Here is a 72,089-nt window from a genome sequence, read left to right on the forward strand (position 1 = left end):
AGAGGGACGGCCAAGGTTAGATGTTTTGGAGACAAAGTTAGAGAGAGCAGACTTCGATAGTTTGGACACGTCCAGAGGAGAAATAGTGAGTATATTGGTAGAAGGGTGATGAGGATGGAGATACCAGGCAAGAGAGCTAGCGGAAGACAAAGAGAAGGTTGATGGATGTCGTGAGGGAAGACTTCAGGGCAGTTGGTGTTAGAGAGGAGGATGCAGGAGATAGGCTTACATGGAAAAGGATGACAAGCTGTGGCGACCCCTAACGGGACAAGCCGAAAGGAAAAGAAGAAGAGTGCTATAGTAAAAAATAACAAAAAAGACAAGATTAAAATAAAAATAAAGTTAAATTGTACATATTCGAAAAGGAGTCGGAAGAAGTAAAAACATAATAACTCCTATGGTCCTACCACTAACTCTACTTCCTTGTGATCCTATATTGCAAGGTATCTGGGGGTTATAAACCGTGCAGTGATGTATTACGCTGCATAGTCCTCATTAATTATTTTCTTTTCATTTCACCTTGAAACAGCATTTTTCGGATTCAGAAATCAAATTTAGTTTCTCGTTCCATAAGGAACCTTGGCCAAGGTGGGATTTGTTCCCGCACGACGCTGTTTTCAACAACCCCCTTTCACTTCCTGTTATCGTCCAAAACATAACCCAGGCACGGAAGCTCATTTATTGTCACAGCTTTCGACCAACAAGCTTGAATGAAGTGCAAGCAGTGATCTATAATTATGATTCCATACACTGTCAACATCAAACTCGCAGCTCGGACGTTGACTGGCACTCTCAATTTGCAGAATAAAACCGCAGTGGATTGGTGAGTATTGCAGCTGTTTCGTTGGCATGCACATCGGCAAATTGATTGGAAGCGACCGTGTTTACATTTTCCTCCACATCGCGTTGCTTTTCGGAATGCGTAAATGTTTTCTTTATTGGTTCCCTTCGACTGGTAAGTGCACTAGTGCATGTGTCATTAGTTGTTGGGATATGTGTATTTTGTCAAGGATGTTGGATAAAATGTGGGAGGCATCTCGTGTCAGGTGATAAGCATTTTGCTGGGCCTGTTGGATTTATGAAGCCTTCTCCTTGTTTAGAAATGTAACAAGAGACGTGAGTGTAGGAAACAAGATGTTTTTGCCCGTCCCGTAATAATTTGTTTGTCATAAAATATGTGCATATTGACATAATTTCAGTGATTCTACTGATCTAAATGCATATATACGTGGTACCTGATCTATATGCATATGTGGTACTAATACTATATAAATGAAAACTCACAGGTTGTTTAATGGAAGCAAACGTGAAAACAAAACCCCTTTACAATTCAATAGAAAATCATACAGACATTATATAATTAACAGGTTATTTGAGTGCACACTCCCTTAGTTGATGTGGCGGCTGTTACAGGCGAAACGGTATGAACATTTCATATCATGATTATAGTGACCAGAATGATCCCGGTTGTCAGCATTATTACAATATTGCTTTAAAAAAGTAAACTAAAAGATAACATGCACCTAAAGCATTTTAACATTTTATTTAGGATAAAACAAGTACAAAATCAGCAACCCTATGCACTTTTTACATGTTAAAAATTGTAAACCGGCTGTACGGACTAGCGAATGATACGCAAATAGGCATGCAGTAGAGCAAAACTAGTGTGTTGATCAATGTTCAGGCTGTCCTAGTCAAATTTTTTTGCACCCAAATTCGGGTCAGAGCAAATTGATTCTGAGTATTTGCCGATACCGAGTCCTGATCTTAAAGAACAAAAAAAGAGTGCATCCAAGTTTTCTCATTTGTCTTTATTTTATAATTTTTTTTGATAAAAGTATCCCAACATGATAGATTTTTATTTTATGCCTAGTGCAGCAGTGGTGACGCACGAGTTGGCACATCGGCCTCGTAGTTCTGAGGACCGGTGTTCGAGTCCCGGCCCTGTCTGTGTGGAGTTTGCATGTTCTCCCCGTGCCTGCGTGGGTTTTCTTCGGGCACTCCGGTTTCCTCCCACGTCCCAAAAACATGCATGGTTAATTGAAGACTCTAAATTGCCTATTGGTATGAATGTGAGTGTGAATGGTTGTTTGTTTATATGTGCCCTGCGATAGGCTGGCGACCAGTTTAGGGTGAACCCCGCCTCCTGTCCAAAGATGGCTGGGATAGGCTCCAGCACCCCCGCAGACCCAGATGTACAGAAAATGGATGGTTGGATGGATGCAGCAGTGGTTTAAACCAAGTACTGTAATCAAATAAAATCGTTTTATTAGTGATGCACCAAAATGAAAATTCTTTACCGAAACCGAAAAGCGACAATGAGAAACCTAAGGCCAAAAAGTGAAAGCTGAAACACTGAAATAAATTACTGTGCTAATTATTAGTAAAATTACATGTATGGCAATGACTGCAGAGCTGCCAACCTATAGAAATTCACTTCCGGAACTATTATTATTATTATTATTACAGTTATTGCAGTATTTTGTAATCGGATAAGAATTAATCTGCAAACTGTTCAAATGCAGAACATATTTACTCTGTAATCATTAATATATTGGGGCTTCAATATTTATTTTAATGTTTTTACTGCATCAACCTTGTCATGGCAGAGGAGTTGCAGCCAAATGTCTTCTCATGCATGCTATTTTAGTATTTCCTGTATCCAGTGTTGCTGCTGAAATTATGAATATTTCATCATTGTGGGACCAATAAAGATTATATTATAAATATTTATTATATTAATGTACTTTTAACCATATATGCCCATTTTCTGAATGTCATGAAGTGGACTAGCTGTGATGTACATTTCCGCCTTTAGATTCGGGTCCCTGTGTGGCTCTCTACCCTTATCGTGTATTACAGGATTTTCTCTCGAGACTCTTAACTTGCCTGCTATTTTGCTCTTCAAAGTTGGTTACTCTCCACTGTAATGCTGGTTAGAAAGCTCACATTGTATATATTTAGCCATTAACGTAGTTCATTGAGGACATTTTTCTGAATTTGAATTGTCCTTTTGTGTCCTTTTCACTTTGCTTTTGCCGAAGCAGCCATGAACCGTTTGTGCAGCAAACTCTCCATTTACGTATTTTTTGTTGTGTGTAGATGCCAAAGGACCCGAATAAATAAACTATCAATCGGAATTCAAGTACTGTAATTTCTCAAATTTTTTACCCCCACAAAAAAAATTGTCAAAAGTCAACAGTGCGCATTATACATAGGTATAGTGGAAAATGAATAAAAACTTTCACATTTTATAAATTTATGCCGCCATCTAGAGATTATGAAAATCTGTATCCTTTCATTCTAGTATGCCACTGCCACCTAGAGTTTATCAGAAAGGTTTAGCCTACACTTTCATTCCAATATGACAGGGGTACATATGACTGCATATACAGTGGGTACGGAAAGTTTTCAGACCCCCTTAAAATTTTCACTCTTTGTTATATTGCAGCCATTTGTTAAAATCATTTAAGTTTTTTTTATTAATGTACACACAGCACCCCATATTGACAGAAAACGTAATTGTTGAAATTTTTGCTGATTTATTAAAAAAGAAAAACTGAAATATCACACCGCAATAAGTATTCAGACCCTTTGCTGTGACACTCATATATTTAACTCGGGTGCTGTCCATTTCTACTGATCTTCCTTCAAATGGTTCTACACCTTCATTGGAGTCCAGCTGTTTGATTATACTGATTGGACTTGATTAGGAAAGCCACACACCTGTCTATATAAGACCTTACAGCTCACAGTGCATGTCAGAGCTAATGAGAATCATGATGTCAAAGGAACTGGCTGAAGAGTTCAGAGACAGAATTGTGGCAAGCCACAGATCTGGCCAAGGTTACAAAAAAATATCTGCTGCTTTGTCTACTTTTGTGGCTCATCTCTGTACTTCTTTGCAAAATCTGTTTATTATTCAAAACACACAACCTCATCTGTGAAGCATGGTCGAGGTAATGTCAAGAGGCTGCACTAAAGGCCTGAAAAATAATTTCAAATGAAGAATGCAACAGTTTGGTGAAGTCACTGGGTCACAGGCTTGATGCAGTTATTGCAAATAAGGGTTATGCCACCAAATATTAAATGTTATTCACTTTAAGTTAATTGAATAATGTCTGTTCCAATACTTTTGCTCACTTGAAAATTGTGTGGCTTCAAACAAAAGGTGCTCTGTCCTGAGTTGTTTAACACATCTAGATGTAAATAACATTGAATAAAAGCTGGAATTCTGAACTTTTGTCTCATACTCATCTTTTGATCTGAAACCCAAATGTCTTCAGTATACAACAAAAACAAAGGAATTGACGTTGCCTGTATATGGTCAATGATACCATAGATTTTGTTATGCCGAGTCCTCACACTTCTTTGCTATAGCGTTATTCTCTATATCTCAGCTTTTTGCTCTACATGTTATTCCTTACAAACATCCTCTCCATCCTCCCATTTTCTGTTTTGTAGGGGCTGGCAGGGGCTGATAGCTCAGGGATGTCACTCTAGTATTCTCATTATCGATCCAAAGACATCACAGACCATCCAAGTGCTGGAAAGACACAAAGCCAATGTGGTCAAGGTAAGCACTTCCTCAATTACCTGGCTGCAAACATGTTCATGTGCCTATTGTATTTAAAGGAAGCGTATAATAGGTTAATTTACATTGAGGTGGAATTTTTAATCAAGACATTGTGTTTCTCTGTATTCATGTCCGCTTGCATTCAAAGAAAAATAGAAAATACTTTAGTAAGTCCAGTAGAGCTGTGTGATGTATATCATAGTGTGATATAAAAATGTCTGTTCTCTATCATTTATACGTTATTTTGATATGTGGGGTATTGTGTTAGCACTGTTGCTACACTAATGTAGCGTATGAGACGGTAACGGCACTAAAGTTGCCTTTCTATTGCGTCATCCTTGTGCATCACTCTTCAGGCATGGCCAATCAACCCTCGCTTAATCCAGCTCTATTCGTGTAACATTTGGATTGAGCGTAAATCAGTTATTCATGCCTGGAGAGCGGGGTTAGTGTCACTATTATTACTTTTATCTATATAATAATAATATAATATATTATATTACTACTAGTATTATTACTATTATTATATACTGTCACTATTACGCTGATCACTAGTAAGATGAGTTCAATAAACAGAGTCTTTGCGGTGTACATGTGTAATAGATGCTCGCTCGTACTGTGCAAGATTACGTTGGTAAAACCTCACTCTTCAAGAGCCTTTAGAGTAGCGCTGGTCGGTGGTTTAGCAGCTGGACTCTCAATCTGGGGGACAGTGATAGCGTAGCTTCGGGCCTGTCAGGACCGCACCGGATGACCACCGTCACACATTGACTCCAAATTAGAATGAGTTCCTGAAATTGCCATTACTTCATTGTAATTCTAAGGAAAAATACTTTATCAGGATATCATTATTGAGATATAAAATTACCTATAATGGGGTATAACATTTTGTTCACATTGCTCAGAACTAGAGTACTGTAAATAATGGTTATTTGTAAAAACAGCCAAAAAGGGGTTCATCAGATGATTCCACTCACTGGTGCTTTTTGGCCTTGTATATTTGTCAGGTAAGATATATACACAGCTGCTGGTAGAGAACCTTCTAAAAGTAAAGTATCATTTAACCATTGTTAGTATTGTTTGACCTTGAGCTAAGTAGTTGTCGGACACTATTCATTCTGTGGAAGGATGCCTCTCTGCAATGACTGAGTGTGTGCGCGTGTGTCTTTTGAAGAAGACTAATAATAGGCCGTAAATTCAACAGTGGTTATCAGACGGTAGGCTCTGCCTGAGGCTTCCATTCTTTTCTCCAAGACGCACTCAATCTTGGACACCCTGCAGCAATTGGCCATCTCTCACCACACAGTCACCACAACAGGCATTTTGGGGGATAATAAAATAGTGGGTAGTAAAAGAAATCACTACCATCGAGAAGGAAATAAAATGGACAAACATGATTATATAATACTGTGCTTTGAGCAATTTGTCTTTTAGATTCAACATGTTCTTTTTCAGAGGAACTCTCTATATGCAGACCATTCAGGCTCAGACGCCTTTCTAATTCAGGCAAATGCGTATTATTATTGTTTCGACAAAACCTGGTATTTAAGAAGTGCATTGTCATTTATGGTTGTCTTTTTTTTCACTTGCACAGCTTTCTGGCAGATTTACTGATCATTGCAGTAGCAAATGTATGCACAAAATAAATGAACAGAGCCCTTGTTAACCTGTGATTCAAAAATAAAATATACATGCAACAACTAATGAGCTTTTATGTACGTATGTTCAACACACAACAGCACATAAACACACCACAAACATCAGCATGGAGCCGCTCCACAGTTGCGTGAATACTTAAACATTCAATGTGCACTGAAACGCTTGCATTAATCCCTTCAGTAGCAATGTCGTCGCATCAACTTGAAGAGACGTGAGGCCCTCTAGTGATTAATGCTATCTTGGACCTCCTGACATTCTATTTTATTTAAAAGGTCAAGGTCAGATACTCACATTTAAGTGAGGTAGTTTAAGTAATCCCCTTAATAAATCATTAGCTCAAAGATGACCTGTGCTGTGAGGTGAATTCTTGAGGGTGCTTCTTTACGAATTCAGTTGGGGGGCAGTAACAGGTTTGCACAAAAAGGCTGTAGATTTAAGATCCACTGAAGCCAAAAATACGGAAATACGGAAAAGTGGTCGCTGGAGATATGCCAGTGAATGCACAGAATACTTGAGTACCCTTGAGCAAGACACTAACAGACATTTTTTTTCTGATACCCTCTCACGATTACGTGAACGTGGCCTGCTAATTAGCACAAGCCGTCTATTAGCAACAAGACCAGCAATCAAGATGCCTGACTTTTCCACTGAGGACTGTCATGGACTGCTGCAGAGGGTGTCAATCATGGAAACGAAAATCCACCGTCTTGAACTGTATGTGGATGTAAATGGACAGTCGGGGAATTAAACCACTCTACCGATGTCTCAAAATGGTGAGCAGAAGTGTGCTAACAGACAGCCACTTAGCTCAACAAAGAGGACGGATGTGGACTGTGGAAACGGTCATGGATTATCCAGCAGTTCTCCCTGGAATTTACTGGGAGCAAAGCTCAAAGATATGGGACAACATCTAAAAGGGAGGACACAACACCAGCAGATTACCGAGGAATCTGGCTGGCCTGCGTTGCGTGCTGCTTCAACCCCGAGTGAGTGGCCGTGGACGGTCGCGACAGCGAAGGGCAAGAAAAAAGGACACGAGTCAATGCAAAACATTGACATCAGACTTACAAATAGCTTTGAGACACTTTTACAAGACCCTGCCCAAGAATGCTCATCCCCCACCACCACTGAAAGGTATGAAACTAAATCATACAAGAAAAAAATGGCACCCCAAACGTTAATAGTTGGTGATGGAACTGTCAAGGATGTGAAACGTTTTTGCAGTGAGAAGAACACCAACGTACTGTGTTTTACCAATGACATGGTGTCTGAAATCTCACAAAAATCCTGGAGATCACTAATCAGCACCCAACTGTGAAATCTGTCATTATACACAGGGGCCCTGGATGTTATCAAGCAGCAATTTATGGAGGATTTTTAAAAACTGCTGTCAGTTATTTGCACTATTTTGTCAGAATGAGAAACTTTAACATTCATTTTGACAATAATGGAAAAAAAAATCAAAAGAACTCTCTGCTATACTTGACACATTTGACCTCTCTCAACATATTAAGAGTCCAATCCACACTCAAGGTCACATCTTAGACCTGGTCATCTCTAAGGATGTTGCAATTCTATCAATTGACATTAAGGATATAGCTATTTCTGACCATTTTTGTGTATTCTTTGAATTACAGATTCTTCCAAAAGTTCAGACAACCTCTATGTCTATTAAGAAAAGGTACATAAATGAAAGTACCACCACTAAGTGGAGACCATAGCTGTGCCACAAACTGTGAATGCTGAGACAGGTGATGAACTTTTGGATAATTTCACCTGGAAAATCTCAAATATCATTAACGCTGTCAATTCTATTAAAACGAAGACAATCTTGAGGTGACCTAGAACACCGTGGAGGAGCACTATGATGGTAAAGACCTCTAAATCAAAGTGTAGGAAAGCAGACCGTAAGTGGAGATAAACTAAACTCCAAATTGACTATGAACTCTACAGACAAAGTATTTGTACTTTTAACCAAGAGTTAGTCAGGCATAGACAGCTACACTTTTCTGAAATCATCAGTAAGAACTTCAACAATACTCGCACTCTGTTTGCTGTGGTTGACAAGCTCACAACCTCCCCGAATCAGATAGCTCCACAAATCCTAACAGCAGATACATGCAATGAATTTACTTATCAGAATCAGAATCAGAATCATCTTTATTTGCCAAGTATGTCCAAAACACACAAGGAATTTGTCTCCGGTAGTTGGAGCCAGACAGACAGTCAATTTGCAGAACACTTTGGAGACATAAAGACATTGACAAAAAACAATTGTGCAAAAAGATGCAGAGTCCTCGAGCACTTAGAGCAGTTCGAATGACTAATATTGCAATAGTCCGGTGCAATGACCATTGTGCAAAGGGCGCTGAGACTTCAAGGAGTGTATGCGGTTTAAAGTGACGAGTAGTGCGATAATCTGGGACAATGTTGGTTGTGCAAATGTTACAGATACTCCTCAATCAGTGTGCAAATGGAGCAGATGCTACTCTGGCATGAGTGGCCAGTATATGCAAATAGTGCAGCATGGCGAGACAACTACAGTGAGTGCACGAGTAATACATAATTGGCCCCACAGAAATGTGACAACGAACTCAAGTCAAAAAATTGCCAGCTTGTTGTAATGGAATTATGGGTTAGCTGTTTAAGAAGTTGATTGCAAGCTGTTGGAATGTCTACTAGTTCTAGTTTGGATTGATCGGTAGCGCCTACCTGAGGGAAGGAGCTGGAAGAGCTGGTGACCGGGGTGCGGAGGGTCCGAGAGGATTTTGCATGCCCTTGTCTTAGTTCTGGCAGCGTGCAAGTCCTCAAGGGTGGGTAGGGGGGTATCGGCAATCCTTTCAGCAGTTTTGATTGTCCGTTGCAGTCGGAGTTTGTCCTTTTTTGTAGCAGCACCAAACCAGACTGTGATGGAAGAACACAGGACTGATTCAATGACCGCTGTGTAGAACTGTCTCAGCAGCTCCGGTGGCAGGCCGTGCTTTCTCAGAAGCCGCAGGAAGTACATCCTCTGCTGGGCCTTTTTGAGGACGGTGCAGGGATGTAGGTCCTGAGAGATTGTAATTCCCAGGAACTTGAAGGTCTCGACGGTTGACACAAGGCAGCTGGACAACGTGAGGGGCAGCTGTGGCGAAGGATGCCTCCTGAAGTCCACGATCATCTCTACAGTCTTGAGCGTGTTCAGGTCCAGGTTGTGTCGGCCGCACCACAGCTCCAACCGCTCCGCTTCCTGTCGATTTGCAGACTCGTCAACGTCCTTGATGAGGCCGATGACAGTAGTGTCATCTGCAAACTTCAGGAGTTTGACAGTCTGGTTCGCTGAGGTGCAGTCGTTCGTGTAGAGAGAGAAGAGCAGCAGAGAGAGGACACCCCAGTGCTGATGCTGCGTGTGGATGAGGTGGCCTCCCCCAGCCTGACCTGCTGTGTCCTGCCCGTCAGAAAGCTGTAAATCCACTGGCAGATGGCAGGTGAGACGCTGAGCTGGAGAAGCTTGGATGAAAGGAGTTCAGGGATGATGGTCTTGAACGCTGAGCTGAAGTCCACGAACAGGATCCTCGCGTAGGTCACTGCACTGTCGAGGTGTTCTAGGATGAAGTGCAGTCCCATGTTGACTGCATCATCCGCAGATCTGTTCGCTTGGTAGGCAAACTGCAGGGGGTCCAGCAGGGGACCTGTGACACTCTTGAGGTGGTCCAGCACGAAACGTTCAAAGGACTTCTTGACCACAGATGTCAAAGCGACAGGCCTGTAGTCATTCAGACCCGATATTGCAGGTTTCTTGGGGACTGGAACGATGGTGGAGCGTTTGAAACAGGATGGAACTTCGCACATTTCCAGAGATCTATTGAAGATCTGAGTGAAGACTGGAGCGAGCTGGTCCGTGCAGACTTTGAGGCAGGATGGGGACACATGGTCCGGGCCTGCCGCTTTGTTAATCTTTTGTTGTTTGAAGATGCGTCTCACATCCTGTTCATGGATGGTTAACGCAGAGGTCAGAGGTGTGATTGTGGTCGCGGGTGCGGCCGGGTGGGTGTGTTCTTTTTCACTGTTTTCACTGTAGGCTTCACACATTTAAGTTCTTGCCTGTACATCGGTATTAAGTGAATTAAGCAGTGATCAGACGAGCCCAGGGCTGCACGAGGTATAGCACGGTATGCGTTTTTTACCGTAGTGTAGCAGTGGTCTAAAGTATTATTTTCCCTGGTAGGACAGTTGATGTGCTGCTTGTATTTAGGGAGTTCGTGGTTGAGTTTAGCTTTGTTAAAGTCCCCGAGAATAATGAGGGGTGAGTCCGGGTGTTTTTTTTCAATTTCGTTGACTTGTTCGGCGAGCGTTAGCAGTGCGGCGTTCGTGTTAGCTTGAGGCGGTATGTAGACTCCAGCCAGTATGTACGATGCAAACTCACGTGGCGAGTAGAATGGTTTACAGTTTAAAAATAGCGACTCCAAATGCGGGCTGCAGTGTGTGCTGAGGTCCGTGACGTCCGTACACCATTTTTCTTTGATATAGAGGCATATCCCGCCGCCCTTTGTTTTCCCCGATGATTCCATGTCGCGGTCCGCTCGATGAATGTGAAAGCCGGGAAGCATGACGGCGCCATCGGGTACAGCGTCCCAAAGCCAGGTCTCCATGAAGCACATGGCCGCGGAACGTCCGAAGTCTTTACTGGTCTTTAACAGAAGATGAAGCTCGTCCATTTTGTTGGGTAGGGAGCGTACATTCGCAAGGTGGATCGACGGGAACGCCAATCTGTGTCCTCTCTTGCGGAGTTTCACCTGAATGCCGGCCCGTTTCCCTCTGTGGCGCCGCTTCCGTTTCCATGCGCCGAAAACCACGGACGCCGCTCCGGTGAGTAACTCGGGGAAAAAACTGAGCGGATTTGCGAAAGTTGGTGACAGAAAGTCCGGAGTAGTCTCCTTGATGGTTAGCAGGTCTCCCCTTGTGTAAGTGAGTCGTGTAAGGTCTCCAAAGACGGACGAAAAACACAAAAACAAAAACAAGACTAGAGAGCGCGTTACCGAGGCGACCACACTGGTAGGCGCCATCTTTGTTTATTTTAGTGAAAAAATACAATCCATCAGGTTAAATATTAGCACAAATCAGCAAAATGATAAAATGATACTACATCTGAAGCCACCCAGGAAAAACTCTATTACCATGTCAGAATTTGATACATTTGACCAAAAAACTGTGGCGAAAACGGTTCAGCAGCTGGAACCATCAATGAGCTGACTTGACTCAACACCATCTGACTTTTTCAAAGTTATTGCGAAGTCTGTGCTAGCTGATTTGGAGCAAATAATCAATTGCTCACTTCAGTCGGGCAAGTTTCCTAAAGCTCTTAAAGTAGCTGCCATTAAGCTTCTGCTAAAAAATAGAAAGCTGGCCAAAGCCATGTTAGCAAGCTATAGACCCATGTCAAATCTCCCTTTCATAGCCAAGATTGTTGAGAAAGTTAGTTAGTTTAAGTTCTTGAACTTAAATGGACTTTTTTGACAAATTTCAATCAGGTTTCCGAACTCATCAGAGTATAGAATCTGCTCTTATCAAAGTGCTAAATGATATAAGGTTGAATACTGAGTCGGGAAAGGTGTCAATTCTGGTCTTGTTGGACCTCAGTGTGGCTTTTGATACGGTAGATCATAATATACTGCTGAACAGGTTGAAAATGTGCGTAGGTTGTTTTTTGAGAGAGAGAGAGAGAGAGAGAGAGAGAGAGAGAGAGAGAGAGAGAGAGAGAGATGGTCCTAGAGCTAGATATATATTAAAGGTGGCATACCAACTTTTTCTTGTATTTGGGATGTAATATTGGCTCTATGGTGCCTCAGTAAACATGTGAAATATGAATTCAAATTGTCCACACGTTCCAGAGGTTTTTCTTCGAAGAGGCCTGTAATCAGGTCGTTCGAATTTCTCAGGCTTATCTACGTCACTAGCGAAGATTTCCGCCTACTTCTGCTCTCCTGTCAACATATCAAACACGTGTGCTCTCACAAGCATTGGGGGTTGGGTCTGCTACATGGAGACAACCAATCAGAGGAAAGGGGGCGGTCTTAGCCAAATATGGACAAAGCGGATACAAAACTGGGTCAAACAGACGTAGCTGTCAGAGGGGCCTTTTATGGACACTCGTATGACAAAACCAAGGTGTTTTCTGAAATATAATTGACACTTTTGTACTAAGTCCATGTTAGGGAGTCACTCTATGGAGGTCTCAATCGCCAAAATATGAGACATTTAAAGGTACAGGCATGCAGATGAAACTTGAGTGTGTGTTTTGCATGTGTGAGACGTTTGACTTGATTGCACTTCATAAAACCAGTTAATATATTTACATTCTCTTCTATTATATTTTTATAACTATATTTCACAATATACTGCCACTTGTCTTTTTTTAAAAAAGGTTTAAGAAAGATTGTGGTGTCTGTTGGGGGACTGGAACGGTTTAATTGCATTTTCATTCATTTAAATGGTGAAATATGTTTTGAGATCCAACTGTTTGAGATAAGAGCATGGTCACAGAATGAAATAAACTCGTTTCTCAAGGCATCGGTTTACTTGGCATTTTTTTTTTATTTGTTCAAATTTGGCAGGCTTGTCAACAACACTCTTCTCCGTGGTGTGTCAGATTTACAAGACATTTTCATTAATTTCTCGCTTTAAAGAAACATTAATTTCAATAACCAATTAGTTTCTCTTGTCGAAATCAGTCCGACAAATAACAAAACATAATGTGTGTCTGCACCTGCTTTTTAAACGAAATTTGAGATGGCAATGTAATTGGTTAAATTCTTGCTACTACCAACAACACATACTGTATATAATAGCAGACACTAATATTGTGCATGACTCACAAGTAATTACACCCCATTATCACTTGCGTCTGGTACTTCAAGTAATACAAATAATCATACTATGTCATGTCTTCCTCCAGGTGAAGTGGTCGAGAGAAAATTACTACCATAACCTGAGTTCGCCCTACTGTTTGCGACTGGCCTCCGGAGATGCCTCTGGAAAGATAATAGTGTGGGATGTCGTTAGTGGCACTGCCCATTGTGAGATTCAAGAGCACTCCAAACCCATCCAGGGTAAGAGATCATTGCAACCTAAATTGATTCTTAATCCTGGGGCAGGACATTACCCGAGCAAGACCTGCCAAGAAAACAGTCTATACTGTCAAGTAACTCTTAAGTTGTGTGCGATTAGTAGTTTTCATTACAATGCCATTGCCATCACGCTATAAGTCGTGCTGGAAACACCTTGCATTCATCTTCTTTATTTCTGCCTATTTTTTTCTGGCTTCCTCTACTTTCTTTCAGATTTGGAGTGGCTGTGGAATCAAGATGTGTCTCGTGATCTGTTGTTGGCCGTGCATCCACCTAACTACATCGTTCTGTGGAATGGTGACACAGGAACCAAGTTGTGGAAGAAAAGCTATGCTGAAAACATCCTCTCTTTTTCTTTTGACCCATTTGACCCATCCAACATGGCATGTATGTACAAAATATTGTCTTATTGGAGCTGTGTCATTAAATTTTTAATACTGGATTTTTCATGAAAACAAGTATATATATATATATATTTTTTTTTTTCCTTGACAGTGCTGACGAGCGAAGGAATAGTCTTCATCACAGACTTTTCCCACTCAAAACCACCAGGAAGTGCGGGCAAAAAGGTTTACATTGCAAGCCCTCACGCAAGCCCTGCCCACACCAAGCCTGCACCCACCTCTGCCCCGGCTCCTACTGGTGCCAAGAAGGCTCTGAACAAGGTCAAAGTGCTAATCACCAATGAAAAGCCTACGTAAGAGCCACGAGCTTTCACTAAACTTCAGAACTGTATTTGAAGATTAGAACAGAGTAGACCCATTGAATATACCCAGATTATTTAACAAGCATTGACAGAACCACATTTTTAGATGGCCACTCCACTAAAATAATTGAGTCTATATGAATAGATTTTTGTAGCTGCTTGATATTTAGCCTAAATAAATTTTTTCTACAGTATATACTAATTATGACGTAAATATCTTTAAAACACAGTTTGTGTCAATTGTCAGTTTCAAGCCATACTTTTATTTTGAAGGGTTTTCATATGTACAGTATGTTTGCTTTTAAATCAACTCGGTTGAGTCATTGAATGTCGCACTGCCAGTTACTGCCCTAACAGAGGGTACCAAAAGCACAGTTCATATGAAGCATATGGCTTCAAATCGCAGATGCTACATGAAAGTGCTCTGGTGAATTTAAAAATGCCAACTATGCATATCAGATCTGGCACAGATTGTCACTGTGAGGTGTGTTCATCCTTTAGGGTGACGTATTTATCATATTACCAGATCGATTTGAACATTTCAAAGTTATCAAATATAAATTGCCTGAAGAGGGAAGATAGATGTGCCAGAACCTTTCAAGAATACATGAAGGGTTGCGGCCGACCGATTAACACATATGCCTCCCAGTTCTGAGGGCCCGGGTTCGAATCCGGGGTCACGTAGAGTTTGCATGTTCTCCTCGTGCCTGCATAGGTTTTCTCCGGGTACTCCATTTTCCTCCCACTTCCCAAAAACATGCATGGTAGGTTGATTGAAGACTCTAAATTGCCGGTAGTGTGGATGTGAGTGCGAAGGGTTTGTTTATATGTGCCCTGCGATTGGCTGGCGACCAGTTCAGAGTGTACCCCATCTCTCGCCCAGAGTCAGCTAGGATTAGCGCTCCAGCACGCCCGCGACCCTAGTGAGGATAAGTGGTATGGAAAATGTATGAAGGGTTGCCATTATTTATATTAGTGAGTGGCTGACTCGTGAAACTTCTTTTTTAAGAGAAGAAAATAGTGTGGGCCATGCATCATTTTTTTTGGCAGCCACTCTGCTTGAAACATTGTGCCTCTTACACTGGGTTATTCATAAATGTAGCAGTCTGTCTACACACTCAACCAATATGCATTACACACACGTGCGGGCACACACACACACAAACACACACACACATCATTCATCCTACTTCCTTTCTATCATTGTGTCCATTTCATGTGTGTGTCATTTCCAAATCCTAATGTGGAAAAATGTTACTGTGGCTTCTCTCACAGTTCTCTTCCTACGTTTGAGATTTAAAGAAGAGTCTGACATCTTAAACGTGCTGACTTAATTGCTGTATTATACACATGAATGTCTCGCCAGGCAGCTATTAATCTGGCAGTTAGCATGCTAACTTTTCCCAATGGCAGGATCAGACTCAGTTCCCAGCTCTGTCTACAATTCTCACACATGGTCAAGTGTTAAACTGTATGTTAATGTTTGCAATTTTAAGACATCTTGTAGTTATAATAACATAGTTCTATCCAAGCTCTAAGCGCTCAATAAGAAGCGCAAACAATTTCCCTGACAACACAAAAAATACATTTTAGAAATTAGGCAAATGTTTCAGAAAAGTGCATCATACTGAAAACCAATATGGGCCAACATATAAGAATCACCTGTCAATATAATGCAGTGCAGTTTTACAGTTTTGACAGCTCATCCATGATAATAAGCATATTGTTAAATTAATGCTTCTCTGACAGTGCCTGATTCTAATATAGCTCTTGTTTCAGATCTCTTTAGACTGGACATGAGTACCAAAGGAAATGTGAGCAGTGTGTGATGATGTTGGAATTGGACAGCTGAATATTTTGCCTCTTCTCTTTTTTCTTTATACTGCTTTCTGAAGATCTTTTGCTTTCACCATTGCATCTAAGACTTAGAAGTCTTTAACGGTTTCTTTTTGATGCTGACTTTGGTGGCTCAGATATTTCTGGCCCCATCACTTTCTTGGTCCAGCATCATGAGCTGCTAATCATGTAGAGCTTAGTAACTCCAAAAGGTTCTCTTTTTTTTCTTCATTTTTATCTTCCATGCCTTCTTCATATGATAATGATCCTATTAGTATTTATCTGGTGTTTCTATTGTATGTGATCGTATCTTAGATGAATAAAGCAGACTCTGGGGTAATTAGCTTTTTGCCCATATTTTTCCCCGCTACTGAGTATTTACGCCTGCCTTTTGATTTAGGAAATTCTGCTGTTTACATCATCAATAGAATAGCCAATTAATCCCAAAACACAAATTAAGTTAGAGTAAAATTTTTTGAGGAATCTCAAATGTTAATTTGGCATAATGGCAATACCAATATAACTTGCTTAAATCATAAACTTCCCGTCGTTGCACCCAGTTTGGCCAGTCTCCCCTCAGTTACAGTATACAATGGGGATTATTCACTCTGCCTTCCTTAATGAACAACATACATGGCGACCAAGTTTATCTAACATTTTAGATCTGTCGTTATTAAACGAAGAATCTGATGATGTAGTCAATAACATTTCCAGTATTCACATCTGTGTGCCTTTGGTAGTCTAGTAGCTCACATAGCTGACCTTCGTGCAGCTCCTGTGGGATCAGTTCACACCATTTCAGGGTGTTGTCTTTCACCCTGAAGTCAGCTTGGATAGGCTGCAGCTCTATGTGCCCCTGAACAGAATATAGAATAGCAAAATGGAATGCAGGCATAATATAGGTATAGAATGTGGAACAATGATCCTTTGAGAAATTGCGTTCCTCATGTTTCTTACTTTGCCCTTCTTTGACTTTGTGGTCCATAGCGCAGAGGCAGTGACTTTGAACGACTGCCTGCAGCTGTCTTACCTGCCATCCAAAAGAAACCACATGTTGCTGCTTTATCCCAGAGAGATCCTCATCCTGGACTTGGAGCTCAGCCAGACTGTGGGAGTTGTAGCCATTGAGCGATCCGGAGTACCCTTCATCCAGGTGATGCTCTCCAAACATAAACAGCTGTAAAACTTGTATCAATAAAGATTTATGCATTTAAACCGCCTATATAAATCAAGTAATTGTAAGAATAATATATTTCAATTACCAAATACTTTGATTATTCAAGGTCTACATTCCATCAATAAAGATTTATGCATTTAAACCTCCTATATAAATCAAGTAATTGTAAAAATAATATATTTCAATTACCAACTACTTTGATTATTCAAGGTCTACATTCCATTAGCTCTCAGACTTTTTTAATTAACAAGACCCTGGTATGAAAACAGCTCTGGCATGAATTTTTACGTTTTGGAACCTGTTGTTATTCCCCCTGATGGTTCAGTTTGCTAAGGTGAGTCTGTTGAGCTCTTGCTTCTACATCACTGTCTTTCCCTCAAATCAATCTCTTTTAGCATTCATACCATTTTTTTTTTTTTTTTTACCAGGGTTCATAAAACTCTTTATGTACTCGAAATTAATCTTCCAAGTGGACAACACCCGTGGCACAAATGATAGTTTTTTACTTTTCTTTCTCGATCTCAGTGCTAGACTCATCACAGTGTATTGAGAAGCCAGCAGAGCATGGCTGTACAGTTGTTCACAGCAAAATAATCCTAACATCATACTTAATGTATGATGTGATGTTTTTTTTTTCCCATCCAATACTTTGATTCAGTAGCACCAGCGACCTTTGGGTAACAATTTTCTTTCAACTGGGGACCAGTTTTCTTTTTGAAAATAGATTAAAACTGTGGGTGAGATTGAATTTGTCCGTAATGGAGAAGAAACTGTCTCTAAACCAATTTTGACTGCCCACCAGTAGGTGGGAAGGAACGGACAACATAGTTCACTTAATGGATTTTGTAGGTTTCTGCCTTTTTTGTGTGTCTACTGTGTTTATTCCATATTTAAGTGATCACGGTTGACGACTGCTTAGCACATCCGCCTTACAGTTCAGCGGTCAGGGGCTTCTTTCCGGGTGCTCCGGTTTCCTCCCACGTGCCAAAGTCATTGAAGACTCCAAATTGTCCTTTGGTGAGAATGTGAGTGTGAATGGTCGTTTGTCTATGTGCCCTGCAATTGGATGGTAACCAGTCCAAGGCCGTACCTCTCCTCTCGCCGAAGTCATCTGGTACAGTATATGCTCCAGCATACCTGCGATCCTAATGAGGATAAGCGGTAGAGAAAATGGATGGATGGCATTTCTACTGATGATTTAAGCAGTTTATTTGGAACTTTAATTGGGTTGCTAACGATTTGTTGATCTATTTAAACTCTTGAAACTAAGAGCTACTGCTTGGGTACTGATTATTGCAAAGGGCTACAAGTTCACGGTAATACACACTTCTAAAATAAAAAAAACTTTCTCAAATCACCTTTAGTTATATGTTGTTATTAATTCTTAATACAATGTATGAATGTGAAGATACTGGTCATGAAAATGATTTCTCACAATAATTATAAACAATTATTTAACAAGGTAGGGAACAAATAAATGTCAATATGCAACACTATTTCTATAAATCTCTGCAAGTGTTTACATTTTCAAATGATCACTTCGACAACATTTCTAGGAAATCACAATATCTCATCACTGGTAAAGAAGGAGTTTTTAGAATTTGCTATCGCGCAACTCATGAGGTCCTTGAGGGTTAACTGGTGCCCACAGGCACCATGTGGGTGATCCTTGATTTAAAGACTTTAAAGGGTGGAGAATGTTGTCATTGAGCCAGTTCTGTTCTAGAGCATGATCAGATGCTCTTTGTGGTGAAGTACTGTACTCCTTTTCTCAAAGTGTTATTCAGTGCTTGCCACACAGCTAACTTACATGACTGATGGTATAGCTTAAGCGTGTATAAATGTAGGGGATACAAGCTTTCAAGAAAAGACACTAGAACTAGACAGTTGCACACCATACTTCACTTCGTTCCATTTATCATTTACACATGGAGTATTAGTAAGTTTGTACTTAAGATTAAAGAATGTTCATGCTTTTCTCTCCCCTTTATGGCACTGTACTGTAACTTTTTCCCCCCTTACTCCGTTATCTACACCTACAAGTTAGTCATACTGCATCCACGTGGTGATTCGCATTGTCCAAAAAAAACAAAAACCCTCACTATACTGGTCATAGCACTCAGATCACGTCACTGTCTCCCCTTTGATATTGGGTTTCTTCCTTTTTATGCTGCATGTCCCATATTTGTATATACTGTTTTTTATGTTGGTATCTTGTACTACTCCGTGCATGTATTATATATTTTTTACTGTTATCTATGAAACTGTCTATAGTGCCACAGAACCACCGGTGCTAAGAATTGGGCAATATTTGTAGAGTTCCTGAACTCGTGAACATGAGGACATTTAGTTGAGAGTATCAAGGTGGCAGAATGACGATTCATCACATCCTCCGTCTTTTCCTCTACTTTGTGCCTCAGGTGATCCCCTGCGCCCAGAGGGATGCCTTGTACTGCCTCCATGAGAACGGCTGCATCACGCTTCGTGTGTGCCGTTCCACTACAGCTCTTGAAGAAGTATCAGGAGTGGCAGGTATGTATCATCTTGTACGTGCAGTGGCTGCCATTTGTACTATGCTCACTGACAACCCTAACTCACGGCGATGCTGTTCTCCCCTCTTCATTTATTCAGCCGACGTATAATGCAGTCAGAGCTTGGAGCCTTTCTCTATGCTCCAGTGGGCATTCAGACATCTTAGACGTACTATCTCATTTATCTTTGGCTTAGTGTTACAGGCCAATGGGAGTCTATTGTCTCAGCAAATGTCTCTCTCTTCCTCACTTATTTCTTTCTTGCTGATCTTTCCAGCTTCTTTTCCTGCTTTCCCAACATTTTCTTTTATGAGTCGCTCACACCCTCATTTAAACACTTATTTCTGTTGCTGGTGCTTATCTCCTTAAATCCGCTCGCTTTATTGTCCTACTCTCATTTCCCCTCACACTTACCTTTTCCACTATCTACTCCCATTTGTCTTCTCAACTTTTTTTTTTCAAATTTTTTTTATTTTATTAACAACTAATCAATGCCTTATCCCACACTTGTCTCCCTTTATTAACATGCCCAACAGCTGTAATTATGCTCCCTATTCTCCCATCCTTTTCAGGCACTTACATCATTCCTCTTTTTCTTTCTCAGACCAAGAACAAAGTGCCCAGGAGCTTGTGTATGACCTCCGCTCTCAGTGTGATGCTATCCGAATCACCAAGACTGTCCGGCCATATCGCCTCGTTATCTGCCCTGTTAACGAAAACAATGCTGCTCTCATGGTCAGCGATGGTAGAGTCATGCTATGGGAGCTTAAAGCCTTCACAGGAAGAGCTTCTGTCAATCCAAGGTATATAAGCGCACACGCACATCTCTCAATATTTCTGCAGTACCACTCATTTTCAGACTCGGGCTTGAAAAGAAGGGTGAGGTAACGGTAAGAGTCACACTACTTTTTTAGTCACCTTAAATAAACTTCCATAAAATCTGCATAATACTCTGACCTAAATTTAGGCTTCTTAGCAACTGTCACAGGTAGGACATGCAGAGACTTAAACTATCTCACTTTCCTTTGATAGGAGAGTCCCAAGCTCCTGTTGAGAGACGTGACTGTATTTCTCATTTTTTAGTTTGTTTCCTGTGTGCCTACTATCAAATTAATATAGGTAAATAAGTCCCAGCAGCAGCATTAAATAAAAATGTGTGTCATGTTTGTCCCTATCTTCACTTTGTGATAGCGCAGCCTAGTTTCAATAAATCTGCTTAAAATTCTCTTGGGTTCAGCTTACTGAAGATAGGAGTTCATCTGAAACTATATGACTGGCCAATGTTTTCTTTACGTGCATCCTGGAACATTCTGGTGATTGGTGTACCCATCTGACAATCATACCATATCCTAAATATGGTTTAGGCTGAACTTGATGATAATTAAGATGTCTTTATGGAGCAATGTTAAATCAATGCAAAATAAATGATTGGGTCAGTTAAGAAAAGAAAATCATTCATCCTCGCAATTGAATTAGCACTTTCCATTACCTTGGTTTAAGTAGTTAATGCATGCCATCCTTTCATGATATATTGGATTAATATTTTTATCCCGCCCCTTGTGTTGCAGTTCAGGTTTGTCCCCACTCTACTCCCCGGTGTCTTTTTGTGGAGCTCCGCTGGCTCCAAACCAGAAACATATTCAGAATCTCTCTCTCAACAGCATGATAGGTACGACCGCATGCCATCAATCTACAACATTGTGTGTCAACCAAGTACATACACATTTGTCTGTAATCCTCTTTGTGTTATTCAATGATCAGCTGTCCAGGCAAGACAGACAGTTAGGCACTGCCCAAACCTATGCCTACAATGGACAACCCCTACAAACCATCCATCCATCCATTTTCTTTACCGCTTATCCTCACTAGGGTCGCGGGCTGCTGGAGCCTATCCCAGCTATCTTCGGGCGGGAGGCGGGGTGCACCCTGGACCGGTTGCCAGCCAATCGCAGGGCACATAGAAACATAAAACCAATCACATTCACACCCACGGGCAATTTAGAGTCTTCAATTAACCAACCATGCAGGTTTTTGGGATGTGGGAGGAAACCGGAGTGCCCGGAGAAAACCCACCCAGGCACGGGGAGAACATGCAAACTACACACAGGCGGGATCGGGATTTGAACCCCGGTCCCCAGAACTGTGAGGCAGATGTGCTAACCAGTCTTGCACCATGCCGACCCTACAAACCATCCATCCATCCATCCATTTTCTGAGCCGCTTCTCCTCACTAGGGTCGCGGGCGTGCTGGAGCCTATCCCAGCTGTCATCGGGCAGGAGGCGGGGTACACCCTGAACTGGTTGCCAGCCAATCGCAGGGCACATAGGAACAAACAACCATTCGCACTCACAGTCATGCCTACGGGCAATTTAGAGTCTCCAATTCATGCATGTTTTTGGGATGTGGGAGGAAACCGGAGTACCCGGAGAAAACCCACGCAGGCACGGGGAGAACATGCAAACTACACACAGGCGGGATCGGGATTTGAACCCCGGTCCCCAGAACTGTGAGGCAGATGTGCTAACCAGTCTTGCACCATGCCGACCCTACAAACCATATTTACATTAATTGTCAGTTGTTGATGATTTGGTTTTGGCTTTAAAATGCATTTCCATGGCTTATTTTCAGTCAAGGTTTTAAACATGCAATTCTGCAAAAAAGAAGAAAAAAACACAATATTCACAGTACATTTATATATATGTAGTGTACCACATAAGCTTTACATTTTCTTCAATAATGTAAACTGCAGAATTGACCCAATTCTGCAATTTTTTGCTTTGTGATTTGTTCCAAAAACTTCAATTATTCTTGCATAAGACTGTAACATAATAACAAAAATTAAGGAAGTCTGAGCATTTTAATTTCAAATTTACGGTTTATCATTTTTGTATTTCTAGGTCAAACTTTGATAGCTGGTGAGGCCCCTCTTCCATCCTTCAACCAGCAAGAAGTCCAGCTGAAGTTTCTGTTGACTGGCCTCCTCTCTGGTTTGCCACTGCCACCATTTGCCATCCGCATGTGTCCACCTCTAACAACCAAAAACATCAACCACTACCAACCTATGCTGGCTGTTGGTAGGTTATCTTGCAAACACATACGAATCCATATTTTTTCCACACTGATGATTTGCTCCCTCTGGTGCGAACCAATCGATGGGTTTGTACACTTGTTCTTTTTTTCCCCCTTGGTTTTTAGTTCAGCGGCACAGTGGCCGACTTGTTAGAGCGTCAGCCTCACAGTTCTGGGGAGCGGGTTCAATCCCCGGCCCCGCCTGTGTGGAGTTTGCATGTTCTCCCCGTGCCTGCGTGGGTTTTCTCTGGGCACTCCGGTTTCCTCCCACATCACAAAAACATGCACGTTAATTGAAAACTCTAAATTGCCCGTAGGTGTGAATGTGAGTGCGAATGGTTGTTTGTTTGTATGTGCCCTGCGATTGGCTGGCAACCAGTTCAGGGTGTACCCTGCCTCATGCCCGATGATAGCTGGGATAGGCTCCAGCACGCCCGCGACCCTAGTGAGGAGAAGCGGCTCAGAAAATGGATGGATGGATAGATGGTTTGAGTTCTTAAAAAAATAATCATTAAGTAATAACAAACGACACACAGTCGTTTTCTCCTCTAATTGGTTTGCATTGGGAGCAAGATTGTAAGTAGAAAGAAAGGTTTGGTGTAGAGACTACTGAGTGAACACATTTTAAAAAGCATTTAGCAGTATAGAAAATGGTTGAATGGATAATAATTACATCCTGTACATGCTAAACTGAAAAATTTATTAGGTAAGTTAACTGTCTCATCTATTGACATGCAATAGTCATATCACCAATATTCTGTTTTAGGTATTTTCTGATTCAGTAATTTGCTTGATGGATTGGATCGAGGTTAGAAAATTGTCTCACTACAAAAAAACAGCAGCAGTTGAACCATATCAAAACCATTTAGATTAAGTGGTCTCGGACATATGACAAACATTTTGTCTGTTTCCAAGTGTAAATTCGATTCGTGAGCATAAAAATTTAAGTGCGAGTTGATAAGCTTCAGGAGCTCCCTGAATCCCTCATTTTCAACAATGGTGAGTGGCTGGCAGTCTTTGATGATCATGTTGACCACAGCCTCATCCACTGCTTGCTTGTTAGGAACTGCAAGCCAAAAGGAAATATTTTGTTAAAAGCTTATTAAAGCACTGTAATTTTTACAAACAATATTACAGTCACACAAAGGTTTTTGTGTGTAATAAACTATTTTTGAAGGCTGAAAATACGTATAAATAATTTTTTTAAATATCTGGTTTCTACTTCGTGGATTTCACTTATTGCGGGGGTGGTCCGAAACCTAACCGCTGCCATAAACAACGCTTTACTTTATACTTTATGTATGTCGTGAGAGAAGTTAAGGTGTTACAGGTTCTCTGTGTGGTGTATGTAACACAAAATATACAGCACAGTGTAAACTAAACTTCCCCTTGAACGATATTATAAGTAAAATATTTAATTCCTGAACAGAAAAATCATGTTGAAGTGATGATTTTATGTGTGATTGTGTAGTGAGCTTGCTGAAATTAGGTAATTTTATGTTCAAAATGTCAAAACGTGAGTGCTCACTATAAATGAAGGTCTGCAATAAAGTACTTCATAATGCTGTATGATGTCTGCAATGTACAGTCATATTACATTGAGGAGTATTTTCAACATTTGCACAACCAACATTGTCCCAGATTATCGCACTACTCGTCACTTTAAACCGCATACACCCCTTGAAGTCTCGGCGCCCCTTGCACAATGGTCTTTGCACCGGACTATTGCAATATTAGTCATTCGAACTGCTCTAAGTGCTAGAGGACTCTGCATCTTTTTTGCACAATTGTCAAAAAAAAATAAAATAAAATGTACCGGCATTACCAGATAACTAGCAACCCTTTACTGCTCAGTGACTGGTCTTTTTTTTTTTTTGTCCATGTCTTTATGTCTCAAAAGTGTTCTCTGTCAATTGACTGTCTGTTGTCGTACTAGAGCGGCTCCAACTACCGGAGACAAATTCCCTGTGTGTTTTTTGGACATACTTGGCAAATAAAGATGAATCTGATTAAAAAACTAACAATTAAATGTTTTATGTTGTTGCTTATTAGTATATGGCAACTAATAAATGTCTAATTATGCTAGAGTAGTATTTATACAGTAAGACATTTGAGAATTATGTTGTAACATTGATATAATGATATAATATACAGTGTGTGGAATAATTATTGCTAAATTTATAAGTTTGCTAATTTACAAAGAACTTAATTTCATTTTTTTATGGCTGTTAATTGATTATTGTCGTAGACAGAATATCAGTCATAATATACGCCAATTCCACTGAAGTTGGGACGTTGTGTAAAACGTAAATAAAAACAATACAATGGTTTGCCAAACCTTTTCAACCTATATTCAATTAAATGCACCACAAAAACAAGATATATAATCTTCAAACTGAGGAACATCACTGTTTTTCTTTTGCATTGTTTTTTTACACAATGTCACAACTTCATTGGAATTATTTGTACAAAAAAAATAAAACATTTAAAAGTTGTAAAACATTGTGCATCAGCGGACTGAGCTTGTTTTTAAAAATTTTTATTTTTTTATTTTGAGTCGTCAGTACAGGCAAAGTGACACGACCCCTGCCGTTGTTGGTGCGAGGAGTAACTTGTCAAAAAATAAGCTCTTTTGGGAATTTTTCTGGGAATGTCTCTTGGTAGAAGAAGGATATCGTTTCTTTGTCTCTATGATTCTACTGTACTAATTTTACCTACATACATGTTGCTAAAATACCTTATTGACAAACGTTTCTTATTCATACTTAGTCTGTTACGTATTCATCTTGCTTCACTGCTTTTTGTTTATTCTCAGGCACCGGTAATGGGTCTATACTGGTCTACAACCTTACCAGTGGTCTTCTCCACAAGGAGCTCAGTGTCCATTCTTGTGAAGTCAGGTAAGATGTGACGACTGTGAACATTGGCATTAAGGGGACACTCTATGATTCAGCGGTCATTTTGGAAGACTTCCCAACACAAGCAGTAAAAACTAAAGTATAATTCTTCATGTTCTGAAAATTACTCACTGCTGGAAGGTAATTATTAATTGATCTTTTTCTTATATTAAATAAACTAAACATTTTAGTTTTGAAAGATTTATGCTCCCATCTACGGGAGTGTCTATTTGAAATAAGAACATTATGTGTTGGACAACAGACAATATTTACCAGAAGCAGCAGCATGGCATGAAATAGGCGTTTACTGTAGGAAGGAGAGGTCGCAGGTTGCATCCCTGTGTGTGACTGGGCCACCTGAAATCCACCAAGTTCTAAGTAATTCTTGTGAAGCCCAGCAGCAAATGGTCATCTCGCATGATGGTCCTGAGGCCCCTTCAGCAATTTCCTGTTCCTCCAAGTCAACTGAGCAAAGACATGGGCTTTCAAATCATCCATCATGGATGAAGTGTACCCATATTCTGATACCTAATGACTTTTGACCACAAAATTATTTTATCTAAGAACATGAATATCCTCATTTTTCTCACATTTTCTCCCTGGCATTAGGACTGGGCGATTAATTGAAATTTAATCATAATTTCGATTTTGGCTTCTCACAATCATAAAAACTAATCGTAGAAAAACGTTTAATGTGCCGCGGCGTAGTTTGTGTTTGCAAATTCCTATGTTGTAAACCCACGCTGTGTTGCTTGTAGCAAGTGTGTCATGCATGTTCTTCTGCCCTCCCTGAGCGTGCATTGAGCGGTCTGAATTGAAATAATCTTGTTCAGGTCACCATTGCAAAAGAGATGTTCTGTCTCAACTGGTCTTTTACCTGATTAAATAAAGTTTAAAGAAAATAATAATAATAGTATAATAAAATAAATCTGGTTGCACAAGGGTGCACCCCCTCTTATAACTGGCATGTGGCTGTGTTCAGGAGTAACCAATCACATTCAAACTCAAATGGGAGTCCACACACACCTGCCAGGCTGTCATCATTTCATTTTTTAAATGCCCTAAAACACATGCATGGCTTACAGAATTTTTTTTGCTTTATTCACTGAAATGACTAACTAAAGAAGCTGTTTGTTGACCAGACATATTGATAGTGTGTGTTTAGGTGTGTATGTGTGTGTGCACATGTGCATGTGTGTGCGCGCGCCCGCGTGTCTGAGTGAGTGTGAGAGAGAGAGAGAGAGAGGTTGGAGAGCGGACCCCAAAGCGGTATGTTTTGGGGTCCGCTTTGGGGTCCGGTTACTTATGACCATACAGGCGGCACGGTGTGTGACTGGTTAGCTCATCCGCCTCACAGTTCTGAGGACCCGGGTTCAAATTCTGACCCCGCCTGTGTGGAGTTTGCATGTTCTCCCCGTGCCTGGGTGGGTTTTCTCCGGGTACCCCGGTTTCCACCCACATCCCAAAAACATGCATGGTAGGTAGGTTGAAGAAGTTAGATTTCCCGTAGGTGTGAATTTGAGTGCGAATGGTTGTTTGTTTATATGTGCCCTGCGATTGGCTGGCGACCAGTGCAGGGTTTACCCCACCTCTCCACCAAAGGCTGCTGGTATAGGCTCCAGCTTACCTTCATCACGACTGGTAATGAAGAGAAGTGGTACTGTATATTAAAATGGATGGAAACAAGGTATTTTTGGACCAGCTACACATATGTAGAACAACACATAAATGCATGTATTGTATTCTTAGCAGTTTAAGGTTCCATAATGAATTTGTGTGTGACACATAAGATTTCCTGGTTTTCGTTTTCCTGCATAAGGTTTTTCCCTCATGTACATTATTGCTGTTGGTTCTAGTACTATAACGTGTGGCAGTTCAATATTGGTGAGGGTAGTAAGATGCCTTTATGCAGATGAGCCGAGCAGCCAATCTCCCAACACAGCCAAGGAGGCCAAACTATTTCGCATTCCATTTACATTTACAGGGAAAATTGACTAATTAATCATCTGGGTCCTTACCATCTCATTATGGTGCAGTTTCTGCCCCCAGAGTTCTTAAAAAAAAAAAAAAAAAAAAAAAACTCATTTTGCACACTTGGCTGATTTGATTTATTTTGCAATTGTGACACTGCATGTGTGTTCATTCCACAGGGGTATTGAGTGGGTGAGTCTCACCAGCTTTCTATCTTTTGCCACTTCTTCTCCGAACAACATGGGCCTGGTTCGAAATGAGCTGCAGCACGTCGACATGCCTACTGGTGAGAAACACAACCAACACTAGGAGTTTACATGTTCCAAAACCAGCGCAAACTAGATTGCTCATGCAAACAGATCTACTAATTGGGCGCAACCAGGATTGCGTCTCTAAAACAGTCTACATTGCCACACAGATCATTTTGCGCTTTATGGGAGGAGTCTGTATAAGTAGATTAATTTAGCACACATGCTGTGATTCATCAAACCTGAGGTGAATTGCCCTGCCTGATGTTGTATCTTTTGTCTGACGGGCAAGCGCAAACTATGATGCATTGTGGTGCCATCGTAGTATAGGGAAAATGAGTAGAAGCGGGGAGAACCTTTCCGCATGTCTAAACATTTTTAAAATGCCAGAAACAAAAATGTTCACGACATATTGTCCATTAAGCAATGGAATTTTGGACCTTCTGAATGATCTGAGGGCTCACTTGGATCCAGTCACAAAAATGAGTCATGCCATATCACGTATGACAAAATTCATTTAAACTCTGCATTTCCTTGCATCTGGGTCATTTGATGTCACCTCACTGCGACAATTAATGCTGGCCTCTGATATTGGGAAAGCAGCTGCGAGCGGGCAGGGCCAGATCCAGTCAGGGTCCCGTCCTTCTTGTCCAACACCTTAATCAAGACTCTCCAAAGTTGCTTTGAGCTGGAAAATGTTCAAAGTCCAACAATCTTCCAGAAGGGAAAAAAAAGTGACTTCAATATGGCAGCGTTATTATGAAAATCACTAACCCTAACCCACCCTAACACTAATCCTAAACCATCGTAACCGTAGGAAGTGGAATTTTATAGAAAATGTATTTAAATCTGAAAGGGAAACTACAGGGAAAACAATGCAGAGGGCCTTGACTACAGAAAGAAAATAATAATGGTAATAGAAAGGAAGCTAGGCACACGTAAAGAAAAATAGGACACTGTGTGTGGCTGGACTAAAAATGTACGTGAAAAGGTTACAGCGTGTTGAACTAGTACAAAGTTGGAACTTGTGTGAAGCTGGTATTTTAGCCCAAAATTAGTAGGCACTAATTTTGTAAATTCGGACTATTGTCACGACCGTAGATCAGTTGGCCCTGGAGATGGTTTGTTGCCAAGTATCTCAGGAGGGAAAGAGGCTCGTTTATTTGAAGAAGAAGATGCACAAAAAGTAAAAATAAAAGGGATGCAAAAAGAAAGTTGATGTCCCACTGGCGTGCGCTCGTAACTTTTCGTGCCATTTGAACTTGTTGCGGGCCCCACTCTGAACTGCGGGCGTAACAGTTGTTTCCTGGAGCTCCGCCAACAGATCAAGGCTGGGAAAAAACGATCGAAGCCGCATGGCCGGCTTCTTTGATTGGGCGACGCCGCCATCGTGGTCCGACGTCATTTGCGCATGTGGTGGCAACAAAAGGACAAAGAAAAGGGGAGGGGAGAGGGGTTGGCCGAAGCCGCCCCATAGCTGAGGAGGTTCTCCAGGAGGAACAGTGAGCCCCAAGAGAACAAGAGAGGGAAGAAGGCGGCAGTCGAAGGGTTAAAAACCCAGGGGGCGTGTCTAAGGGACAGGGGAAATTGAGAAAACCATGCCCATCGACTTGAATTTAGTCTACAATTCGGCTCATCAAAAAATGGGTTTAAAAATCACATATTAATCTAAAATACTCTTAACTTTGTACTCTTACTCACAGATCAAGCATATAGAATGATTGTCTAAACTTTAGTCTTGGCAAATCAACTAATTGTTCAATATAACATAATTTCGTACTGTTTGGCTTCAAATCAAGAGGACAGTCCTCAGTCATTGACAACAATGCATACATTTAGAATATTCCTGGAGGTTTGTTTGTTACAAACGTGGGATTTCAATGTCCACAGGCAGTGTCTCTAACCACTACTGGGGGGGTTGATCATGTTCCATTGGTCAACAGTCATCAATCACTTCCTCCCCCAATCGGCTGTGCAAGTCATGAGGAAGTTTTATGGCTCAAGATGATATAAACCAGATGTCCTGTGTCTTGTGAAACCAATCTGGCTAGTTGAGGTTCAGGAGGCAGGAATGCAAAGTTTATCAGTTCTCGGAATTGCCATGACAACCGGGCCATAGTCACTTCACTACATATATAAGGGCTGGAACGTTATTTAAAAATAAAATTTAAAAAATGTAATTAATTAGATTCTTTGTAATCCATTCAGCTCGATTAATCACATTTTAATTATGTAACAATATTTCTCCTAAAAAGCAATATGGTTTAATTTAAATGGATTGTAGTGGACGACTGAATCAAATAATTGACACAGACAGGAATATTGTTGAATTTGGAAAAATGCATTTACTTGGATTTCAATATAAAGCAGTAGAAAAAGTATAGCAAGGCAAGGGAGGCCTGCAGTTCTTTGTCCTGTGTTCCTTTGTGGCCTCCTGGATGAGTCATTGCTGTTCTCTTGGGGTAATCCTTGTAGGGCGGCCACTCCTGGGAAAGTTCACCACTGTTCCATGTTTTTTCCATGTGAGGGTAATGGGCTCTCACTATGGTTGGCTGGAATCCCAAAGCTTTAGAAATGGCTTTTGTAAACCTTTCCAGACTGATTTAAATTACTTTATTTCTCGACCGTTCTGGAATTTATTTGGGTTGTGTCATTTTGCTGCAGCTTTTTGAGATCTTTTGTCTGACTTTTGATTTTGTCGGGACATATTCCATTTAAGTGATTTCTTGATGGAACTGGTCTGGAGGTAATCAGGCTTGGGTTTGATCAGTGAAAATTAACCAAAAATTCTGATTACCAACAATTAATTAAAGACTTAACAAGGGTGGGGGGGTAATTACTTTTTTCACACAGGGCCAGGTAACTTTGAAGTTTCCCTTAATAAATGAAATCACCAAACAAACAAAAAAAGCATTTTAACTTAACTTGGTTTACATTTGTCTGATATTTACATTTGTTTAATGATCTTTAAGTGGGGAAACTATGCAAAAATATAAGCATTTGAGAATACTCGAGGGGAGAGGCCAATACTTTTTCATGGCACTGTACATAAGCATAGTTGGCATGCAAGCAGGAAAACTAGGTCATAAATTATTTTGCCATTGCTGATTTCCTTTCCCACCCCAGGTTTGACGTGTTCTTTAAGCTATATGGTTTTATTCCTTTAAGGTATACAGTACTTTGAAGTCGTCACATAACTATTGTGAGTCAGACTCCCCCAAGAAAGCCTCAAGCCAAACTGCTCTGCACTGTAACTTTTTTTGTTCTAAACTACTTTACTAAATGGCCTTCACCAAATCAGATAAACACCTCTTTTAGCATGTGTGATATAGTACATCTGAAGGGCATTCTTGTTTTGATGCTTCACCTTGGCGCACTGCATGATTTCTCATTCAGTGGGTGCAATTCTGAAAGAAAGTGTGGATTACAGCACAGGTAAGAGAAAGTCGTTGGTTGTTTCCTCCCCCAACTCTCTTAAAAGTGGGTTAATAACCTGAGGAACCGGCACGAAAGTGAAATTAGAAGAATCAGTCTTTTCAAAAGTGCGTTGATGAGCTACCTTTCTCACGTTTGTATTTTCCAGGACGATGTTTTGCATTCAGAGGTGAGCGAGGAAATGATGAGCCACCCATTGAGATGATGAAAGTTTCACATCTAAAGTGAGTTGCCTGTTTTTACCTACAAAAATGAAATATCAACATCATGCAATTGTTGGTACTTTTTCCGGAGACACATACGTAAGCACAAACGTCATACACTACTTAGCTCTACTTAGTGCTTACCCAGTGCTACATGTAGTGCCAAGATAAAGTATTTGACCTCTTCCTGATTTCAGGTTTAATTGAATATTTGTCACACTTAAATGTTAGAGATCATCACACCAATTCTATTGTATCACAAAGACAAAATAAATAATAGATGCAGTTTCTAAGTGATAATTTATTTTATTAAGGGGAAAAAAAAACATCTGACCCCTACTCTGGACTTTAACCCAATAGAGCAGGGGTGCCCAATCGCGATCGACCAGTCGACTGCGAAGGTAGTATTGGTAGATCGCATGACATTGTGTGACATAAAAAAAAAAAAAAAAAGACATCAGCCTATCATCCATCCCGTGATTGATATACGTATATAATCGATGATATCTGAATTTTTATGACACGTAGGTCACCCACAAGCAACGCTGCTAAAAGGTAAATGCAGATGCGCAAACAACGGCGCCAAGTGTGTCAAAACTAACAAGCTAGTCAGTGAGTTACCTCCAATTTTTATCTCTCGGTGTTTTCTCTTAAACTTAAGAGGGTATAAAAATGAGTGGGGGAGCTGGACCAAGTAAGAAGACAAAAACTTACCACTTTCATACGGAATGGGATGAGGAGTATTTTTTCACGATGACATTTTCGAAATGTGTATGCCTCATCTGCCGATCTGCCATCGCATTACCAAAGAACGGAAATGTGGAGCGGCATTTTAGGACACTGACTCCGCATCCCTGGCTGATTCACTTCAGTGCAAGTCATCGGCCTAAACTCAGATAATGACAAAAAAAATTACATTGTTAATTATGTTGTGTTGTACAATATTGGCTCATGGGATGATGCAAGGTACATCAACATACATTGGTGCTGAGCTGTGTCGGCGGCCCAGAATTTTAGCTCACTGGTAGCGCTTTGCCCTCTCAAACCGGAGACATGGTCGCGGCCCCCACCCCCCCAAAAAAAGGTAGATCGCGGGACGTTGGGTGCTTGAAAAGTAGATCTTGGGGCAAAAAAGTTTGGGCACCCCTGCAATAGAGCATGCATTTTACCTCCTGAAGAGGAGACTGACGGAAGAAACCTCCAGAATCAAGCAAGAACTGAAAGAGGCTGCAGTAAAGGCCTGGAAAAGCATTTCAAATGATCTGTGCAAATGTACTTTTCTGCTTATACTCCTACAAAAAACAAGGTCTGAGTTTATCAAGAAAGGAAATTTAACACGATGCCATTCACCAATGGAAAAAAAAAATAAAAAGGTTTCTTGTCATGTTTTTGTCCTTTCCCACGTTCATCCTCAGGCAGTACCTGGTAGTGGTGTTCAGAGACAAACCGCTGGAGTTGTGGGACATCAGGACAGGGACACTTCTTCGAGAGATGGCAAAGAACTTCCCTACTGTTACAGCTCTGGTACAAAGATAAACCACTAGTGAAAGTTTTTCTTTTTAATTGTCCTATGTTATACATATGAAATGCCACATCTACAGTAACTAAAATTGAAGAATACATGGATTGCTGTCTGCTGCTTATGTATCCATATTGTGTCCACAATATTCCCTTCAATGCCACAGGGCTCGAAGAGGGTGACGAATTTGGTCGCACGTGCGCCCTAATTTCTCAATGGTGCGCCTAAAAAATCTCTGCGACTTTGAAAGCAGACATACAGTGGGCAAAAAAGTATTTAGACAAACACAAATTGTGCAAGTTCTCCCACTTAAAAAGATGAGAGAGGCCTGTAATTTTCATCATAGGTATACCTCACCTATGAGAGACAAAATGAGGAAAAAAAATCCAGTAAATCACATTGTCTGAATAAAAAAAAAAATGTATTAGCAAAGTATGGTGGAAAATAAGTATTTGGTCAATAACAAAGGTTTGCCTCAATACTTTGTTATACATACCCTTTGTTGGCAATGACAGAGGTCAAACGTTTTCTGTAAGTCTCCACAAGGTTTTCACACACTGTTGCTGGTATTTTGGCCCATTCCTCCATGCAGATCTCCCCAAAAATCAGTGATGTTTTGGGGCTGTCGCTAGGCAACACAGACTTGCAACTCCCTCCAAAGATTTTCTATGAGGTTGAAATCTGGAGACTGGCTAGGCCACTCCAGGACGTTGAAATGCTTCTTACGAAGCCACTCCTTCGTTGCCTCCTTCAAACACGACAAGTTTAGTTTTTTTAACAAAAGGTTCTTCTTTTGGTTTCATCTCACTATGACATTCTCCCAATCCTCTTCTGGATTATCCAAATGCTCTCTAGCAAACTTCAGACGGGCCTGGACATTTTAGTGGGATAATTTACACAATTGGTGGCTGACTAAATACATTTTTGCCCCACTGTACATTACCCCCATCGTAGTGTGTGTGCACGCACGTACGTGTGTGTGTGTGTGTGCGTGCACGCACGTGTGTGTGTGTGTGTGTGTGTGTGTGTATGTGTGCGCTCGCACGCGTGTGTGTGTGTGCGCTCGCACGCGTGTGTGTGTGTGTGTGTGCTCGCACGCGCGTGTGTGTGCGCTCGCACGCGCGTGTGTGTGTGTGCGCTCGCACGCGCGTGTGTGTGTGTGCGCTCGCACGCGCGTGTGTGTGTGTGTGCGCTCGCACGCGCGTGTGTGTGTGTGTGTGCGCTCGCACGCGCGTGTGTGTGTGCGTGTGCGCACGCACGTGTGTGTGTGTGTGCGCACGCACGTGTGTGTGCGCTCGCACGCACGTGTGTGTGTGTGTGTGTGTGTGCGCTCGCTTTTTTTTTTTTTTTGAACCAGTAAAACTGCGGTTGCCAGTGCAACCAGTATAACTCTAGAGCCCTGTCCCAAGCTCAAACATGTTGACGTACCCTTCTCGTAATTTTCTCTTACTTTTTGTCTTCTACACCTCTCTGAGCTCATGTGGCTAATTGGAATGATTTCTCTCACAAGATAGCCGTGCTCAGCAAGGCACGGTGGTGTCTTTAGGGCAGCTATGCTCATTAAAGAAGAATTATGTGGGACAAACTTTACAGTGGGGCTGTAAAATTCGGTACAGAGCGAATAAAACTGACAGCATCCTTAATAATACATTTTGGCCTTCCTTAGTACCATATTGCTGTCTTTTTTTCCATATTGATTGTGAACCTGAGATCCAAGACCACCGCTGCAATGCTCCAGCAGTAACTTCTTGGGAATAAGGTTGGGTAGTAACTATTGTGTGCTTTACCTTTGTGTGCCTCAAAACACATCCATTTCTTTGGATGAATTCTGCTTTTAACTGTGTCTTGGTTCTCTCCTCTAATCTTCAATTTTTGTGTGTGTTAAGGAGTGGTCCCCATCGCACAACTTGAAGAGTCTAAAGAAGAAGCAGATGGCAGCAAGGGAGGCCATGGCTCGGCAGACTGTGTCAGATGCTGAGCAAAATACGGTTGAATCCTCCGTTATCAGGTCAGCACTCTGAAGCCTCTAAAATACTGTAACTCATTTGTTTGTGTCATATACTGTTATTTCAGATGAGCAGTATACAAAGTGCGTATCTGAGGAGATTGTATATCTGTTTGATTCCTTTACTAGTCTGCTTCAGGATGCAGAGAGCAAGTCAGAGACCAACCACCCCATATCTGCCAGGGAACATTTTGTGTTTACTGATACAGATGGGCAGGTATACCATATCACTGTAGAGGGCAACACTGTAAAAGATGGTGCCCGTATCCCTCCTGATGTGAGTCCAGACTATAATTCCTTTTTTGTTTGTTTTGTGTTGTCCTTTTGTCTTTCTTTTTTCATAAAGTCATTCCTAGTCCTCATAACTGATTTATGAAGAGTAGGTGTAAGAGTAATAAGTGGCTGCCCAAGTGATAATTATAAGACACTAGTGCATGATGTTTACCCAAATTTAAACACCAATGTGCATGAAGCCATAACTCAGTGGACAATATAATAGGTCGGTTAAAAAAACAAGTACAAAGCCCAATTCCAATGAAGTTGGGACGTTGTGTGAAACATAAATGAAAAACCTATATTCAGTTGAACACTACCAAGACAAGATATTTAATGTTCAAACTGATAAACCTTTTTGCAAATATTCACTCATTTTGAATTTGATGCCTGTAACACGTTCCAAAAAAGATGGCACAGGGCCTGTTAATCACTGTGTTACATTACTTTTCCTTTTAAACAACACTCAGTAAGCTTTTGGGAACTCAGGACATTGTTTAAGCTTCTAAGTTGCTCAACACTCCAGGGTCTCCATTGTCACATTTGGCCCTTCATAATGTGCCACTGGGAGACAGGTCTAGTACTCACACTCTTTTACTACGAAGCCATGCTGTTGTAACACGTGCACAATGTGGATTGGCATTGTCTTGCTGAAATAAGCAGGGACATCCCTGAAAAATATGTTGCATGGATGGCAGCATATGTTGCTCCAAAACTTGTGTGCACCTTTCAGCATTAAAGGTGTCATCACAGATGTGCAAGTTACCCATGCCATGTGCACTAACACACCCCAATACCATCATAGACGCTGACCTTTGAATTTTGCGCTGATAACATTCCGGATGATCCTTTTTCTCTTTGGCGCAGAGGACACAACATCCATGATTTCCAAAAACTATTCGGAATGTGGACACGTTAGACCACAGCACACTTTGTGTCAGTCCATCTCAGAAGAGCTCAATTCCAGATAAGCCGGCGGCGTTTCTGGGGGTAGTTGATGATTGGCTTTCGGTTTGCATGGTAGAGTTTTAACTTGCATTTGTAGATGAAGCTACAAATTGTCTTACCTGACAATGGTTTTCTCAAGTGTTGCTGACCCCACGTGGCAATATCCTTTAAACAATGATGACGTTCTTTAATGCAGTGCCGCCTGAGGGATCGAAGGTCACGGCATTCAATGTTGGTTTTCAGCCTTGCTGCTTACGTGCAGAGATTTTTTGCAGGCATAAAAATTAAGTTAAAGTACTGATTCAAATACAAGAAAAGACAAGTCTTATTGGAATGCCTCCCCAAAACAAATGGGTTTTTAAATGCTTGTTAAAAATATCTACAGATGGGGCAGTGCTTAGCTAAAATGTAATTACATTCCATAAGCAGGTAGTATTTTTACATGTTTGTCCATTAGTGACATAGATAAAGCAATAAAACAGTGGACCCCCCCTATTTGCAGGCGATAGGGACCGGCCCGCAGGGCAAATAGCGAAAATCTGTGGATAATTGACATCCATTTAATTGCATTGAAAAAAAGAAAGCCAATAATTGTTGTCGGGGTTGTTTCCCCACCAAAAAAGAAAACAGAAAAATATTGAAAATAAATTTAGGTCGATAGGTGAATCCGTGGTTGATGAACCAGTTTAACTGTAATTGTAACCGTATCCTCATTTCACCTTTTCAGAGGAACTTCAGGCTTCAGTATTGTTTTGTGACTTCTTGCTCAATTGTTTTTGTAATGGGAAATCGCAATCACGTATCATATTATGTTTCTAAGCAGCAGATTGGATTCTTAAGCAGTGTGTATTTTCCCCGTCTCGCAGTACCCTACCTGCATCTATTAACAATACAGTTGTAGAGACCAGAGGGCTACCCAGGGATTTTAAGTCTTTCATAACTTCTTTATGACTGAAGCAGATTCATTTCACCAAGATTTGCATACCCCAAAGGCTTTGCAAGCTTCTAATCTGTGTCAGCACACTGACAAGAAACTCCCCTAAGATGTTTTATCCTGTCAGCAACACCATATAAACTGGAGGTGATACGCATGAAGCGACTCCACAACGCCACTCCTGTCTAGTGACATAATCTAACTTTAACTCATCCATGTGTATTTGCCACCTGGCTGTCATAAATATTAATACACTTTGTCTGGTTATGATTTGCATCCAAAACACAAATGTCAGTGATGGTGTTATGCAGGTTGTGTGCAGGTTAGAATTGTCATTTTCTCCTGCTTATTGAATGTGTTGCAGGGCAGTATGGGTAGTATTGCTTGCATTGCTTGGAAAGGTGACACCCTGGTGCTCGGTGATGTGGATGGAAATCTTAACTTCTGGGACCTTAAAGCACGTTTGTCCAGGCAATTTGTTTTTTGTTTTTTTTTACTCTCCTCCCATACTATTTTATGCTACATAACTGCATTAATTATTCATTCTCACAACGGCTTTGGCAGGTTCTTAAGTCTACAATTTGAAATAAAAATTATAGACATTAGTCTTAAATCTACTGCAGTAAAGCCCAAGAAACAACTTAAATTGTAGCCCTTACATTGCAGCCAATCAGCTTTCGTATAACCAATTAGTTCAGTTAGACATAACCTATATGAATATGACATTAAATCTTGATACATTTGCCTTGCATTCTTTTTTTTTTTTTTTCCATGAATATTTGTCTTAAATTTAATTCAAAAGGTCTTAAAAAGTGTTTGATTTGGTAAATCCTGCAAAAACTTTGGTAACTTAACCATTGTTTGTAGACAGAGAACTGCTTGTCACTGCACTCCAGTTTTTCTTGCATTTAAAAGTGAGCATGAAAAAATATATATGAGAGAGAAATTTGAGTTGCAGTTTCACATAATGGGTGATAACACGTTACGATGACTGAATGCCCCAATGCCATTGGTATTTAGGGGAATACCAACTCACCGTGGCTGGGTGAAGAAAATCCGTTTTGCACCAGGAAAAGGCAACCAGAAACTCCTGGTTATGTACACCGATGGCGCAGAGGTCTGGGACACCAAAGAGGTAGGACTCCATGTGAGCTTGTGTGACCAAATGATGTGAACTGAAAATGTATTTATTTTTTGTTGTTGTGGTGCTTTCTAATCTTCTTGCAAAGCTTGCCGTGTGTGACATGGCTTATGTTTTTTACTGACTTGCTGTTGTAAGTTTACATGTTCAATTCCCAAGCCCATTCACCATGTAGCTTTTAGAATGTTGTCTGTGGTCTTAAATATTCACATTGAATGCAACATTGCTCTTTACAAAATACACAGTCAAGGTTTATAATTATAAGCTTTGCATTGAATGCAAGAACCTCAAACATAGCAATGTGGATGTTCTTTATTGCTTAATGCTTGAATCCTGACTTGGTCTTTACCATGCTGTTTTGTTACTGTCTTATCAAAGAATTTTTCTGACTATTTTTAGCTCAACTTCATTCTTTCAACTACTTTAACAGACAGGACTTTATTATACTTTGTATGTACACCACACTAGCTTCTAGCTTTTCCAGCAGGAATGAGATATATACCCAGCAAAGGTGGACACAGGTTCCTTCTCTAGTGTATTTAGCAGTGTAGGCAGCAGGAAGATGGGTGGATGCTTCATGGGAACCGAGATAAGATGCATTGCTCAGTCCCCAATCGTAAAAGGCAGACAGCAGATGGATCAAGTCGTACAGGGAAGTAGTCATAGAAGCAAGGGAGGAGCAATAGAAATCTCCCAAATGCTTTCCCAATCTGCTGACAGCTGGCTTATACACTCACTTCTGCACATTCCTATTAAAAGCTAGAAAGCAGTTTGCACTCCTTGACAGGGCTGTTTGCTGCTAAGTGTCTTCCCCTCTGTATCCTGCGTTTATTTATTTTGTCAAAGCTAATTCCTCAATATGACATGTTTTTCAGGTTGCTCTTTGTGCAGCATCCAATGAATGTTACTTTCCAATAAGTGTAAGAGTTTATATTGATCTTCATTGGTTATACCCTCTTGTAGGTCCAAATGGTTAGCAGCATGCGAATTGGTCGCAACGTAAACTATCGTGTTTTGGACATTGACTGGTGCACTTCAGACAAAGTCGTGCTGGCTTCAGATGATGGCTGTATTCGAGTGTTGGAGATGGCAATGAAGTCCGCTAGTTATCGTATGGATGAACAAGATCTCACCGGTAAGCCACAAACTGAAAAACAATAACGAAAAAGACAGATGAAAATAGAATGTATGGTACTTTCAATTTGAACAACTTGTAGATCTGCTTTTTTCTGTCTGCTATGTGACCAATATGTCCAGATTCAGTGTGGTGCCCCTACCTGCTGCTACCTCGAGCTGCCCTCACTCTCAAGGCTTTCCTCCTACTGCAGCCCTGGTCGGGGACCTTCACTATGGACATTACACAAGTGTAGGTTCAAGCAGGCCCTCGTTTTACTGCATATGTATCTCGAGCAATAATAGGCCTTAATATTTCCCCCAAATTTGACATTTGAGTATATATATGTTTGAAGTTTGGCATCCAAAAGAGACTCACAAATGTTAGAACCAGGAATGTTCTTCAAAACAACTATTAGGCAACTCTTCTAATTCCATCTTTTAAGTTAGGTTATGCGATGAAACAAACATTAGTAACTAGGCTTTACACAATCAGGATTTTTGGGGCCGATCAAGTTTAGAAAACCGATCACCGATCCGATCACAAAATGGAGCAATGTGTCCATTTACATGACTTGTTCATTTATTGCATTTACTTGTGTACTTTATGACATATCACAGCACATGTGACAAGGCTAAAAATAAGCTAGATTTTGGATTCATACGCAACGGCGACACGGAGTTAAATGTCTTGTGCAGAGCCGATCGATGACGTCATGGATCGGGTCGGCGAATTATGACATGAAAGCCGATCTGCATAAAATTCTAATTATCGGCCGATACCGATCAGACCGATCAGATTGGCTTGAAGTCTATAGGTAACTATTTTCTCCTTTTGTGCTTGGCATGCTCTTGAGTCAGTATTTCAAGTCACTATCACTGCAGAGTGATATGAAAATTCCATATCAGGATGGGACAATATCATCACAAATTTTGATATTTCCACAGTATTACAAAAAGAAATACAAAAAAAAAAAACACATATACCAAAAAAAATTGCAAAATGTTTTATTTTTAATTCTATAAAATATAAAATGAGCAACCCTTTGTACGTTTTGACATTAGAAATAATAAAAAGCAACACCAAAAGTGAATTACATTTTCACGTGTAGTGACTGCTCCAGCAGCGGTTCTGGAGAGTGGGGGGAAAATGGGGTGGGGGGGGACATCCAGGACCATCTAACTTTATAAATTATAATAGCAGTCTGCCAGACCAGGGATTAATGTCAGCTTGAGTTGATTGCATGCTTCTAGCTAACATTGGTTAACCTTACCATAACACACAACCAAACAAAGTCACAGCAGTAGCCTATTATAATAAATGTTATTTAAATACTGGGTTTCTGAAATGTTATTCGTCTCTATTGATTTTGTCTGTAGTTGACTGCACAGTATTAGCAATAAACATTAACACAGTAAGGATGTCATTTGCAAGGTCTAGTTGTATTTTAGGTAAATAGCTTATTGATATGTGTTTGCCTTTTCAGAGACTACAATGAGAAAGATGAGATAAAAGGTCTGATCCAGGAGCAGCTCAATTCTTTGTCAAAGTAGGTTTTTATTTTGCTCTGTCTTTTGAAGCAGTGAATATATAGATTTTATATGAATGTTATCTTCCCATGGGCTCACCACCTGTGGGAGGGGACATAGGGGTCAGTGCAGTGTGAGCTGGGCGGTGGCCGAAGGCAGGGACCTTGGCAATCTGATCCCCGGCTACAGAAGCTGGCTCTAGGGATGTGGAATGTCACCTCTCTGGCAGGGAAGAAACCCGAGCAGGTTGAGAAGTTCCGACTAGATATAGTCGGGCTCGCCTCCACACACGGCTTGGGCTCTGGTGCCAGTCCTCTTGAGAGGGGTTAGGCTCTCTTCCACTCTGGAGTTGCCCACTGTGAGGCGCGGAGGAAGTGTGGGTATACTTATTGCCCCCCGGCTCGGCGCCTGTACGTTCCCGCTGAGGACTCCATCGTTCTGCTGGGGGACTTCAATGCTCACGTGGGCAATGACAGTGAGACCTGGAAGGGCGTGATTGGGAGGAACGGGCCCCCTGATCAGATCCCGAGCGGTGTTCTGTTATTGGACTTCTGTGCTCGTCACGGATTGTCCATAACGAACACCATGTTCAAGCATAAGGGTTGTCCACACGTGCACCTGGCACCAGGACACCCTACGTCGCAGTTCGATGATCGACTTTGTGGTCGTGTCATCAGACTCTTGGACACTCGGATGAAGAGAGGGGCGAAACTGTCAACTGATCACCGCCTGGTAGTGAGGGTCCGATTGTGGGGGAAGATGCCGGTCTGACCTGGCAGGCTCAAACGTATTGTGAGGGTCTGCTGGGAACGTCTGGCAGAATCCCCTGTCGGAAGGAGTTTCAACTCCTACCTCCGACAGAACTTTTCTCATGTTGCAGGGGAGGCGGGGGAGATCGAGTCCGACTGGACCATGTTCTGCGTCTCCAATGCTGAGGTGGCCGACCGGAGCTGTGGCTGTAAGGTGGTCGGTGCCTGCCGTGGTGGCAATCCCTCAATCCGTTGGTGGACACCAACAGTGAGGGATGCCGTCAAGCTGAAGAAGGAGTCCTTTCGGGCCTTTTTGGCCTGTGGGACTCCTGAGGCAGCTGATGGGTACCAGCTGGCCAAGCGGAATGTAGCTTTGTTGGTCGCTGGAGCAAAAACTCGGGCATGGAAGGAGTTTGGTGAAGCCATGGAGAAAGACTTCCGGACGGCCTCGAGGAAATTCTGGTTCACCATCCAGCGTCTCAGGAGAGGGACGCAGTGCACCATCCACACCGTGTATAGTAGGGATGGGTCGCTGCTGACCTCGACTCGGGACGTTTTGAGTCTGTGGGGAGAAGACTTCGAAGACCTCCTCAATTCCACCGACAGCCTTCCCATGAGGAAGCAGAGTCTGGGTTCTCTGAGGCAGGCTCTCCTATCTCTGGAGGTCACCAAGGTGGTTAAAAAGTTCCTTGGTGGCAAGGCCCCGGGGGTGGATGAGATTCCTAAAGGCTCTGGATGTTGTGGGGCTGTCCTCTTTTACACGCCTCTGCAATATTGCATGGACATCAGGGCACAGTGCCTCTGGACTGGCAGACTGGGGTGGTGGTCCCCCTTTTTAAGAAGGGGGACCAGAGGGTGTCTTCCAACTACAGGGGGATCACACTCCTACCCTCCCTGGTAAGGTCTATTCAGGGGTGCTGGAGAGGAAGGTCCGTCGGTTTTCGTCTTGGCCGTGGAACAGTGGACCAGTACACCCTCGGCAGGCTCCGCGAGGGTGCATGGGAGTTCGCCCAACCAGTCTACATGTGTTTTGTGGACTTGGAGAAGGCGTTCGACCGTGTCCTTCAGGAAGTCCTGTAGGGGGTGCTTTGGGAGTATGGGGTACTGAACCCCCTGATACGGGCTGTTGGGTTCCTGTACGACCGGTGTCAGAGTTTTGTCCGCATTGCCGGCAGTAAGTCGGACTCGTTTCCGGTGAGGGTTGGACTCCGCCAATGCTGCCCTTTGTCACCGATGCTGTTCATAACTTTTATGGGCAGAATTTCTAGGCGCAGCCGAGGCGTAGAGGGGGTCCGGTTTGGTGACCTCAGTATTGCATCTCTGCTTTTTGCGGATGATGTGGTTCTGTTGGCTTCATCAAGCCGTGATCTCCAACTCTCACTGGAGCGGTTCACAGCCCAGTGTGAAGCGGCTGGGATGAAAATCAGCACCTCCAAATCTGAGACCATGGTCCTCAGTCGGAAAAGGGTGGCGTGCCCTCTCCAGGTCGGGGATGTGATCCTGCCCCAAGTGGAGGAGGTCTTGTTCACGAGTGAGGGAAGAATGGAACGGGAGATCTACAGATGGATCGGTGCAGCGTCTGCAGTGATGCAGACTTTGTATCGGTCCGTTGTGGTAAAGAAGGAGCTAAGCCGAAAGGCGAAGCTCTCAATTTACCGGTCGATCTACGTTCCTACCCTCACCTCTGGTCACGGATTCAAGCGGCCGAAATGAGTTTCCTCTGCAAGATGTCCGGGCTTTCCCTTAGAGATAGATGAGAAGCTCGGTCATCTGGGAGGAACTCGGAGTAGAGCTGCTGCTCCTCCACATTGAGAGGACCCAGATAAGGTGGCTGGGGCATCTGATTCAGATGCCTCCCGGACGCCTCCCTGGTGATGTGTCCCACCGGGAGGAGACCCAGAGGACGACCCAGGACATGTTGGAGAGACTGTGTCTCCCACCTCGGGATACCCCTGGAGTAGCTGGATGAAGTGGCTGGGGAGAGGGAAATCTGGGCGTCCCTGCTGAAGCTACTGCCCCCGTGACCCGACCTCAGAAAATGGATGGCTGGATGTATATGAATGTTATAATAAATATGACAACAGTCATGTTGAAGATTGTGCTTGCCGACATATGTATGAAAGTGAGCTGGCTCTGGCTGTATTGTTATTTTGTATCTTTGACTGACTCCCCAGTGACATGAAGAGTGTGCTGCAGGACCCAGAGCTCAGCCTGCTGCAGCGCTGCATCCTGGTCTCACGGTGAGTTTTTTTGTTTTGTTTTTTAAATCTGTTGAACCACAATTCAAAAGCAATGTCTGATTTTCACTTTCAAAATATCCTCTCAATTAAGTTTGTAAATGTTGCAACTGTACAGTCACTTGCAAATAGAAATGAGCATTTCACTACATGTCCTTGATAGACTGTGCAGGAGAAATTAAAAAAATCAATTGATGAATTGTTGTAAATCTATATACAGTATTGTGCATAAATCTTCAACACCATTAGATGACAATATATAACTACAATTCATTTGGCTCATTCAATGCAGCCAGGACCTCTGCCAAAGGTCTGTGGAAATGCATGTATGGCTCTTTTGAGTTTGTATGTGCATATTTTTGTTACTTTTCAACCTACCTCCAGTGTCAAGGAGGATGATAATTAGATGGTGGGTGCCATTATGATTCTGGGGGGTGGACTCAAATGTTGAAAGCAATGCAATGGGTTCTTCCTTGGCACATAACCCACCCCACACACACACACATTTTGTTGAAATTGGTATGGTTTTTTTTCCCCTCTTTAATCCTTTTAACTGTATTCATCTTAAACGTTACTCTTCTAAGTCAAAATTATTGCTATGAAAATGGTCATTAAAACAGAACTTGGTGTTGGCCAAGCATTTTGCACAGTTTGGTCAATTCATGGCAAAATAGTCAAGTGTCTTTTTCTATATACTGTAGCTATTCTCCTTTCAAGAAATATTTTTTTCTTGACAATTGTAACTTGGTGTTGCTTTGTAACAGTATTCTCTTCAGACAACCTACCGAATCAACAGCACTTCTGCTGGTTGCAGCCAAATATTGCACTCCATTTTGCATGAATTGCTTCAAGACACAATCAACAATGAATCCCACAAAATCATTAGACTTTGAAACAATCAGATATTTGACTAAATTATTATTATGCCTATCATGAGTCATCAGAGCATGACAGTTATTCATTGTAATCCTCCAAAATGTATTTTATCAAATTGCACAACATTGTATTGCATCACGACAATAGGCTTCTGCATTTTTTTCTGTCATCTTTGCTAATTTTTCCCAGCAATTCTAGAACAATCTGTCTTGAGTGCAATTTACTTGGCACCAAAGAAGGAAACTACTGGCTTGCAAATAGCGTGAATGCTTTCATAGAGCTTATAAATCTGTAATGTCTCTGCATCTGGCCATCCTAAGTTATCGTGCCATTGTTAATGTGGCTTGGTAACCTAGCAACAGCTGTGTGTCAGTGCAGAATGGCTAAAGGAGGCTGACACTGGTAAATGACGAGAAAAATAACTGAACGATGTGGTTGGGCAGATTAATGGTGAGATTGGGAGGGGAAAAAAGTGTGCTGCAAGAACCAGGAAGTGTGATCATTAGACGGCTGCAGTTACAAAATGAGACCTTACTATGTTGATTTGGACTAAAGTGATGTTGTGTCAAACCGCAGGCTGTTCGGGGACGAGTCTGACCTTCACTTTTGGACAGTGGCTTCACACTACCTCCAGTCATTTGCACAGGCTCGTCAGCTCAGTGTGGCCACAGCGGACGGTCAAGTTCAAAGTGAATTAGCCCAGCAGTCTCCTCAGAATCACCTGGACATCTGCCATGACATGTTGTGTGAGAGCTCCTATTTCCAGGTCAGTGAAAAGAGAGAAGAATCTCCTTTTATTTGGCCACAGATTAATATCAATGAATAATATCAGATGTCCCTTGTCCTCTTCATTGTTAGCAACATTGCTATGGCCATGTTTAGCAATTCACTGTTACTATCCAATAACTCACTGGCTTAGTAACAATATTGTGAAATTACGTACACTGTGTGCACAGAGGTAAACTATTGACCCAGAACCCCTTGTAAGCAAAGTATGCTTTTGAATGCTGTATTTTTTTTATTTTACCCAACAAGAAGCATGCATTTCCATTATTGTCCTCAGCTACATTAGCTACAGCCGCATAATCCAATGAAGTCTGCAGTATGACCTTTGTAAAGGCATTACAAAGATAATATTGCTCAGCATTTATTTACCTGATTCATCTTCATGAGCGGATCAAAGCCCTTGTATATAATGAGATCAGGAATATCTAGGCTCCGGCACTCCCGCGACCCTTGTGAGGATAGGTGGCTCAGAAAATGGATGGATGGATGAAGTCTCAGACCCAACTCCAGTTGGTCTTATCCCAGAGCCTGATGGGTCCTCACATGGCAGTGTGACTGATAGTATGCTGAAAGGCCCCGGGCTGCTAAAACACAGCAGATGGCACCTTTTATGCATAAACAAACTTCCCGCTACACTCATATATGTACAGTATATAATCGAAAAAATAATGACAAATCCATTTATGAGGACCAATGAGTCAAGCCCAGACATGTATGGGGGACATTGTGTTGCCATTGCCTAAATTGACCCTTGACCGCTTTCAGGTCTGAAGCACTCTGTGAACAATAACTTATCTTGTTGTTATCCTTTTTTTTTATTGTTCAACCTGTGTTCTAAGGAGCCTGGAAAAAAAAGTTCTAAGGAGCCTGGAAAAAAAGTTTCATTATGAGATGACAATTTGTTTCTGGTTGGCATGACAACCACAATGCTTATTGTGTGTGTTATTAAGACATTTGCTGCTATTTTGTTAAAAAAAATGAATGGATAGATTCTGCATTTAGCATTCCAATGTTTTAAGGATTGCCCTAACTTAAAATACAAGCTGCAAAAAAAAAAGAATATATATATATTTTAGTTCAGAAAAGTAACAGAAGGTAAAGGTGATATCATGTGACTTTTCCTCCCACATATAAAGATTAAATAAAAGATGAAGATGAAAAACTTAAAAATGCATTCTCTTTTCATTAAACAAGATCAACAGTCATCCATGCATCCTCTATACCACTTGTCATCGTTATTGCGGTTGAGCTGAAGCATATCCCAGCTGTTTTGGGGAGAGATGTTTAGAGGTGTATAAACGAATAACCATTCACACTCACACCCATGAGTTATTTAGATAAATTATTCTAATATATATGTTTTTGATGTGTGGGACCCGGAGAAAACCCACACAAACATTAGCATTCAAACTCCACACTGGAAGGCCAGAGCTGAGATTGGAACCCAGAACACTTCAACTCATCTAACTTTCCAACAAGATTAACAAATTAAGAGAAATATATTTTAGATGGCATTGAATAATTGAAATATAGAGTGTGACTATTTTCAACTAGTAATTGTCTTTCTGTGACTCCATCATCGCCAACATGACTTATCCATACATCCATTTTCTGAGCCGCTTCTCCTCACAAGGGTCGCGGGCGTGCTGGAGCCTATCCCAGCAATCATCGGGCAGGAGGTGGGGTACACTCTAAACTGGTTGCAAGCCAATCGCAGGGCAACATGACTTATGTATTTTTTTAAAACTGATTATGCAAAATTTTGTTTTCATGAAAATTCTGGTCCATCTTATTAAGGGGCCACACAGTGAGCATAAGTAGATGGTCTGTAGCTGCATTTGGCTTCTCATAAAAAACAGCCGCAGTGGTAGAAGCCTGGATGTAATTACTAATATCTAAGACTCAACAGAAAACACACAGCTCCGAAGCTTCTAAACACTTTTGATTTACTCCCTTGGCTGTGACTCACTGAAGAATTGAGCATAACTACATGCAAAAAAATAAATAAAAAAGCTTCTGTATTCCACATACAGTAGATACACATATTTGGACATTGCCGCTCACACACACACACACACACCAATTTTGTGTCTATCGCTCTGTCTTCTATTTTTCCTTGAGTTCTCACATAAACAGTTTTCTGACTTTGACATCTCTCTGTTTTGTTTTATTTTAATAAAAAGTATAACCCAAAATTGGATACAAGCTGTGAGATAACAAGAACGCACAATTTGAAAGGGCTGCGGCACTACAAACGCGAGTGATGACTATTTTTAAAGATTTTATAATTAATCTGAAATTTGCTTTATTCTGTAGTCATAACTGTATAACTGCGCTCCATATTTTTCTTGTTTCTTTTCCTAATCACTATTGATGTCCTGTAATATATGATCAGTTTTCAAACCATGCAATGACTTGCTGACACTGAAAAACAGTCATCTTATTATTATTAATCAGTTTATTTGAATCTCTTAATAACCTTTGTTGTGCCACAGAAATTCCAGTTAGATCGTGTTCACCTGCAGGAAGTGAAGCGCTCCAATTATGAGCATACTAAGAAATGTGCTGACCAACTCCTTCTTCTGGGTCAGGTAGGTACTAAACCACCACTTAAAGTCTAACTCAGCATTCCCTTTCTGGCTTTTCCAGAATGTTTAGTTTGGTCAACTATTTGAGCAATGGGTTTTTATGATTTTTCTCTTTATACTCCACCACAGTCAAATATCAAGTCAAGAGGTTTCACAATACTGTTCAGGATGCACGGCCAGTGCATCAATTTTCAGGGGCTGAAACATATTTGGACAATTGACTCAGAGTTATTAATAATTGGCCTCATGCAGTTTATTCCTTTTTAGTTCAAGACACGGTGAGCGACTGGTTGGCACATCTGCATCACAGTTATAAGGACCCGCGTTCAAATCCGGCCTAGCCTGTGTGGTGTTTGCATGTTCTCCTCGTGCCTGCGTGGGTATCCTCCGGGTACTCCGGTTTCCTCCCACATCCCCAAAACATGCATGGTAGATTAATTGAAGACTCTAAATTTCCCGTAGGTGTAAATCTGAATGGTTGTCTGTTTCTATGTGACCTGCGATTGGCTGGCGACCAGTTCAGGGTGTACCCCGCCTCTCGCCCAAAGATAGCTGGGATAGGCTCCAGCACGCCCCCGACAGTAGTGAGGAAAAGCGGTATGGAAAATGGATGGATGTAGTTCAAGACAAATTAAACACAATGCCTGGATTTTATATCATTGCATCGGGCATTTGCCATATGGTACAGTATCACTGTGGTTGAAATTATTATATTTTGGGAAGTTCATGCAAATTCACCACAGCTCACCCCTAAGATGTACTGCCAAACCAATGTCGAGTGCGCTTTCGGGGGCGGTGCTTGTGGGACGAGGCGAGCTTCTATTACTAACCCAGTGTGTTAAGTAAAACACTTTTGTATTTCAGCATTCCATCGTCATTGACTACTTCGTAAACATTTGAATATGTCACCTACTAGAAGCTAATGGTAATAAGGATGCCAATCTTTGCTAACACTGCAGCTCTGCTTACCTTTTGGCATTGATGTGACTGACCACTGCATGAAAATGAGCTTCGCCCAACTTAGCTGCCAAGTAACAGCCGGAGACACTGTGTGGATCTGGTATTATATAAATCTGCTCCACTATTGCCGTAATTTCTCGTGTATAATGCGCAGCCCCAAAGTTGACCTCAAAATTCTGGAAAACCCTTCTCCCTATGAATACTGCATTTTTACAATGCATGATTTTGCTTCTACCCATATGATCAAAACATGAAGTATTATCTGTATTTTGTTAGTTTTTTCAAAGAATTATTCTGAAGTTAAACACCTTATTTGAACACACAATACTTTATTTTTATTTACTTGCTCTTATTTTGAAGTTCACAGCCCTACTTTTATTTAGTAAATTAGAAAACACACAGTTGTGCTCATATGTTTGATTACCCAGGCAGAATTTGTAAGATGGGTACAACTCTTTAAAGAAAACATGAAGGGCTAGGCGAAACACATTTTATGTTAATTTGATTCAAATTAAACTGTCAAGCATTTCAGAAAAGCCTTATCATTGAACAAAACATAACCATAAAGAAATTAATGATGGTTGTTGTTCAGTCATCAGTCGTATTTAAAATGAAGACCAATTATCACTGTTTAGCTATGATTTCAGCTATGATTGACATATACACCCACCAGCCACAACATTAGGTACAGCTGCACAATATAATGATATAATTAGAGGTGCAATGATTAATTCACAACTAATTGAGTATCAAATTAATCTAAGGATTTTTGATAATGGATTAATCATTTAGAGACCTTGTTTACCTTAGAATTGTCCAAATCCTCGGAATTTCAGTCTCTCAACAGTAAATATAAATAATTATTATAATAAAGCAGTAAATATTAATTGTATTTTTATAATAGTAAAGCAGACTGATTTTCTTTGTTTCATCAAAGTAGCATTTTGCAAACATCTTTTACGTTCATGTACATTTATCAACATTTTTGCCTATTTTAGGAAATGTTACAGACCAAATCAGTAACTGTCAATTTGAAATAATGTGCTGTTTTTGAAAAAGGGGATTGAAATTATTAACTTCGGGAGTATAGGCTACCGAACCCCCTAATACGGGCTGTTCGGTCCCTGTACGACCGGTGTCAGAGTTTGGTCCGCATTTCCGGCAGTAAGTCAGACTCGTTTCCGGTGAGGGTTGGACTCCGCCAACGCTGCCTTTTGTCACTGATTCTGTTCATAACTTTTATGGACAGAATTTCTAGACGCAGCCGACGCGTTGAGGGGTTCCGGTTTTGTAGCCTCAGTATTGAATCTCTGCTTTTTGCAGATGTGGTTCTGTTGGCTTCATCAAGCCGTGATCTCCAACTCTCACTGGAGTGGTTCGCAGCCAAGTGTGAAGCGGCTGGGATGACAATCAGCACCTCCAAATCAGGAGACAGAGTTTAAATATCTTGGGGTCTTGTTCACGAGTGATGGAAGAATAGAACGGGAGATCGATAGGCGGATAGGTGCAGTCTCTGCGGACTTTGTATCGGTTCGTTGTGGTGAAGAAGGAGGTAAGCCGACAGGCGAAACTCTCGATTTACCGGTCGATCTACGTTCCTACTCTCACCTATGGTCACGAGCTGTGGGTCGTGACCGAAAGAACAAGATTCTGGATACAAGAAGCCGAAATGAGTTCCCTCCGCAGGGTGTCCGGGCACTCCCTTAGAGATAGGGCGAGAAGCTCGGTCATCCGGGAGGATCTCAGAGTAGAACCGCTGCTCCTCCACATCGAGAGGAGTCAGATGAGGTGGCTGGGGCATCTGATTTGGATGCCTCCCGGACGCCTCCCTGGTGAGCTGTTCCGGGCACGTCCCACCGGGAGGAGACCCCGGGGACGACCCAGGACACGCTGGAGAGACTACGTCTCTCGGCTGGCCTGGGAACGCCTCGGGATCGCCCCAGAAGAGCTGGATGAAGTGACTGGGGAGAGGGAAGTCTGGGCTAAAGCTACTGCCCCCACGACACGACCTCGGATAAGCGTCAGAAAATGGATGATGGATTGAAATTAATAGAAAAAGAAAAATCGGATTCATCGATTAATTGACAAATCGACAGATTATTTGATTATTAAAATAATCGTTAGTAGGAGGCAACCCTAGAGATATCACAAGAGCTGTATCAATACGTCTGCCTTCACGAAAGCTTATAATGCTTACTTGACACTGCCAAACCATTCTAAAAGGAACTTTATTATTGTGGTTGTTATTTGGAGTAGTGTAAAGCTTTACTGCATAATACTGGCAGCTGTTCTGAATATCATGTACTGAGCTACTTAATATTGTAGATGGACATAGTAAGTTATTGTTGCCATGCAGGGTGTTTTGTGGCTCAGGTAGCCACCCTTGTTTTATGTAGTAGGCCAAATGAAGCAAGATGGAAGATAACTACTGCCTCATTCCGCTGTAGGATGTCTGCCTATGGGGATTGTAGTCACCTCCCAATGTCACTGGTCCTGCTCTATTCACAGGCTGCAATCAACAGGCTTTGTATTGGATGTGTCGTACCTATCGAGGCAGAAGGAAAGGGGTCAGTCAGCTCTGACACTAGCACAAAGCATTTATCGCCACCAGATGAAAAGCGTGACAAATAAATATTGAATCCCCCTATTGTTCGGTCAATACTCCCTGCCTTTCACTGGCTGCTGCTGCCTTCATTCATACTTCAGTCATTACACTTCTGTTGTACTTTGGTCTCGCTTTCAGACGGATCGTGCTGTACAATTACTGTTGGAGACGAGTGCAGACAATCCCAGCTACTACTGTGATTCCCTCAAGGCCTGTTTGGTGACCACCATCACCTCATCTGGTCCCTCCCAGTCCACCATCAAACTCGTGGCCACTAACATGATTGCCAATGGCAAGTTAGCAGGTACAGTTGGACATCTCATAGCAACCTTTTGTACTTTGAAGGGGTACGTACAGCCGCCAAGGTTTGCTTTCTTGGTGGTAATATCGTTTCAATTAAATCAGGAAAACTCCAGGCCTGAAATTGAATGAGATGCACATTTAATGTGATTCATCCCAGTAGTGGTGTCTCACACTCACACACCCACCCACTTACATAGAACAGCCACATGTAAAAAAAAAAAAAAAAAGTTTTGGATCTCATCCAAGTATTGCATTGAGGGTATGGCAGATTTACAGTGTTGAAATGTAATTTGAGCCATCGTAGCTCGTTGTCACATTGCAACTTTTCAACTGGCTGTTTTCCAGAGGGGGTGCAGCTGCTGTGTTTGATTGACAAGGCTGTGGATGCTTGCCGCTACCTACAGACCTACGGGGAGTGGAACCGTGCTGCCTGGCTTGCTAAGGTAAGTCAGCAGAAATGTGTCTGTCAGCAAGAATCATCAGATACTTTTGTGTGTGTGTGTTGGGGGGGGGGGGGGTTTGTTTGTTTTGGGGATATGATCTGATGTGAGATAGAATGGGCTGAATGTTGATAGCACCTCAACAGTTCAATCCAATAGATGTATGATGAATGTTTTGTTGTGTGTTTTCCGTATGTAGGTGAGCTGAGCAAACTAGTACTAGAAGGAAATGTTAAAGTTTCGGCGTCTGAAAAAACATGAAAGCTTTCTCTGTCAGTTTAATAGTAATGCCATATAATGAATCATGAATGAAAGACTGTACTCCTGGAAAGATGCAGGCAAAATGAGTCCATGTTGTAGTGCTTGAGTTGATGCGGTGCACTGTGTATAGCACTCCCAACATTGAACGTTAGTTGTCATAACTCTTGTTTCTGTAACCATATTTAACTGGCACTGACATTAGGGAGACTTGCTGAATCTAATGAGATCGTATTTAGTACTACTAATTATGTAAAGCACATTGAGTTACCTTGTGTATGACATGCACGATATAAATAACTTTGCTTTGCTTTACAATGTACACTGTCAGTTATTAATATAACAATACAGTGTTACCCCCGCTATTCAAGGGGGACAACAAATAGCAAAAATCTGCAAGTAATCAAGCCCCCCTTAAAAAGGTTTAAAATTGTCTATAAATGCCACAAGATGGTGGAAAAGCACTCCTTTTGTCTAAAAGAAGCTTGACTCACTTCAACGTACAGTAGTTCCTTGGCAGCAAAATGCCATAAGATGGCGCCATCGCAATACTTTTATTGCTTTAGCCTTAGCACAAAAACAGCAAAAAGATGAGTTTTTCAGCAAGTAAAAGAAGATAGGTTTCAAAACTAATCCACAAGAGGTTAAGCCACGAGTCCCAGATCACAAATATGTGGGAGGGGGGGATTTATTTATATTCCAGGGGGATAGGGACAAGCCACACCGCAAATATCATGCTGAAGCCTATCCCAGCTATCTTCGGGCAAGAGGCGGGGTACACTCTGAACTGGACGCCAGCCAATTGCAGGGCACATATAAACAAACAACCATTCATACTCACATTTCACCTATGGGCAGTTTAGAGTCTTCAATTAACATAAACTGCATGTTTTGGAGATGTCGGAGGAAACCGGAGTACCCGGAGAAAACCCATGCAGGCACGGGGAGAACATGCAAACTCCACACAGGAGACGCCGGATTTTAACCCGGGTGATCAGAACTGTGAGACAGACGTGCTAATCAGTTGTCCGCCATGCCGCCTGCAAATACCACTACTTTTCTATTAGACAAGATTATGTCCTGTCCAAATTAATCTCCTCCTCTCACTTCAGCATCGTTCCATGGCTTCAAGATGCCAGTAGATGGCACCAAAGCAATACTTTTATATTAGACTGGGCTTTGGCCTGGTCACAAAAACAACAAATAGGTCTTATTTAGCGAATAACAGAGGATAGGTCCCCCCCTGTTCTGTGAATAGATTTCACAAGTAGCGAATATGCAGGAAACACTGCTGTGGTCACTGATGGTGTTGTGGTTCACTCGCCTGACTTCCGAGTAAGCACTATTGGTTGAATTCCCACTCAGTGACACTGTGAATGTGGGCGTGAAAGGTTGTATCTCTATATATGCCCTGTGATTGACTCGCGACCAATCCAGGGTGTAGTCAGCCTCTCCCCCGAAGTCAGCAGGGATAGGCTTCACCCTCCCCGCGACCCTGAACAGGCACCGAAATTGGCTGCATTTATTGTTGTGCTTGTTTTCATAAAAATTTTATCAAGCACTCTTCACAGACAATAGATACAAAGTTTATGCGAAGTGCTTGTAGTAAAGCTCTGTCTATTTGCTATAGTGACTCACCATTTCCATGTGAGTGCTAAATGGCAACCTCTTAGCTTCTTGGGGGTGTTTTTTTATGATTTCATGGCATTTTGTGGGCAGAATTACACAAAAACCTGCCTTTCTGATGTCCACAAAACCTTGTGGAGGAGTGGGTCTTGGGCCAAATGAGAACTCATTAAAATTGTGTTGTATTTGCATCTTTGCACGTGTTCCGTAACTCGTCGCTGAATAATGCATGCATCGTAATGCAGGAAGGGTGTATCTATAAAGGTGTACAATTTTGTGCTCACCCAGATATGATCACAAACATTGCATGTACATCTGGGGTACACAGCTACTTTGATGTGAGCGGACACGTTATGCAGTATTGTCTGTCACGATGCTGCACCCCATTTGAGTTTGTCCACTTTATACGCGGCTCTTGTGTCAGGTGCGTCTCAGCCCAGCGGAGAGTTCAGATGTGCTGAAGCGATGGGCGGAGCATCTGTGCTCCCCGCAGGTCAACCAGAAGTCCAAAGCCATGCTGGTGCTGCTTTCCTTGGGCTGTTTTTACAAAGTGGGAGAGATGCTGCACAGGTATGACATATCGGCTTCATCTTGACCTTATTATGATGTCACTGTCAGGTCTTATTTTGATGTTTTGACATAACGTGTACCTACATGCACATGTTTCACTTTTTGCAAGTTATTGTTCGCGATGTTACAATTCACTTAATTTTTTCACATATCTTATTGTATGTCAGAGACTGTCCTCTCTTATGGGGTCTCACATTTTTGAAATACCTTCAGGAGGCACGTGGTGTCACTCACATCAAATCGGTCGTTGTGCTGTTTTCTGACAATTGCATGTGTTTTCCCTCCACCTCACGGCCAGTATGAGGCACTTTGACTGCGCCGCTCTGTTTATCGAAGCGTGCCTGAAATACGGTGTCATGGAGGCCAACGACTCATCTAATATCCTTTTTGAAAACCCATTACGCTGCCCCAAGAACCATTGATGGGTGTACTGTTGCTGCTATATTAACTCTTGACCATCTCTGTTGCAGACATGCAGACAGAGCTTAACAAGCACCATTTGTAAACAAAAACAGCTAGCAAACATAGACTTTGAAAATAACCATACAGTAAATGATTACTGTTTGTGTTGTAATTTGATTTTCTTTAGCTTGTTCATTTTTATGGATGAAGTGATTTGTACATTTGGAACCACACAGACTTACATAGAGTATGTGTAGAGCGGATTTCCTCTCAAGAACAAGCAGTAAAGAGTTTATTTTGAAGACTTGAGACTAAGAAATAATGCGTTTACATCTGTCTGTCAATATAAACATTTGACATAGCAGAATCAGCAGAAACAAACATAGCGGTCTTCTTTTTTTTGTGTGGTAAATTTGAATTCATATAGCCTTTGACGATCAAATAATGCAGAATGCTAAATTGGCACTTGCCTGTATACTCTAAAAACCCATGCAAATAGTTGCTCAAAAATTAGCGATATAGTGGGTACGCAATAGATGTTCACTTGGGTCAATATGGGGTTTGGTTGTGACCTCCCTTTTACCCCCCAAAGTTCTTCTTAACCTAATATTTCCACATAAACTCATAGAGACCGCGTTTTTGGACTACGCACGGCTGCTGCGCTCGCTCGGCCTGCGCGAGGGAGCCGCTCTGTGGGCGTCGCGGGCCGGCACCGCAGGCGAGCAGCTGATGGAAGAGCTCTTCAAGGGGGAGGGAGGAGGGCCTGAGGTCGTGCTAGACGACGACGAGCCCAAGGTGGCGACTGACTCTTGAAGATGAACGCACTAACTACTAAGAATTCACCTCGACCAGAGAATTCTGGTTATAATCTCTTCATCGTGAGAGGACAGCAAGAGATAAAGAGGTCCGATGTGTCGTTTGTCAGTTCATTCATGGTCTTGCCGTGTCTGTGGCTATGGCGAGTTTGACATTGTGTAATGTTTTTGTTGTTATGGTGGGAACATCCTTTGTCGGCAGCTGTGTTTGCATGTGGCTGCTTCAAAAGAATCTCTTTTATTCCCCCAACAAGTGAAGTAATGCACATTGTTGTTGACTTGATGTCTGTTGAATTGAACTTTTAATCTAGTGGTTTTGAGTTATTACGTGTGCCTGTGTTGAATACATTTGAGAAAACATTTTCATTTGTTGTTCTACTGCTGTGATGAAATGTGGCAACAGGCTCCCACATTCATGCTGTGCATGCACTGCCTTGTTAGGTTACTGTCACCATTAACCTACTCCATCATTGAAAGCCAAAATCTTGCACATGTAATTTACCTTTAAAGAATAATCATTTGCACGACCCTTTCCAGTAGCTGAGAGCCTCAGTGCGACCCTACAGAGGAGCTTTGACATTAAGTGACCAAATCCTGGTTATGCACAATCCATTCCTGTTAGACACTTATATGTACAATGTAGCACAATAATATCCACGACCGAAGCCAATTTTGAGTTAAAATTAATTATTTGATGAATGGATATCCTTTCCTGTAAATGACAGAAGGGTCAAAAGACTAAGATATTTATATACAGTATAGATTCATAACCTTTAAACAGGCATATCCAGTGTTCGACATTGATAGTGGATTAGAGTGCTGTAGAAGTTGCTAGGATCCTTTTGAATGGTGCAAAATATTGTTTCCTCAAAAATATGAGCATATGAATAATTTGTCAAATTGGTATGTTAATATATTTATCATCCATCGAGTTTCCATTATGCTTATCGTGACTGGGAACATAACTTTCTTTTTTTCTGTCATTTCTACTTAGAAAATACTCATTCAACAAATAACAATTCCCTTTAAGTGTAAATTTGGCCTGGTTAAGAAAATGTTTTGGGACTTAACTGCATATTCACACAGACCAGAAGAGGCTGAGTGTTTGGCTTGGTATTTGTAAATATTTGATGGCTGCTTTCGACATGATGACATTTTTAGCATTTGTTGGATAGATCGTTTTCACGCACGTAATCTGTCTTGCTCGGGTTGATGCACACTTAAGAGGGTTGTAACTTGTCGCCATGCCTTCTCTGCGCCCCCCCCGCCCCCCCCCCCCCCCCCCCCCCCCAACCCCTCGCTCTCTTTTCTACTAACGGCTCTCTGCTCATCCAAACCATACGCATGACAATGTATTGACAGCCCTTGTGTGTTTAGCCACCTTGTGACGTGTCAACCTGTCCTGCAGTGAGACAGGAACGTCTTCTGTTGGACCTTCAGTGTGTTGCTGTGTTTCATAAACACGTCAGTGCTGTTCCCTACTATGTAACCAAGCAGTGTCAATCTACTACTATATGTTCCCATGTATCCATTTAGCAGTTTCCACTTTTTTATTGGATATAAAAAATCTACACACCCCAGTTCATGTCAGGTTATACCACATAAGAGTTTAAATGTGATTAATTCAATCTGAACTCAGCCACATCCCCAGTTATAAGAGGGTGTGCGCACTTGTGCACCCACAGTATCTCACTTATTTTTACTTCTCCTATTGCTAAGATTTCTTGCCCCCCAACCCCCATTGAGTTGTACTGGTTGTTGCTCCCCTTAATGGTGGATTTTTGTTTTTGTTTTTATATATATAAACATTACAGAAACCTGCCATTTGAACAGGGGTATGTAGACTTGTTGTATCCACTGTATAATGAAGAGCTAGTATACAGTCACAGCACCACTGATGTGTTTACTTGTGGCTATGAATTTTGTTAGGCGGTATTGTGATGGAAGACACGCGTACAGCGCCCGCAGTACTATCTCATTATTTTTAGCCTCTAGCTACCTGATGCTTTTGTTTCTTATTTAAAACAAAAAAATGCAGAACGTACGTCTGTTTTATTGCAATGGATAATTTGTTTCCATTGTTGTCGGTTGATGGTTTAGACAGTTATACTTTAAGATATGCATAAATAAATCATAAACAATGAAAATGATCAGTGTATGAATGGCAATAAAATGAATACAGTATTGACATTTTTGTAGTTGTCATCACTGTACTTGAAAATATGGACAACTGAGGGCGCGCTTTCCTGCGGGATTTTACTCTTGAAGGGCAGGCACTTTGCCATGAAGACCTATTATATTGAGTCCTACCGGCAGTGATTTTATTTAATTACAGCTCAGGTATAGTTGAAATGTTCACCAATTCGTAAAACTGTCTTGAAGTGACTCAGTTCTTGCACAAACGGCTTCCGCCATCCATTACTTCTCTGCTCCAAAGGAGGCCCAACAGCTGGCCTCCACTTTGCCTCTTTTACTTTATTCATTCAGCGACGTGCTTTGTGATCTCTTTTTTTCCTCAGAGCCCAAAGAGAATAAAAGCCGTGTGAAACAGGACACACAAATGATTTGATTGTGTGTCTTTTATAACGGCTCCATGAATAACTACCGTTTCCAGCCGCAACAACCTAGTCGTCAGTATGCAGCATCCCACCTTGCATTTCTGTTCTCTTTGCACAAGCTGCCTACCACCCACTTTGCTGGCCCCAAGAGCAGTTCCCAAACAACCCCTCTTACTACTTAGTGTCTTCCACCCCGCTTGTGCTGCAAAACCTGATTATCTTATTTGTAAACTTTTTGCCAAACTTATGTTCCTTTTGAACCCTGCCTCCTTCAATTTGGTTCTCGTTTACATCTGCTACTCTTGTAAAATGAGTCAATTTGATTCTGAGCTGAAGAGCAGCTACGTGCAGAGAGAAAGGCAATGCATGAACAATCAAGTGTTACACAATACTCACAGGCATTACATGAATATGGAAGTATTTACCTCCGTGAGGGAAGCAAAATGCCAGTGCAACGCAGTAGGCTACAGTACATGGATCTCATCAGATGGTGTGAGGGTACCTAATGGTTTGGATGGTAAGTATATTAAGCGGCCCTTTGTGTGCAGCATCATGCAGGCGGGGGGAACATGAGCAGGAGGTCACTCAGTTCCCATGGGTGTTTTGTCGTGTGCTGCTGACAGACAGATGGCTTTATGTCCATAGAATGTGGGCAGGTATGAGCTTGCTTACTGACAGCCTCCATGCTGAGGGTTACCCCTTAGCTCATTCCTCATTTGATTCCCCTGATAGTGAAATATGGTCAACTGTTGACTGACTTTATGAGGATAATTATTGCGTCATCTTTACTGCACTTTCATCCATTTGCATGTTTTCTTGCATTTTCCACACTGTTATACAGTACGTGGTGTTCGTCTGTCACCTTTTTGAATGTTTTGTACGACACCGCAGGGAAGCCGATCTGCAAGTGTGAGTTTCCGTCACGCAAACCTCACCTCTCGTCGCCTGCAAAACGGAAGCAGGCCCGATCTCATCTGATGTCGGCTGACCTCGACTGATTTCCCTCCCTCCTTTTGGGCTTACGTCTTTATCTCCCTTTTCCACCTCATATCTACCCTGTAAGTGCAAGGCCAGGCAGGGACCCTTCTGGAGCAGTGGCAGACGATGTCTTGCATTAAAAGGTAATTAGGCCCTCAGCTTTATCTGATTCCATTTAGATGAATGCCAGTAGACCGTGGCTTCACCTTACCACCACACCACACGGCTCTGATTTAAGTGAGTCATGAGAGAGGGAGAGAGAGGTGTGGGACCTAAGTCTAGACTCTAGACTACAGCTGCATAGGGGCACAACAGGAACTCCGGAACATTACTATTCCATGACAAACTCTTATCAACTCTTAAGTAATGAGTTGAGCCCAGGGTAATCTTTTGAGCAGATTGTGATCTACTCATTTGTGGCTTCCACGTGTGCACATTGCGCTCGACGTTTTTCATGAAAAGGGGAGCAGATGAAAATCGCGGATGCTTTGTGTGGGGAGCATGCTGCTGACGATCAGTTACTGCATCCAGTATGTTATGAGAGAGAAGGCAGAAGTTTTGCACTTTGGGATATGCGGACTGTAACGTACTGACACCTTTTGATGCGCCATTGTGTGGGTGATTTGTCTCTGTCAACAAGCCAATTGAAATATCCTTTCTAACGGCTTCTCCTAACAAGGCCTAAACCACAGTTTGACAATCGTGTCTGCATGTTCGTTACTAAAAAAAAAAAAAAGAGAAGAGGAAGAGAGAAATCTCTCACTAAAAGAAAAAAAATAATTGGACACCTGGCTGTTATGAAAGAAATGGGTTGGAGAACCACCTTGCAAGACCTTCGAGACTATTTGGGGTAGATATGTGAAGTGGGCCTGGATCACAATCTGTGTTATAATTCATATGCCATGATGCCAGCATTCCTTCTTGTTCCCACAAAGTCAAATTGTGTCATAAAATGAATACATACTGTACATTTAAGGTGGATTCTTGAAGTTGTTTCACCTAACACCTGAGTGATGAATTATTCAATTGTGGATGTGTCTCTAACTATATTGAGCATTATTTCGCCAGCCTTCTGTCTACTGATAACATGGAAGCTATTGAGGCAATTTTCTCGGTTACCCTATTGTGAGTGTATCCATAACCTAATACATGCATGCGACAGATTCCCCAGCTACACGAGGCCTTCTCCTGGCTCACTGTCAGCATGCTTTGGAATATTAGAGCAGGGGAAATCAGGGGAAATGATTATGATGGAAATGCCCTCTTGCAGCTTTGATTAACTGGGGCCAGTTCAACAGGCCAGGTATTCCCGTTCACGGACAGTGGAGGAAGATGATTGTACAAATGTGCGTGTACAGTATGTGGGCTTCTCAAAAGTTGTGTATGTACCTGGCCACTCATGAAAATGTGCTCAGTGCACTGCATGTCTGTACACAGGGATCCACTCACACTGGCTCGGCCTCCTTCCTGCTGTGTCTCTCATGGACTTTTGTGTTATTGTTTCTAGTCAAGCGAAGTATATGCGTTTCCTCTCTGCCGCCTACAACCGGACACACTGGAGTTGTGTTTGTGAATAAGAGGGGGGCCGAGTGGGAGGCTCGGGACTCAGTACTGGGAGTCTCTTTTGCTGTGGCCCGTGCTTGCAGGCACTCCAGAGGATAAGCACGTGCTGCACTGCCAAAATAGAAGCAACGCCAGGATCTGCTCCTCGATTCAGTCAAGTAGGGACTCAACCACAGCGCCGCTGTAGCGACTGTAAACATTTCACTTTTAAAAAGAAGACTGAAAGAACCAAACCAAGAAAACTGTTACAGGAATATTGCTTCTGAAAATTATTAAAATTGCTGATAAACAACCACAAGGCTTATAGTAACAATATTAAAAGATGGGCCTTTTTAAATTGATTATAGTTTTCTATCGGAAGGGTAAAATTGCTGTCGGAATACGTTTTAAGCTTCGAGCATAATAGTAATGGTGCATGCCTCGATATACGATGATCCACCAGAGGGCAGCAGAGGACCGAGAAATAAAAGTTTTGTCTCGTGGAACAGCTCAATAGTAGGCTACTACAACTACATCTTATTATAATAATAATAAAACTGATGTGTTTTAAATAATTGCCTGAAAATGTGACAAATCAAGGCTTGATAATATCCAGGTGTCTAAAAATATATATATAATATATCATTTCCCTTCAAAACCATCACGTGTTAGGAAAGCAGAAAAACTGTATGTTTGTTGAGCCATTAACATTGCATCGTCAAAGACAGCAAGCCATTTTCAACACTTTATATTGGTCAAAAATTTGTAAAAATAACATGCTCACGTGGTGACTGAGGAGTAGTATCGATTTGTGAGGGGGAAAAAAATTAATTCACCAAATTTGGACATAAAATGTTTAGGCCCTACGGCAGCGATATTATGGTGTATTCTAAAAACATTTTTTTCATGTAATTATTTTGTATTATTCTTTTCAGGGTGAACTTCTGTTTTAACTCTGTTCTTTTTTTTGTTTTCATTTTTCTTTCCAGTCAACATTTTATTCACTTATCATCCAGAAGTGCGTGCTTAACCCCAGGATCTGTGCCTGATTTCTGTGAAAAGCTCCACATTCCAGTGCGTCTGCATGCTATGTGTGCTGTGCCTGGCTGAGATGCGTGCTTAGTTGCCTGTGAGAGTCAACCAGCGCTTTCAGGCCCATTTCATAACACGTCGCAGTGTTTGTGCACGTTGGCGCCAAGTAACCGCTATCACAGTGACAATCTGACACCGCTGCACGTTCTGAATCAGTGTTGACACCCGACTCCACCACTGCACACGAAAAATTCATTCTTACGCCACTTTGCTTTATTTTCGCATGACCTTCACTTCATGAGTTGCTTGAGGTAGAAATGGTGGCCATCTGGAAAGGTGTCACATCAGACTGGAAAGATATGTGACAACATGCAGGATGGAAAGGGAAGCGATACATGAAGATGAATACATGAGGAGCAGGAACACAAACCAGGATGGAAGAGTAGATGAGTCAGAGGCTGCTGACGGTTTTAAACAATCAAGATGTAATCCCTTCTGATGGGCAGGTAAAGATGTCTTCTAAATAGCAAGGCACAATCGTGCAAGCAATAGAGACACACTGACAGAGGTGGCAAAAGTACTCACACTCTGTGCTTAGGTGGAACTAAATATACTTAAGTAATAGTAATGATTGGACTGCTATACTTTAGCAAAAGTAAACAAGTCTAGACTCTGAAATGTACTTAAGTGTAAAAGTAAACGTGAATTTTTACTGTCAGTTATCATACACAACCCATTTGGTGGCGGTGATAGCCCTGGAGTAACGTTACATGTCACGCCTGTTATTTTATTTTAAAATAAAATCAATAGCAGACTTTTATGCTTTCAAAATAGTGTTTCCAAAGCTTTGCTGGTGAATAATAAAAAATTGCAGAGCACAAAATTACACTTTACCGGTATGTGTTTGTCGGCACGGTGGACGACTGGTTAGCACATCTGCCTCACGGTTTTGAGCACCGGGCTTCAATCCCCGGCCTCGCCTGTGTGGAGTTTGTATGTTCTCCCCATGCCTGGGTGGGTTTTCTCCGGGCACTCCGGTTTCCTCCCACATCCCAAAAACATGCATGCTAGGTTGATTGAAGCCTCTAAATTGCCCGTACGTGTGAATGTGAGTGCGAATGGTTGTTTGTTTCTATGTGCCCTGCAATTGGCTGGCGACCGGTTCAGGTTGTACCCCGCCTCTCGCCCCCAGATAGCTGGGATAGGCTCCAGCAGCCCGCGACCCTCGTGAGGATAAGCGGCAAAGAAAATGGATGGAAGGTATGTGTTTTTTTTTTTTTCTTCAGAATAGATGATTCTAGACTTGAATTTTTGAAAACCAGAAGATTGTGATTTTTAGGCTTGCCTTGGCTAGGGAATATCTTGCTTCTCTGAATCGGTTGTGTCATCGCTGTTAATGCTCCCTGGGTTATGTTTCTTTGGGACTAATAAGTCCCCAAGATGTCAATCAATCAAGATCTTAACCGAGGTTGACTTGACTTTTCTCTATTTACGTTTTTTTTTTTACATCATGCCATTATATGCGGAGGTTGAAAAAAGTAATGAGCCATGTTTTGTCAGTGTATGGAGTAGAAAGTAAAGATACCTGCTTTCAAATGTAGTGAGTAAATGTTTACTAAAGTATAGTAACAAAGTATTTGTACTTTGTTACTTCCAAGTACTGCACTGTTGGTGCAGGTCTGTGTGTATGCGCACAGCCTTTGCTTGCAGTCTACAAAGGCTCATAATGGGGCAAAAAATTGGTTAATTCCCCCCCCCCCCCCCCCCTTCCTTAAGCGAGAGACGACCAGCAGAGGAAAGAGATGGATCTTCTCCAAATGCCACCGTTAATGATACCCTAATGATGTTCTGCCTCAGTAAGTTAAACAATCACATCATGGCATGCTAGATTTAAAAAGATTTGCAAATCATCCATGACACAACTTTGGCAAGTGTTCACTCCTCCGGGACTTGCTGAAAGCAGCGTGCGGGTCTCAGTCAGTCCATCAAGTAAAGACCGTATAGATATGCAGTGATGTTCACTCCACTGGGAACATCCTTTGGTTGAGCAAAACCTTCCCCCTTTTTTCACCCTGGCAGCACGGAAACAGTTTCGACCTGCAGTCCCTTCAAATCACTTGCTTTGCTCATTATTAGACGCTATGAATTACATAGGCACATATGTAAGGAAAATACAGCAACAGGCAAAAATGGCTGTGATAAATCTCAAATAATGAAATGCTGCTCTCAAAGTGGAACCAGGAGGGCTTCACTGACCCAAAATTCACGTAACCCGATAGCCCCGCAGAGGCAAACACGCTTTAGCAAAGCCCAGCTGGACTTGAGGGTATCGAAACCTCAGAGAAACATAGAGCGCGTCGGAGACCTGGGAGATTCGTTAGCGGGTCGCATTCCTGGCCTTTGACGCGACCCTCAGAGAAGGTGAGCGACAGAGGAGACCGTATTCAGAACACGGCTCTTTTTAGCCAAACTACAGTATGGCCATTTTTGTCATGTTCTAATTAGCAGTATTAAGAAAAAGCAACAGCTTCAATTTCCATGAAACTTTGTGGATGGGCAGCACACATGCAGAGTGACAATCTGCTACTTTTGGTGCACAACGAAATAAAATTGTGGATAGAGGGAATCTTTTGTCTTTTTCAATGGAGACACTTTTTGGTGTGGATATTGTTTGCTTATTTCATAAATCTCCAACTATATTGCCCCCCCCCCCCCTAAAAAAAAGACGTTAACTACTATTGGGACGTACTTTTATAGTATAATATAATTTCAAAGTGATCTTTGCCAGTAGTGTGTCATTGTGTTTATATGCAACCACATTCTTTCCACCTTGGAGGAGGTCTGCTCTCTACTGACTTCCTTTCTTGTTATTATTATTTAGAATTCCTAAGAAGAAAGAAAGAGGCAAAAACAAAGGCTAGCAACTAGCCCAAGTGCTGAACACGTTCGCCTCACAGTTCTGTGGTTTTAGGTTTGAATCTCAGCTCTTGCGTTCCTGTTTGTGGTTCTCACCGTGCTTGTGCGGGGTTTCTCCGGGTACTCCAGCTTCCTCCCGTATTCCCAAAACATTCATGTTAGGTTCATTGAAGATTGTACATTATGTATAGGTGGAAATGTAAATGGTTGTTGTTTGTCTAGAAGTGCTCTAAGGTTGACTGGCAACCAATCTGGGGCCTCTTACCCAAAGTCAGCCAGGATAGGCTGCAGCAAACCTGCAGATGAAGGCAAGTGAGTTTAGAAAAGGAATGGATAACTAGATAGCAAGTAGAAGGAGCTAAACCACTTGGATGTAACCTAATGTACCAAAAAGTACAGCGGTGCAATATTACATCACTTTGGTGATACCCTTAAACATTACATGGAAAAGGAACAAGCAGTCACGTTGGAGTCCAATAATTACAGTGAGTGATGTAGATTTGATCCATCCCTGCACTCTATCGCTACGAATAAATGATTCACCTTGATTGATGGCTTGCAGTTTCCCTGTCTGCTCATCCTGCTGTATGCTTATCAAAAAGCTTGACTCCATGTTCAGATGAGCTCAGTGTCTATGAGGGGCCTCTGTCATGAGTGACAGAGTCCAACCTGATGCTTTTGAACTCTGGAATGAGATATACATTCCCAGCCAGTAATATAACATATTTGACTTTGTTGCTGTGTGACAAGGAAAGAGGGTAGTACAAATCTGTCATAGAGAGGCAAACTAATAAACTAGGTAGCTGGACGAAAAGAATGCGTCTCGTTTTACAGGCCTCTCTGTGGGTCGTCATCGAGGAGGGATCGGTTTTATGCTGTGGTGACTGCGAGTAATAAACCCTGCCCACCCCCAGCGCCACCTCCCTGCCTGCCGGTGCAAATTGCATTGGCCATGGTTTAAGAGGTGCATGTGGCTCCAGTTTCAACACGTTTGAAGTCTTCATCATCAATAAATAGCTAAATCAAGTAGATGAGTTTAGTGTATTTTGGCTTCGTTTCACAGCCTGCCGACATTTACAGTACGTGTGTGTGTGTGTGTGTGTGTCGGTGTTTATGTGCACGTGTGTTTGCACGTGTGTTTGTTTGTGCATGCGTGTGTAGGTGTGTGTGCAATCTCATACATTTACAAATCTAATAAAGTTGATTGCGCAAACTGTAAATGATGTACACTTTTATCCAGTGAGCGGTATTAGAAACTCCATCCATCCATCCATTTCCTGAGCCGCTTCCCCTCACTAGGGTCGCGGACGTGCTGGAGCCTATCCCAGCTGTCATCGGGCAGGAGGCGGGGTACACCCTAAACAGGTTGCCAGCCAATCGCAGGGCACATACAAACAAACAACCATTCGCACTCACAGTCACACCTACGAGCAATTTAGAGTCTCCAATTAATGCATGTTTTTTTTGGGATGTGGGAGGAAACCGCAGTGCCTGGAGAAAACCCACGCAGGCACGGGGAGAACATGCAAACTCCACACAGGCAGGGCCGGGGATTGAACTCGGGTCCTCAGAACTGTGAGGCTGACGCTCTAACCAGTCGTCCACCGTGCTGCCGGTATTAGAAACTGTACCATATAAACATCTTTTACAGTCATAGTGAGAATGAGATGTCATTTAGCTTTGTAGCCACGGCTATTTTAGTTGTGCTATTACAGTACATATTTAAATCTATTACTGACATAAAAGCTCATCATCATCATCACATCATCATCATTAAATAGTATGTACCTGGCTTACATCCATGTTCTTCACAGTTTAACAAACCAGTCCATTTTCCATTTTGTGTAATTTTGGCTCTTGCTAATAGCCGTTTGGAACTTGAAAACACAATCATCTGCAAAATGTTTCAAAGTGTACCTTTGTTTTTTTTTGTTTTTTTCAAATGACTAAGGCACCGTAGGTCTTTTTAGAGCAACTAACCATATTTGTTTGACATGGATGACACATGCCTAAATTAGACCCAGCCAGTAGACCCATGTGACATTTCTCAGCCAATCCATCAAGAAATGTAATGATCATAAGGAACAATATTTGTTCTTTAAATTAATAAACATGAAGCAAACATTTTGGAAATGAGTATATGTTAGATTATATTTACGTTGTTGTTTATTTGTCTTGATAAATTTTACCCCATTTGTAAAACATATTTGTGGGTGAGCAGCAGAACTGAGTGCAAAATGTAACAAATCTTGATTGCCTTTTCCAAACAGCTTGTCCTGTTCTAACTTTTTTAATAGCTCTGTGTTAGCATAGGCCGTGCCAAATTGATCGTTTTGTCTGATTGCTTGATTATGATAAGGTCGGCGTGATTGGGTAAATTCAAGCTTGCGATCTGCCATAGCAGGTTGCGTTATTATTGGAATAAGCACTGGTACCACCTCTAAACCGAAGGATGTATTCCAAGACAACCCCTCAAGAACACAGGTGTCAGCCCCTATCATCACCTGTCAGAAACATTCTGCTTTGCTGGGGCCACCCTGTCGCTCCTCGGGCCTGCTTCCTCCTCTTCTCTCAGTTCCTTGCGTCCCACTGCGGTCGCCTCCTCCTCTTCTGGTGGTGGTGGTGGTGGTGGTGGGGGGCGTGGGGGCGGGTCCCGTGTGGGCTGTGGGGCCTGCTGTGGGGTTTTCGTCCCTGCCTGGTTTGTGTGTGTGTGTGTGGGGGGGGGGGGGGGGTAGTGGATGCTAGCTGGAATGTGGGGAAATTTTTACTATAATTTTTTTTTCTTAGAGTAGTTTTGAGTGACAGTGGAGTCATATTACTTACAGTACATCGGTCAAACTCTAAACAAGCAGTTGGTGGACATGCTACAAAATGGCATCACTAATTACTGGGCTGCTATGAAAAACAGTGTTTTGCGTCATTTTTAGAGTTTTTGGTCAATTGGGATCATTTTGAAAGCATACTCTGTTCATAAAACCTTTGAAAATCTTAGGGTATAAACGCTTGCACTATATTGATCCGACGTAAAGTACCCTAAATGCTCCAATTTATGCCCTCCACAATATACGTGGCCTCCTCTCCTTTCCCATGGCTTTCTTTGGAGGAGGAGGGGAGGTGTTAGAGGTGATAACCCCTCTGCATCACCCTGACACTGGCGGCGGTATCACAGCAGGGCCTCTGGATGGAGTGGTGGTCTCCCCAGCCAGGCAAAGTTGAGGAGGGGGCAGCAGGAGGAGCGTAGTGTGTGAGGGGGAGAGTCCATTAAAACGAAAGCAACAGCAACAGTTTTATCTTCTTGACAGACGTTCTTTCTCCCAGAATCACTCGCTGCTGTGTGATATCCGCTGTGGCGCCATCTTGTTATCACAGTGGCGGAGGCCAATGGGTTTGTTGGATTTGGGTTATCATAAATGAGTATGACCACTACTACACTACTCTACTGTAACTCCACCTTGGTCTCAGCAGATAAGGTTGCGCTGTATGCTGATGTCTTCTTAATGTGTTTGATCAGCCTTTCGTTTGCATTCCGTGTTCTTAGATATGACGTACAATACTGTCATGTCAAAGGGATGGCTGGGAATAGGGGTCACTGAATGATAGATTGCTCTTTTATTGTATGGAAAGATGCAAACAATCATAAACGTGGGAAGAAAATAGTCTGACTCTTGCTTCACTCCACTGAAAATGATGGAAGAATGGGAAGTATTTGACAAGAATCACAGGCTTAATACACCATCTCTGTATCCAATGGGGCGTCAGTACTCACTTGGGCTTTGGACCGGGAGGGTAACGGTTCGAGTGCCACTATTGATATAGCTGAAGATAAATTGAGGATGAGCTCTAACGGTACACTAATGTGCTGTGGCACAGTGGTTATGAATCACTGTTATACAGATAGGAAGGTAAGAATTGATTCCGAGAACACGTGTGCTTTATACACACGACGAGTCGAGATCAGGAATTGTATTGGTAATTGGTTGACTGGGCACAGCTGTGTACCACATGGGCACTGACCAATCATTGGGATTCTGACTGTAGTGGAGTTGTAGGGGAGCTAATACTTATTTCACTCAATAAAATGCACAACATTTTACAACTTTTATATTTAATGTGTTTTATGCACTAAAATACTGTCTATTGCCATAATCAGTAAACAACCATAATGATTGTTCATTTCTTTTTAGGTGAGAAAATAACAAAACAAATAATTATTACCCCCACTGTACAAAGGGTGAGGGTTAAAATCTCAGAAGTGTACTGTAATATCACACGTGGTATGGATGCTTCTACATTTCATTGTGGAAGAAAGAAGGTAGAAATTGATTTGTCAGATGAGTCAGAAGACGATCCAAGGCAGCCAAAGAGGTGCATGTAGCTCGCAAGCCATGTGTTGTTTAACTCACGGGAATGGTTGGAGGTCTTTTCTTCGGCTAGCATGCTGATACATGATTTACCCAATGTCAAACACCAATGAAATTGTTTGCTACACCAACGAGATGCATAGTAACAGTGTATTGGTTAATTGTTTATGGCAACTGCAAAGACTGTTCAAAGTGTGACACTGTACTTCCTGACGAATGCATACTTCAGCATAATTCAAGTTGGGACAGGTGAGCTCATTCGTCATTGAGCAGCAAAATGTTACATTTACATCAAGGGATTGACCGAGACTTTGCAGATGTCACAGAAAACATCATAACGCAAACAAGCCCTAAATGTTTACAATAACCATATGTAACTGTTTGCTCCAGTTATGGAGGCATTTTTTGGAAAAAGACTAGCCACCCACCTGTCCTGTTAAAAGCAGCTCTCCTATCGCGTCTCCTATCTAAGTCCATATACATATGAACACAGACAAGAGTTTTCATAGCAGGTTTAAGAGCCACACTCCCTAGCTGGTTGAGTGTGTTTGCAGATTTAGTCTTTCATTTCTAGGCCTCTTCTCCTCTTCATATGTCACACAACTGGAACATTCAAAAGACGGCTGGGAAGGAGATGAATATTTTAATGAACTAAACCCTATGTTTTTTCTTTTTCTTTTGTGTTGTGTATTCAAGGACAGGTGGTGTCTATGAATCAACATATAAAGTGAAATCTCTCTGGCAGAGAACCATCAAGAGTTTTTTATTTACTGCCCGTGTTGGTGCTGCTCGCTTGTACTTTGTGCCATTCAAAATCCCCATTGTGTCAAGGCCGTGCTGAGATACAAAGATGGATGTGTTTTTACACTGATTCCGCCCCCACATCCTCCCTTAAAAATGTTTTTTTTAGAAATAAACTTGTCTGCGTGTGTATTTTTGAAACCCACACCACTGAGAAACGACGGAGCAATGTGTTCCAAGGAGTGGATAAATATTTGATATTCCACAGTCGGGGCCACACGATCACAGTGGACCAGAAAATGCACACAAAGTGTATATAAAGAGAGGGAAAAAGACAAATACATTGCATTACAGTCAGGCATTTCCCGTCATGTTGTTTTCGTTTGTCCTGATTCGACAGCTTCAAAGGTTTGGCAGCGTAGAAAACCACTTGGAGAGCAATATCTTTGAAGGAATTCCATTGGATGGTTACAATTGAAATATCTATTGTATGACCGTATTCTATGTTTTCTCTCTGAGGAATTGACTTACCTTTTTCCTCGCAGATCTTTTCATTTGTTATGTGACCGTTTGTCACTTTGTCCCAGTGAGCTTCATGAGCCACACACACACACACGTATGTACACACACAACCACACACACACGCACACAAACACACATTTTATCTCTCAAGAGTGTGTTTATTATCACTAACGACTCATCCAAACATGAGGTTATGTGTCCGCCATGAGAGCCAGCATCTATAAAAGAATAGCACGGAGGTCGGAATTTCTCTCAGTCATCAAGTTGCATTGTTGTTTGGAATTTTCCAACTGGTGCCAACAGTAGTAACCTCATGGATGGAGGCATGAAAACGTCTTCACTCTAGACAGCTCTCACCAGCACCTTTAATAATTCCATGTGTTTTGGCAAGCTTGCAAAATTACAACCTCAAAAGTGAAAGATACTAAAGGTGTGCTTTATCTGCTCTTCTTAATTAGTAGTACACAACTTTATATTTTATCATACAGACATTTAAATTACTGTTCATTCGTTGCTGCTGTTATGTAAACATCCCACTGTGGGGCTACTAAAATTGTCACATTCTCTTTTGTTTGTAGATGTTCATTGGAGGAAGTCTTTGTTCATGTTTGTGTGTCTGCTTCAGTCTTCCTGTCATAGTATGAAAGTGGGGCTCTGCACATGCTTTTAATCAGCCAATCTGTTGACCCAGCCAGACAACTATACACCCCTACACCACAACCCCCTTTTCTTTCCACCTTATTCCTTCTCTTATTCCTTCCTTCCCTCCACCTCTCTAGAATGAAAACATTTTCTTTCTGTCTGCTCGTGGAGACAGGCTCTCTGTCTCCATAAAGTGATAAAGAGCCATGTTCAGCAAATAATGAGCCTTTTAGCCACTTACATTCACCCAACAAGAACATTTGTCGTTGGTAACGACAGTTCTCTGATCTACCAAACTCACCAATAAATTAAACAATTTTATTCAAGGTTTGCGCATGCGCATGGTCTCAAACTTTGATTGCACAGTCAAAAAGAGGTGGAAGCTGATAAACTAACCATGCTCAACTACGATTCCATCTGCCAAATCCACTTAATTGCAGCACAGTTCATTTAGCGTGTTAGGAGAGGAGTATATAGAAATAGTTTCATTTGGCACATGGCATGTGATTTATCAAACTTGAGACAAATTGCGCTGGCTGATTTTATATCTTTAAATTGTGAAATTCTGAAAGGTAGATACAAACCAGCAGGCAAAGCAGTGCCAGCGTAGCGCAGGCAAAATGAAACGTCCATCCAAGAATCCATTTTCGGAACCGTTTATCCTCACTAGGGTCGCGGGGCGTGCTGGAGCCTATCCCAGCTAT

At 41.8% G+C, this 72,089-nt stretch overlaps 1 protein-coding gene across 4 annotated transcripts; it reads left to right on the forward strand.

Annotated features, from left to right (window-relative positions):
- Window positions 1–622: 622 nt before the first annotated feature.
- On the forward strand, window positions 623–58,283 carry wdr11 (WD repeat domain 11). Of its 4 annotated transcripts, none has more exons than XM_061789620.1 (29): window positions 625–823; window positions 4,465–4,576; window positions 13,170–13,323; window positions 13,555–13,728; window positions 13,837–14,038; window positions 16,871–17,036; window positions 19,481–19,592; window positions 20,196–20,394; window positions 21,160–21,260; window positions 22,490–22,666; window positions 25,477–25,561; window positions 27,709–27,815; window positions 31,361–31,436; window positions 32,831–32,939; window positions 34,821–34,942; window positions 35,069–35,216; window positions 37,459–37,565; window positions 38,115–38,229; window positions 39,199–39,370; window positions 39,493–39,601; window positions 40,836–40,898; window positions 43,802–43,867; window positions 45,317–45,506; window positions 48,022–48,117; window positions 51,818–51,983; window positions 52,328–52,425; window positions 54,731–54,876; window positions 55,175–55,254; window positions 55,895–58,283. In XM_061789620.1, the coding sequence occupies exons 1-29, from the start codon at window positions 738–740 to the stop codon at window positions 56,089–56,091; spliced, it is 3,735 nt and encodes a 1,244-aa protein (XP_061645604.1). In that variant the 5' UTR covers window positions 625–737; the 3' UTR covers window positions 56,092–58,283. The 4 variants fall into 4 exon arrangements, with proteins under 4 accessions (XP_061645607.1, XP_061645606.1, XP_061645604.1 ...); XM_061789621.1 differs by lacking the exon at window positions 625–823 and adding an exon at window positions 890–955; XM_061789622.1 differs by lacking the exon at window positions 48,022–48,117 and having other exon boundaries at window positions 624–823.
- The last annotated feature ends 13,806 nt before the right edge of the window (window positions 58,284–72,089 follow it).

This window comes from Phyllopteryx taeniolatus, chromosome 11, assembly GCF_024500385.1.
Source record: "Phyllopteryx taeniolatus isolate TA_2022b chromosome 11, UOR_Ptae_1.2, whole genome shotgun sequence".
NCBI classification, from domain to species: Eukaryota; Metazoa; Chordata; class Actinopteri; order Syngnathiformes; family Syngnathidae; genus Phyllopteryx; species Phyllopteryx taeniolatus.

Excerpts from the sequence above, each read along its gene's own strand:
- wdr11 (XM_061789620.1), top strand. The coding sequence starts at position 738 with ATGATTCCATACACTGTCAACATCAAACTCGCAGCTCGGACGTTGACT. Across the intron at positions 32,940-34,820 it reads TCCCTACTGTTACAGCTCTG|GAGTGGTCCCCATCGCACAA; the intron begins GTACAAAGATAA and ends GTGTGTGTTAAG. Across the intron at positions 48,118-51,817 it reads AACTCCTTCTTCTGGGTCAG|ACGGATCGTGCTGTACAATT; the intron begins GTAGGTACTAAA and ends TCTCGCTTTCAG.